Source organism: Aquila chrysaetos, chromosome 21 (assembly GCF_900496995.4).
Source record: "Aquila chrysaetos chrysaetos chromosome 21, bAquChr1.4, whole genome shotgun sequence".
NCBI lineage: Eukaryota > Metazoa > Chordata > Aves > Accipitriformes > Accipitridae > Aquila > Aquila chrysaetos.
The window spans coordinates 13,488,829-13,560,917 of NC_044024.1; the positions used below are offsets into that span (position 1 = coordinate 13,488,829).

Sequence of the window (72,089 nt, forward strand, 5' to 3'; positions counted from 1 at the left end):
CACTACCTGATGCAATAGCCTCTATGAAGACAAGCTTCTGTTAGCAATTTTTTGCCTCCCCTACCTGGCATTAAATATGAAATTCAGCCATCAAAGTCTACCATGGCCATCAAAGCCACAAACCCAGAGCCATCAACATCTGCTATAGTCACAACAGCTGAAAGCAGAACGTACTACAGAACACTACTTCATAAAAGTAGAAGAGCATTATTTTTACTTTTCATCTCCTGCACATATGTCCCAGGGAGAACTCACAATCTGTGCTTCCCATTTCTGGAAACAATGCACTAAACTTTGTAAACACTGGTTTATGCATCATTTAGGTATCCGTGGTTACATAGATGTAAAGATGTAAAGAGCTCTTGAATTACATCCTGCTTGTTTGCTAGTTTCTATGCCAGTGAGAGTTGCTGCAGCAGCAAATACCATGGGTCTGAACCAGAGTCTACCATAGTTGACAAGGAGATGTCATTAAATTACAGATCTGATTATCTGAATAAATTAGGTACCTGGTACAACACCAGTTGGTCTCTGTTTATATGCAGAGTAGGCAAGAAAAAGGGAGAAGAACAGGCTTTAGCTAGTATAAGGCATTTTCTAAGTTCACATCAGCTTTCCATGGTATCCACTGGAAAAAATTATACTTGTTCTTCCACCACACTGCACTTCCATGAACACCAGTGACACCACGGAGCCTAGCTCCGTTGGTAGAAGTCATCCTGGGGCTACTCAGGTCAATGGAGCTCTGCTGACTCCAGCAGATGCAGGAGGTGCTACCAGAGGGTCTCCACGCTCCCTGCTGGCGAGGCCGAGCCTACCTTCTCCAACCCCACAGCGAGGGCAAGGCTGGGAACATCCTCAGCTCTTTGTCAGGGAGCAGTGGGCTCCCGGGTGACACAGCTGCCCAGAGGCTGAGTGTCCTGCAAGTCGTATGATACCAACAGGCTTACTACTTACATCAGCAAAGAGCAGGCGTCTTTGCCTTGATGATTTTTATTTGGCAATGTTTGGTTTACATGCCCTCAAAACAAACGCTCTCGCTGTTCCAGCCCCTCAGTTGTACCCTCTGCAGAATGGCAGGTTCCTCATACCATTTCCAGCAAATAGTGCAGGATCTGCTTGAAAGTTAGCGCTAATGCTAGCACTGGCATCTGCAAAGCACATAAAAAGAAACAGGACAGAGCCCCCAGCACCTGGTTCTGCGAGATAACATAGATGTTGCTCTTCCCTTCCATTGAAATGTCTGTATGAACTCAGTGCAACAGGACCTTTCCTGGACATCTTCTGTGCCTTCTGCTAGGCATTTCAGATGAGGCTTTCCTGAGAAGTCAAACTCAACATTGCCTAAACTCCGCAAACAGACAAAAAGTTAATTATTTTTTTTCCCTGTTGCACCCCTTCCCCAATACACATCCACTGATCTTTAGAAAGATGTCCAATGCTGTCCGCTAAGTGGCTACAAAAAATGAAGGAGAGTGAGACTGGCATTCCATATACACCCTTTGCTGCTCATTGTATTAAACCAAGGGACTTCACCATTCGCATACCAGAGTTAACTACCTAAAGAGAATAAAGTGCTGTGAAGGAGGCTGAAATTCACTGGTTTTACAGAGGTTAACACATGCAGTGGCCCATTCCAGGCTACGGTGTGCTAAAAATGAAGGTGATCTCTGTTCTGCCACCCCATTTTGCAAATCGCTGTTTAGTCTTGGATCAGAGAAGAGCTTGACAACACCTTGCTGTAAAAATAAAATGATAGATTTGGGTCTGCATTTTACAGTCCCACAACACTGATCTTTGATATTTCTTAGGCAAACTTTCTGTTTGAGGTGTGGAGATGGTTTTATTGTTTTTCCTTTCCTAGCAAAGATTTGCTGCTCATCTCCAACCTCTGAAATCTCTTGCGCACTCCCTGTCATACTTTTTTAAAAAACAGCATTTGATCTTGCAGAATAAATACTATAAATAATTCATGAGAAAGACATTTTAAAGCCCAAATTCCACCCTTGCTTTCTTCCACTTATTTTTTCATTTGGCATTAAAACTATTATAAACAGGCACATTTTGGTAACAAGCTAGACTCCCTGTGGATAGCAGGAGTATCATCAGTTACAGAAACCAAACCATGCACACACAAAAAACCTTAAATAAAACATTGGAACAATAAATACTGCCAATGCAGTATTGATTCAGCCTGCTCTTGAATTATATTAAAGCTTTTAATTCCATGCTCACTTGCTGTTTTTCCTTAGGACCATATCCCATTTAGTCATATACCTTTCCGAGACCTTATAGTACAGTCAGGGCATTTGAACATGAATGGCAGCATTAGCAGCATTTTCAGGTTTGTGAATAACATTTACTTGAAAAACACAGCTCCACAAATCTGTGTTCCCAGGCTAATAATTTGTTTCATTAATATGATGTATAAGCCATTATTTAATACTTCTTTAAACTATGTGACATAAGCCTTAAACTTATCACATTGTTTCTTGAGTGATAGACAGTGGTCAACAATTTATACCAAATTCTAATGTATTAACATCAGTCTCCAAAATATTTCAATCCCACAGCATGGCAAATTATACTTGCTGCTCTTTAGTAAAAGGGAACAGCTTTAAAGAGCCATCAACAGTTTGTGTCCCCTCTGGCTTATCAGGAATGCCACCAGAAGAGGAGCACACTTCTGTTTCAAATACCCTACAGCAGAGACTGGATGATACAGCAAAAGAAGGGCCCTGCTCACTGCGTACAACCCAGCTACAGCTGTTTCTTGGTGACAAATGGGGGAAGACTGCTGTTCCTTAGCTCTGTTCCTTGTAGGTACTCAGGATGACACTATGGGTGACTAGGCAGCGTGACACTCCTTGCAGAGAGAGTGGTGGTCTTCCCTGGAAGAGGAGGGATAAGGAGGGCAAGCACGATCCCCAAATCTACAGCTTCCCAGGGAACTCAGAGCTGTCTTGTGGCCTGGAATCGCTTAGCTCTGCCCCTCGCTTGCTTTGGAGTACACCTTTTGTCAAGATTGCTGCTCTTACAGCTCTCCTGAAGGCTCACGGAAGAACATCAGGGTAAATTAGCCCATCTGTTTTCATTTGGCAGGGATTCAGCAAAACACAATTTAGCAAAGTGCTTAAACAAACGCTTAACCTTAAGCTTGCTATTAAGGACCTAAGGAAGTGCTTTACTGGATTAAGAGCAAAAACTGCTGGAAAAGGAAGAGGGTGTTCGTGGTCTGTTGCACAGTCAGAGGCTTGAGTACTGAGAGGGAGACTGCTTTCCAGATGTGCCAGGACTTCTGCATGTGGTATGGGACATAGTGGGTGAAAATGGTTGCCATGTATTACCAAAAAACAGGAGAGAGACTGTGGCATGGAGCTTTCACATGCCATTTTCCTGAAAAAAATAGAAGGGAAAGATTGCAAAACACTGCTTTTTGACAGTGTTTCAGCTCTACTGGCTTGTGTCTTGGGCTGCTTCACTCTCTAGATGGTAGAGTGGCACAAGTCCCAAGGAGGCACAGAGGCAAAGGCCTTTAATTCCTGAGGGTGCAGAGACTTAACTGCGCTGCCCATCGGTGGAGGGGATCACAAGCAGAAGGATGCTGCATAGCTTCTATGCCTTCCTTGCACTAGGGCCTGTGCTAATGTTGTCCCAAAAGCAGGGTTCGGTACCTGGTGTGCAGTAAGCCAATCTTACACACAGAGCTGAGATATTTATTTAATTCTTGTCTGCGCAGAGACGGGTGCTAGGCGATAGCTCCACGAAGCTAGCACGCCACACCAAAGAACTACAACGTATTTATCCTATAACATGACTACTAAAAATCCGCCTAAATTTACGCTCATTGGTTAGTAATCACCATCCCTTCTGTTACTGGTTAGTTATATTTAAATTAGTCTCACTTGCTATGTAAATAGCATCCTCCTTATAGGTGTGGGGGAGCAAGTCTTTCTGGTCTTGAATTGAGTCAGTGGTCGCGATCTCCCCTTGCCGCCTTTACCTCTCCCCCAGTTACCACAGATTTCACTGACTTCATTCTTCTTTGCCAATCATCCGGCTTTCCGCACCTTGTCCTACCTCTTCCCCTACCTCTACTCTGGCCACTTCCTCTACCTCTACTGGGGCTCCCAGCGATCACTGCTGCCAGCAGCGAGGCTTGTAATTTTATTCCTTTATGCTTCTCCTTGAGTCTTCCCCTCTTCTCTCTCTCATCTCTGTTATTATAAGCCTTGTATGCTACCTCTATCAATTGTGCTACTAACATTCCTCCACCTCCACCTACTCGTTGTAACCTCCGTCTTATGTCAGAGGCTGATTGTCCTATAAACAACATATTAAACATTTTCGTATTGGCCTCATTCTCTGGATCTAAATCAGTCCACCTGTGGGCATCCTTGCACAATCTCTCATAAAAGGCTGAGGGGTTTTCCTCTGGCTTCTGTCTCACTTCATACAATTTGGACACGTTTTTAGGCTTTGGAACTCCATGCTGGACTCCGTATAAAATTAATTGCTGATATTGCTTTAGCATCGTTTTATCAATTCTACCATTTGGGTCCATTTGTACATCTACATCCTCATCCTCATTTTACCTCCTCCCTTCTTCCCTAGCTTTTTCCAATACCATCCGTCTTTCTTCCGTTGCGAAGAAAGTATGCAACATGGCTTGTATATCCCACCAGTTAGGGTTATGAGTTAACATAATAGTTTCTAGTAATTGATGCCTTTCTTCTGCATTTTCTTGATAGGACCCCACTGACTGCTTCCAATTCAACAGATCTGAGGTAGTGAACACAACATGTACAAATACTGGCTGTCCCTCCACCCCTATTGCCTGTCTCAAGGGAGCTTGCATAATGGGATGCTGTCCCCTTGTTGTCCCTGAGATTGGGCTAAAGTTCTCACTCCCCACTCTTGAGTGCGAAGTGGGCTGGTCTTCATCTTCACTATTGCTACTATCCTGTGACTTCCTTTTCTCATCCCTTTGTTCTACATTTACCAGATTCCCCTTTGGGACGAACATCTGCACATCTTCAGCCTCCCAACCGTCCTTAACACACTTCCTTTTACATTCTTTTCCAATTTCACAATTTTTACAACAAAGCTTTTTCTTTCCCTTTCCATTAACACTTTCTGCTAACACGAACATTCCATCAGCGTCATCCATCAACAATCTACATTTTTACGGCTTTCATGATCATGTCTTAAAACAAAAAACAACATACGCAACTTCATCCCATTTATCCATCCTTCTACAAAACAGCATTAATTGTAAAATAGTATTATGATTCAACGATCCATTCTCTGGCCATTTTTCTCCATCCTCCAGTTCATACATTGGCCACCATTGGGCATAATAAGCTTTTAATTTATCTTTCTTTAGGGGATCCCCTCCAAACTTTTTCCAGTTTTGCAGGATGCATCCCAAGGGGTACAGAGGGGTACTTTGGTAGAAGCAGCCACACCTATATTATACCGATGTCCGACCCCCTGTTGGACCATGATTCCTCTATTTAAACTCTGTTGCAGGCCTTCTCCTGGTGGATCTTATGCAGAGCAATACTGAGCCACTCCGAAAGCAGCTAACAGATATTCGACCCCTGTCGGACTAGGAAACCCTCTTAAACTCTGTTGCAGGCCTTTCTGGGTGCATCTTATGCAGAGCAAGTCTAAGCTTATGCAAAAAGGGGCTACTCACCTCTGTAATCCTTGCCTCCTTTTAAATATCTTGCATCGGTGTTGCACTGTTGGGTTGCCTGTCATCCGTCCACAGAGCAGAACCGGTGGATTCCCCGATCAAAGGCTTGATGCGTGCTGAGTCCTTCTGGTCCTGTCTCCCGTCCAAAGCAGCAGGACAATCCAGGCAAGGCTTAAAATGGCCACCCCATTTGGGTCACCAGAAACTGTTGTCCCAAAAGCAGGGTTCGGTACCCGGTGTGCAGTAAGCCAATCTTACACACAGAGCTGAGCTATTTATTTAATTCTTGTCTGTGCAGAGATGGGTGCTAGGTGATAGCTCCACGAAGCTAGCACGCCACACCAAAGAACTACAATGTATTTATCCTATTACATGATTACTAAAAATCCGCCTAAGTTTATGCTCATTGGTTAGTAATCACCATCCCTTCTGTTACTGGTTAGTTATATTTAAATTAGTCTCACTTGCTATGTAAATAGCATCCTCCTTATAGGTGTCGGGGAGCAAGTCTTTTTGGTCTTGAATTGAGTCGGTGGTCGCGATCTCCCCATCACCTTTACCTCTCCCCCAGTTACCACAGATTTCACTGACTTCATGCTTCTTTGCCAATCATCTCGCTTTCTGCACCTTCTGGGGCAGGATGTTCCCTCTTTATCAGTCTTTAGTTCCTCTTGGAGGGTATAGTCCTTCGCAAAGCGCATAGTTTATACAAAGTAACCAGGCCTACACAATGAAGCTACTGACTAATGGTCATCCTAAATCAAGCAGTGTCACTACAACCTAGGCATTAACCAACATATGGTTTTACTGAGTCTACACTAATATTTCAACTCCTCACATAATCACTGCTCCATCAGCCATGGGAGGTAGAAGCAAACAGGTCAACTTTTGTGTAATGATGGTGGTAGTGAAGATCCAGGTAGCAGTTTCACTACAGGATCCTAACAACCCTCCCTTTGCAATACAAATACTGCCTGCTGGTGTTTGCTCCTGCCTTTTTCTAAACTAAAATGAGACAACGCATTTGCACATGACTAATCTATTCATAATGCATTTTACCTCCTGCAAAATGGATATAAATAGAATTATTTTTCAAAAGACAGAGACATCTGCCAGATTTTTATATACAGGTTCTTGTAGACAACACAATCCATCACCTTTCCGTTAACGGACTATACAAAATGAAATATTTAATAAGTGATAAATTAAATATTAATGGCCAATGCATCACAGAGATCTCTAAAAGTTTACATGAGTATGTAAGTTAGAGTGCTCATTTTTGTAGCAGCTCAGCCTGTTCCCACCTATTTCATTAATTTGCTTGCTAAGCACTTCACAGGCCTCTAAGAAGTCCCACAGCCCCAAAGTCACCTCTAAGCAGAAATTCCAGCTCTAGACCTCCAAACCCAAGTTGTTTCAGTTCCTCCTTCAGCATCTCTCAAACATCCCCTTACCTTACCATGAGCTTCTTGGCTTATTTGTGTCTGTCTCCACCACCCACATTCAGTTTTACTGTAGTTGGAGGCTGCGGTGGCACAAATACAAATCATTAACCCCTGGTTTCATTCATACCAGAACGAAACCAGCATCCTCCTCTGCAGATGGAACTGCAGAGCTTTTGTAGGAAGTTCTGAGCCTGCAGAGGAGGGGAGGCCGAGGCCGACGCAGAGCTCAGGCAGCTGGAAGCGCTGCGTGCAGAGGAGCACCCTGCTGGGGTAATTAAAGAGCCACTACCGGATTTATTCCAAGATCAAAGCCCTAAACATATTTACTTACTTAACTCCCGTATCTTTGAAGAGCTGCACACAAAGGACTTCTGAAATGCCTGTTCGGGGGCGGGGGGAAGACCCCAAGCCGTAGCCCCAAAAGTACTCGCTACCAAGTCCCAGCAGCTCCCGGGCTCTGCACGTAGGATGATGCTGCAGAGCCGGGGTTTAGCAGCCCAGCTTTTGGCCAGAGCCTGAGGATGGTCCCCACGCCGGGTCCCTCTCTAGCGCCGATGTGGAACGCAGCCAGTTTCCCAAACAAGCACTTCTGTGTCTATTTCTTTGTGTCTCCACTACAGGCCTCTCATGTAACACCTCTCCCCATGCCCTGTGTGGCTGTCATCCTCCCCACTGAGGAACACGAGCGAAGACAGCCTGAGGAGGTTAACACCGCTCATTAATCGATCAGCGGAGCCAGTGCCAAGCAAAGCAAAGTGCTGTTTTCCCTCCCGCCCACCATGCCGGGCTGAGGCTGCTGCTTCCGAAAAAATCCCTGCTGGGAGACGGAACAGGCACGCCGGCTGGATCGAACAGCCCACAGAAAGGGATGCTCGGCGGCTGTGGGGTCAGGCCCTTTAACTGGAAGCGACACCCGGTCCTCTTGCAGAGGTTTTCCTAAAGCCTTGCAATGCCTGGCTGGCTTTGCATCACCCCCGGCAGAGAAAAGCCGAGCCCCTCTCAAACAGCCTAAGCACTTCTCTTTCTGCAGCCTGGCATAGAAGTACATATTCTGGGAGTTTTGAAAAAGTCACCCCCCTCCCAAATTTGGCTTGCTGACAGAGAGTATTAGGTCCTTTGGGGCAGCTGCTGTCTCTCATGGAAATCAGTGGGGTTTTAAATAGTGCATTTTTTTCTCAACACCTGAAAAAAAGCCCTGTGGTGCTGGTTCACACAAATAGGTCCACTGACTTCTCAAGAGCAAGGCAAATCCTAAAAAGAATGTAAGGTTTCCATTTTTAATGCCCTCCAAAATAGCTTAGGTATGTATGATGGAAGTAGCTGTGAGAAGTAATTGCTGCACAGGGGCCCAATTACTCACACACTTCACAAAACAAACCAAAACTCCCACCTGGTATGAGTGAAGGGCTTAAAAAGAGTGGGTTAAGAAATGGATAAAAGCATCATTTCAGACCTATATAACTGCCAGTTTAGATTTGTTTTTCTTTATTCATACTAAAAATTATCATTAACCTAATTGTGACTCTTACCTATCACTAGCATTCTTTGTGTGTGTTTATTTGTCTGGCGGGTTGTTTTTTTTTTTAACTTGAAGCTCCTGTTTCACACGAATAAAAGCCTCCGAACTCTAGAGGAAACTGAATTTTGGAAGGTTTGTATAATGCAGCTAATACTAATAAAACCCTGCCCTGGGGTCCATTAAGTGTTTTGAGACCTGCTGCGGTGTTAATGTGCCTTAATATGGCCTGTACAGGTTACAGACGTGGCGAAGTGATACCCTTAACAGATTTTCTTTGTTACCTTTCTTGGTCTTTTCTAACAAAAAAAAAAGTTTCTACAAAGATCAACTATAAATTATTCCACGCAGTTTGGGTTGAGTTGGAATCTCCTTGCAGATGAGTCTAAGTGACAGAAACACTTCTCCAGCCTTAATTACAGTAGCAGTGTCGGGTTGTGCTGCATTAAACTGACCTTTGCCTTTATGTTAGCTGAGCTAAATAAATAAAAAAAAAATCATAAATTCCCAGCAACAAACACAAGCATATCTTATCATTCAGAGTGTGAAGTTGTTACTACAGTGCCATCTTCAGTGCATTACATAAAGTGGAGTTTTCCTGTAGAGGATTTTTCATTGTTCTTTATGGGTTGGAAGTGGATTAAAGGAATTTCTACTGCACAGAAGAATGAGGGAAAAAAGGTGAAAGCCTTCTCTCTTTGTTAATGAGAAACAGAGTGTTGTGATTCAGAAAATAAATAAATTATTATATCCGAAGCATATGTAATTATCGGGCAAAACAATCTGAGTCCAGCTACCACAACAGGCTTTGAAGTAAAAAATGGTCATCCCCATCCACTGCCAGTGACACTTAGCAATACTGCATGGAGATGACAATTTTGCGTGTGAATATGCATTATGGGTAGTACATCACAAAATCATTGAAAGTTGTTAATGCAAGTTTGACTGTACACTGTTTACAGACAGGGAAAAAACATACATCTCCACAAATTTGACAGAGGATCTGGTCTACTTGTACTGTGGAGGACAACACGTTTGGTCAAACAAGCTCTTCCAGCCTGGTCCCAAACTTTAGAGTTTGGATTGGACCCAGAAGTGAGGACTGCTTTTCCTGTTGCAAAAAGGACTAGGCCATATATTGAAGCAGCAGACAGTCAGAGAGTCTTACATTCTTGATTACAGAGCTGCTGTGCTGTTCTGCTCCCGTTACTTTGCTTCCCTGCCATGTCAGAACAAGGATGTTACCTAGCCCTGCTACAACCTTTTTCCTTGGCCCAAGCCATGGACGTTCTGGGCCACGCCGCAGCGGTGTGCTCCAGACGGTACAGGAGCAGACGCTTTAGCAAAGGTCAGTGCCATGCTTCTGCTGTCTCTGGGGTCATCTTGTGTGTGAGGCCCATGGCATGGCAAATGCCTGCATAAGTAGGTACGAACACATGTTGTTGCTTCGACCCCATATGGCGCTGAGACACACTAGGCAAACTGACCTCATGCATGTGTAATGTCAAAGGGAGTATTTCTGTGGAGAAAGGAAATAGGAACCGACTCCAATTCTACATCTCAGTCCCACAACTTGCCAGCGTGAGCAAAAACTGCCAGAGGTCCCACTGTTATTGAAAAATGAGAGTGATTTTATTATTATAATGCAGATGTTCTCTTTGGGGGGAACGTATCTGCTTGTCTTTTTTAGGCTTATGTATTTTCTTGAATGGCTCAGAGCTGTATTACTCTATATAGAGAAAACAGGTCTATTTAATGGCTGAAGGAGAAAAATCTACAGAAAGGAAAACCCAGTTTATTCACTTTCAGTGATATTTCTCAATCTGAACAATAGACTACTATGTACAGTACAATGGTATTCCCCTTTTGAAATGGATTGTATGCTGATAATACTCATCATTTGCATACTGCTTTCATTTTGAAAGCACATTACAAATGTAAGGGAATCCTTACCAACACACTTTACAATATGTAATCCTTACTATCTTTGCTGTCATATGCTGAAGTGGTATAAATTACTTGACAAAGCTACACAGAGAGAATGTGTCACACTGTTCTTCTTGACCATTACATCTGCTAGTTACTAACTGTGTATGTGACTATTGCAACAAAATCATAAAATCATGTTCATGGCATCGCTCCAACAGCTAAAGTGAAACTCCAAATTCTAGGGGAAGCTACTTAAAGATAAAACCTTATAGTGCTTCCATTGCTTATATTCTTGAGAAAGGATTACAGAATAGGGACTTTATTTGTTGGCAGTATCCCAATTCTCTCAAAGTACTTTCTGAATATTTCACTCAGTTAAGGCAAAAGTCATTTTCATTGAACAAAAATAAATCTTAGCTATAGGTTATTCTTGATGTTGTTGTTCTTCATTTACATCTTAGAAAACCATGAGAATTCAAAGCAAAGATTTTGCAGGAAATTTGGACACAATCTCCTGATCACAGTTGTAAAACCAGCAATCTATTGAACTGATTCCAAAAGTAAAGATCTTCATGAGCATAAAACAGTGCAACCACATGGCAATATTTAGGAAAGAAACTGTAAGAACCCCAATTATTTCAAAGTGTTCACCCCATCCAAAGACATCACCCCTTGTATGACATTTGTACTTTTGTTGCTAACTTCATCGAATTGCAAACACACCTCAACAGGAGCTTAAAGACTGGTCCTGAAGAACACTAATTGATCTAACTTTCATTAAAGGAAACAGAGAGGGAACATTCAAAACCTTGCATTTAATTTCTACCACACAGAAGGCAGCAAGACATTTAGGATGTATCTTTGCAGCTAAATTCTGCCCTGAGCTGCACATGTGAGTCCCTTGTCCCAGGGCATATTCTAACCCAAGAATGGAACAAGTTGAAAAGCTGCATGCTAAAAATATAAAACCAACTGCTTGCTTTCTCTCTCTCTTAGTGAAATACTTTCTAAATACAGATACTACCTAACAATGTGACCATTCTTTAAAATATCTGTATTTTTCTTCTTCAATCCTCAAAAATTCCAATTCAGCCCATTTTGCTTTTCAGAAAAAAAAGAAAGTTCTTCTCCCACCCTTCTCCACAAAATTGTTTTTGCATATAAGCAAACATAGACTGCATATATACCAGACTGGTGACCCGGAGTCTTACTTGTGGTGTGTAGACATGGAGAAAGCCCTGCTGAGAAAGACTCACAGAGTCTATGAAATCCTGCCAGGGAGCAAGGAAGTCTGCTGTATGGTACATCGTTTCCTGTAGTTTCTTGCAGTGAAGAGCTCAAAATCTGTCAAAACACTCTGCCCTTCACGACTGCTCATTGAGATGTACTTACTGTGCAGCATCTCGTACTCAGATGTGAGCACTAATGTATCTCACAAAGAGAGACTCTCTCAAACAAATTGCTCAACAAACATTAGATATGGACTAACCTCCATACCCAAACAGCATCCAATGTACACACAAATGTATCCACATCTCAGTTAAAAGCCTCATTAAGAAATATGTATCACATCTGGTTTAACCTAAATAACATGTCCAAGACTCTTCAGTGAATAGTGACACCAAAACCTAGCTTGGGTGCAGATGTCTGCAGGATTTAGCCCACAGTCTGACTGTCAGGATTCCGCTGACTGAAGCACATTTACTTTACACTGCACACCTTACAGTCATGAAAAGTGATGATCGGCCAGCTTCAAAAGCCCAGCATCAATCTTTCAAATGGAAGCTTAAACCACTTCCTACTCCTCTCTGTTCCGGATTGTGCATCATCTGACATGACTCAGAAACCATCCAGGCCAGTCTCCTACAATTTGCCTTTTTTAGCTGGTTTTTGCAAATTGACAAATCCTACTGCTTTGCCCCTTTGGAAACTGCTATTAACCAATGTCTAGACAAACATTCAGCTGTAAGGGACAGAAGGATGTGGAAGGACACCTTGGACGGTCATAATGCGCACGTTTCTAGGAAATTACATGAAATTAAATCAAGAAATGAAATGCTTGTGGATGAGGGAAACTGAGGAAGGCTTCTTTGTTATTGTACGTACACAAAATGACTACTAAACCACACAGAGATCACCTTGTGTTTCCTGGTTAAACAAAGAACGAAGGGACAATGTAACGCTTGTGTACCCATCAGCATTGATTTACAGTATTTTAAGCCTTCATGTACACACATACAAAAAAATCAGTTTTAGTACCAGTTAGGTCTCTTTTTCTTATCTGATTGTTATTTGTGCTTTTAAGAAATCATTTAGTGTTAAATGACTACAAAAATTCCCAGCAAGAGAATGAAAAATCAATATAATACAGCATCAGTCTGTTACTAATGACTGGTATTTTAAAAATAACTGACTGCTCAAAATATACTGTTTTCAGACAATAAATAAATTATCTCAAGTATTACTAATGAACATGAATAAAATTAACAGTAAAATAAAGATACTTGCAATAAAGTCCCTACTTGATGAGAAACAAGAGCAGGGTAAGCTTATTCCATTACAGGGAGAAAATAAATTGTATTGTTAAGATAGCATTTTTATCTTCTGTGATGTATATCCCAAGTCTATGTATTAAATCAGCAAATTTAAATAGTTTTGTATCCATAGTACATCTACAGGACACCCACAGCTCTTGAATCATTGCAGAGTTCCACTGACATCAAACGGACACAGGACTGCACCTACTCTATATTCTGCCCTATGGTTATTTGAAACTAGCAACAGCTTTACCACACAAATCAATAGAGCATAAAGCACAATTATATTTTATTACAAGTAAAAAATGACTTATCTTATTTTTTATTTCAATGACAGATAGATCAGGTCCTTGCCTAATATAGTAAATTTCTGCTTTTTTGTTCACTAGGGCAAGGTTGATTTGATTCCATTGAAGTCTGTTGAGTTAGTCTGGATTCACATTGGAAAATTTCTGAGATGAGTTTGTCCCTGAGCATTAGCACTCCTATTTTTATTTTTCAACACAGCATCAATCAGAATACGTAAGGATGAATGAATTGCAATTAGAAATAAAGACTAAATAAAGGAAAAACATATTAACAGAAAATTGCCAAGTTATTCTACATTCAGAAAATCAGTGCACACGTATTATTTTCAAAACATGAATACTTATTCTTGATTCTCAAGTTTTTCTTTAGAAAGAAATTCTATGGAATATATACATAGGCCTTTTTCAATTAATGCTGTGGCTTTGCTCCTAACATTACACTGCAACTGGCAGTGAAAAAAAATCCATATCAAGTCCTGATTTTCTAGTCCATATCACATTCTGATTCTCATTCACCACCATTATAACAAGGAATGTTTAACCTAGATGTAATTCTGTTTCTGCTTTTCTCCCCTCCCATGAAGATTTTTATTAGGCTTTGTAAAATATTTTTACCACAAAACCTAAATTTGGAAGTTAAACTACCTAAAGGTGTCTTTTCAGCTTTCATTTATAAAACTAACCTAATCAATTGAAACAGTATATGGATTGATATTTTTATTTTTGCTAAGGATAAACTAGCTTTTCTTTCCTCTGAAAAGTTGTCTTATTCAAAATGATTAATGAGAAGGGAGCAGGATCAAAACAAATGCTCTTAGCATTACCTGATTTTTCTCCTAATCGCTTCTGTGTTGAAGATCTCAGAATCCAACTAAAAACTAAATTCTGCTTGTGTTACTAATGCAAAAAAAAATTCACTGACTTTGGAGGGACTATTTGTATTAACAGAAGCAAGGAGGATTTTGTCAGACAACAGAAGATGGGAAAAACTTTCATAAAAAATAATAATGAATTGTCAAGGTGATTAGAAAACATTACTATTTAACTACTTTATAGATTCTCTTTCATCCATACACAAATGATCCAAAAGAGAATAATACAGGCACTTAACAAAGTCTAGTTTCAGAAATACAGTACTACCGAACAATTTTATTAATATTTCATAAAAATTTTAAGTCAATGCTGGCTAATATTTTGATGTTGCTGAAGGCAAACAAAATTAATGAACAATAGCTTTCTGTATTTTACATTGGACTGGATGTTATAAGTAACTATCTGAATTATAAACTAACCTAGAATAGTAATGATCGAAGCAGGGTAAAAACAATACATTTTGTTTTCTTTACTTTATTTCAAAATAGAGTGATTATAAATACATTCTTGTTATATTTCCTTCCTAACTCTTTGGATGCAACAAAAAAAAAAAAATCTCACTGTGCTCATTTCATACAATATCAATGTACAAATCATGCAAAAGATATTACAGATATTATACCACCATCAAGTTCTGGATGTGTTTTGTTGATTCTGAAACATTTGTTAACATTATTCACAAGGCCATGCCTTTTATGTCGTCATTATGGCTTTAAAAAAAATATTAAAAAATATTTTTATACTAGATTTGTATATTATTGTCAATCTTGAACACTAAATGCAAAAGGTTAATTGTCTAATGGTCTTGTTTTCTTGCACCATGGTAGTTGCTTTCTGATAAAATTGCACAATTTTTTTCTTTTTCATGGAAAGAATTACACTTTATTGATTTTACTTAAAAATGGAAAGTTCTTTGTAATACAATGAAGACAAGAGATTATGTCAGCACCTTCACTGATTTAGTTTATGTCTATGGGTCTTAACAGCCATTTTACAAGGATGGCCACTCAAACCAATATCATGAACAGACAGATCTGTTAAGCCACATCCGAAGAGTCACCTTCCCAGACAGACTGACTATAGATTTGAATGGACATTACACTAAAACTGCTGTGCAGACACATACACTGTTTCAAAACATGGAGGAAATCAACTGACATTAAGGTTGTCATTCAAAGTAACTATTTCACAGAAATATAGTGTTTTGCCAACTTCTGCATTCTTCACTCACACTATTATGCCTACATATTGCACCATATATGTAAAACACATAGGAACAATTTCTACAGGAAGGTCCAGATTGTGCAACCTTTATTGGTGCTGGTGAACTCACACTCAACTGTGTAACCCCGAAAGAGTCACCTGGCTGTATGTGTTATATACAATGTTTGAAGTCAATGACTCTATCTAAGCTCCACTCTTGGACAGGTATTTAATTATTAGTTCCTGAATAGTACCTCTGCACATGATTTAGGTTGAGCTTAAACACTTTACTGGATTGGGACCTCAAAGAGCAAGAAAATCTGACCCAGAGTAATGGTACAGCATAACCGTTCAGTTCTTCCTCTTTCGATCAGTGAATACAAGACCTCATCACAAAAAAAAAAACAAACGCACAACACAAAACAAAGCAAAAAACCCCTCAATTTTTTAGCTGAGGGAGGTATGACCATTTATCATTGTTCTTTAACTCAGGGCAACACGAGTCATAAGCACATCAGTTTTAACATCACTTAAAATTATTAGCTTATTTGCTATTTTAAATATTTTTAATGCATGCCTCTCAAGAGAAGGGTATGGGACATGACAGTCTCTGACAATGCACGGAAGTGTGTCAGAAGCCTTATGCTTTGGCAAATCCCAATGAACCCGGACACATCCTCAAAGCCATGCAGCACTGTGCAGAGCAGGCACAGCGACCCGTTATTTCTAGCCTACTGATGGAGCCATTATAGTCTATCATGTCAGTGCATCTTTAGCACTCCTTAATCCACTGACTCTTGACACAATAAGCTCAAATGTTCTTATCCAAGCCTTGGCCCTGTATTGCATCATTAGTCAACCAAGAACGTTTTATCCCAGAAATGCATACATACGTAGCATCCATGTCCTGAAAATCCCTACGACATCCTGAATGAAGTCAATTATTGTGCATGGATAGCAGCAGCTTTTTGAAAGAAACTCAGCCATTAATTTATCTGTTTTAATTTTATTATCTGAAGTCATGTATATACTTTGTAGTATGGAGAAAAGTAATAAAACAACCCTCTTCGTACGTTACAAGACCATAAACAAATGTCTGAAAGTAGAAAAAGTTGTTTTGTTTTGCTTTCTCTTAAATAAAGGAGCAGTGCTTTTTTTTTTTTTTTTTTTTGGTAAGCTTTGTTAAAAATATACTGCAAGCTGCTTGCCAAGTATCATTCCAGAATAAAAATTTCACAGCAGTGTCACAAAGCCCTGAAATTAGAGGTTTATAATGGAAATAGCTGACATAGCCTTCTCCACAGTATTATTATTGGGTCTTGCTGTAATATTTGCTAGTTTCAAATTCATGAAAAACATTCATGTTTGTACCCTACTAACCTTAATTGAGTTATGTATTGATTATAAAAGGCAGGGCGTGGAGAAAGGTTCTGGAAGCAAAGGAGATATAGGGTCTTATCGAAAGCTCATTGAAATGAATGAAAAAATTCCTTTTCAAGTCAAAGAACTTTTGTTAATCTCACAATATAGATTCGCTGTATGATGCTTTACCAATGTATCTCCATTCTCATCTCAAGGTACCATCTATCAGTGAGATGCAGTGGGGATTTTCCATTCTCCTGACTTCTTTTTTTTTCCTAGCTATTCAGATTCAGCTTTCACAAAGGCAAGTTTTACTCTCTAGATATGAGCTACACAACACTCTGAACTGAGACCGCTATATGCATTTTACACTGTGGTTTTAAATAGACATGATTTGCCATATTGTTCACTGTTCTGATCAGTTTATTCTGACTGACAGCAGCCAGACAGATGAGAACAGAAAACTTATGCATACACAATTAAAATATTACCCTTACCATGAATTCCTGTAAATACTTGTAGTGAAAACTATTTAGATTAAGCTGTAGAACCCTGAAAAGCAAGACAACTGATGGCAAATAATTGCCTGAGACACAATACTAAAAAACTAATGAATCTATTTTAAAATGCACCATTGGTAACAAATCTGAAATAAGATAATATGCTAATTTCACAAGAATAGTACAGAACAATTTTATTATTATTATATCTGATCACTTAATTCTGGATAATTCTATACATTACATCCCCAGTTTCTGTTTGGTATATTGTTCTGATTTTATTTATACTGGATGATTAATGCATTGTGATCAGGAAAACAAGTCAGGCATATTAAATACATATTAAGGAGTACATTATCTTTCCTATTTAGTATACAAAGTATTTCATAAATATGAATTATATTACAAAAATAATTTCTGCTACGCTCACACAGTAAGCACTTTGACAATTTTGGACAACCTGTTGGGGTTGCAAGTGTTTCACGTAACTGAGAAGGAACTCTAGTTTTAATTGGAGATGAGTCCTACAACAGATTCTGCATAAACATCAAATATTTTCTTCAGATGCCACAAATACTGCAGAAGTCAGGTTGAACTATTTTCTTTCTTTTTTTTTTTTTTAATTTTATGTATAGACATGTATGCTTCAAGTGGTCAAATTTATTTCATAGGTATGTAATGCATGGTATATTTTAAACAAATATTTGCACAATTTAACATTATAATTCCAGTGGTTTCAAGATGCAGGCCATAAATGTAACCAATTTACACATACTATCGAATGTTCTCTCTTTGCATGCTTGTTACTTTCCAGATAATCTTTAAACAGTGCCATGACAACACCACAAATCGAAGGATTACTCCAGTTCCACCAACTTAAATCCACGTGCAGGATGAAGGACCCAGCTGAGGTACAAATACCAGTACCAGGTTTCTTGTGTTTGTTCTAACAAATCACAAGGAGACGATGGTTTTGCATTTAAGGTACAAAACATATATGCCTCTTGAGGTTAAATTCAGTGTAACGTGTATAAAGCATCCCTTTGGCAATAGAGTTTGCAGTATCCCTACAGGATTCCACAGGGCACGAGCTTTATGTAGTAAAATCTACTAAGGAAATTCTCCTCTACTTGACAAATCATATGCAGCTACAGTTAATCAGACACCCTTGGATACATCTGCCTCTATGCCTATCAATATAATATAGTATTTGGAAGTTAAAAGTCAACAAAAGGCACTTTCATCATTAAATAAATGTCCTCTGTAGGCAATAAGATTGTATGACCTATATTTTATTCAAAGCTGTTTGTTCTTCAAGGACTTGTAGGTAGTCAGGTGAACCTTGAAGTTTAGCTTTTAGTTCAAAATATTCACTTTTTCTTTGTTCTACTACAATTTTACTATGATTACCACCTATTAGAGATTTCTTAGTTTTTTTGTCTTGTAGTTTCTCTGGATAACGTATTTCAAAGCCACTGACCCCTATGCTGTTGTATTCTTTTTTACTTTCAAGAAAATTTTGAATAAATACATTGGAATCCCTCCCAGGGAATAACTCATCCAGTTCATCGATTGTGCTAAGTCTTTTTCTGGTATCCACATGCAATAAATCTTTCTCCTTGTCATTAATATTTCTCAGAATGACTTTTTGCCCTGGTGGGTCAGCAAACGTGAAGCCCGTTTCAGACTCTTTTAAGCCACAGGTATGGCTTTTGCTCATCTGCTCAATGGTTTGAGGAATGAAGGCCTCTGCACCTAGTCCATCTTTTTTGTTTGACTTGTGATCGTGCTTTCTTAGCTGCAGTTGCATAGAACTGCATTCTTGATTTCCAATGCCTTCATGCTTTACAGTTGGTTTTTTGTTGCGCCGAAGCACAAAAACAAGAAGACAAAAAGCAACAAACACTGTTAAAATAAGCACAACTAAAATGCTTAAGATCAGGATGGACAACGGAACTGGGCCACCAGGAGGACTCCGAACTGGTCCCAGTGGTGTTGTAAAAGTAACAGCGGGCATAGGACTAGTGAACAGAGCAGATGGCTTGTTTAAAAGTTTAGGACAGAGGATCTCATTTTTCAGAGACTTAAGTTCAATGTTAGCAAACTGTACAGGTGTTTCACATTTCAATTCCTTCACCACAATACCTTCATTTAGTTTTTCAAGCCACAGTTTTAAAGCAACTAAATCACAAGTGCAGTCCCATGGATTACCTTCCAAATCAATTTGCGTAAGAGATTTTAGCTGATCAAGAACGCCACTTACAGGTAAATACATGAAATGATTGTTCCTCAGATTCAGTCTAGCAAGTGGTGCACCAGCAAAAATGTACGCTGGCAAGCTTCGCAGAAGATTGTTGTTTAGGTAGAGCAACTGCAAATTTGGCATTAAGTCAAAGGTGCCTGCTAGGATTTCTTTGATAACATTGTATTCCAAATAGAGATATTGCAAGTTGTGGAGGCCAGCAAACATTTCTGGGCTCAGACGCTCTATCTGATTGCCATTGAGATACAATCTCCGTAAATTTGTAAGGTTGCGGAAAACTTCTCCTTTGATCACTGAAATCCGATTGCTGCCTAAATGTAGCAAATCCAGCCCCTCAAACTCAATGAAATCTGTAGTGTCCACATCCTTAATATAATTGCCATTTACATGCAGTTTCTTGGCATTTAAAGGTTTTGGTACAAGTTCGGCCATCGACTCTATATTTCTTTCTTGGCAATTTACACTTAATCCCAAGTCTGAAGGATGCGTTTTGCAAACACAGGGGACCGGACAAGGAGTTAAAGGAGGCACCCTGGTCTGGTAAGATACAATTTGACTGAGATTGCGATTAGATAGTGCTTTGCCTGCTACTATCCCCGAGATCTTCGAAGGATTCGTAGTCTTTGGCGGCTTTGTGACTAATCTGTGCACTGATGTTTGAGTGGTGTGGCCGTTCGGTGTGCTGAAACCGGGCTCCAGCTGTGAGGGAGGCAGAATGCGCACGTCAAAATCACTCCCCGTCCCCATGGAGCACAGCTCTTGCTTGTTGGTTTCTTTCAGCAGCCTTCCATACAAGTCACTAGGTGTTTCACAGATAGCTTCTCCGATGTAGATGTTGTAGGGCATGTTCTCCAGCCAGGCTTTCAAAGGCAACAAATCACAAGTACAATTCCAGGGGTTGTCTTCCAGCTGCAATTCAACAATTCGCCCAATGTGTTCCAGAACTCCAATGTACGGAAGCTTCTGTATTCGATTCCCTCGTATATCCAGATGGGTTAGAGAAGCAAATCGAAAAATATTATCGGGAAGGAATGAAATCAGATTGTCATTAAGGATCAGGACTTTCAGCTTGTGAAGCTTATTGAAGGCTCCCCGTTCAATAAACTTGATTAAATTGTAGTCAGCTTGGAGATACTCCAAGTTCTCTATGCCAAGGAAAGTGTCAGCTCGGAGAATCTTTAATTCGTTGTTGTTCAAATGCAACTGTTTTAATGCACTAAGACCCATAAAGGCCCCTCCCTCAATGTTCTGTAACTTATTATTGCCCAGTTGCAAGGACACTGCATGTGTAAAATTAAGAAAGGAATTTGGATATAGAATAATTAGCAGGTTGTTTTGAAAGTTGAGGTGGTAAAAATTAGACCACGGTGGCTTAAGCTGATTTGGTCTGTAGACTGCAACCTTCTCACAGTTGACATAGAGTACATTTTCAACTGACACACAGGAGCAAACATTGCAAATTTCCACAGATATATCAGCATCTGCAGTTGTAGAAGAAACTGGAGATGACAGAACCAGAAAGAGCCACAGAAACATCTTCTTGTGATCAGCAAGCAACCTTAGGCTCCTGAACAAAGATAAAGAATCTAAAGAAGAAAGAAGGAAAGAAAAAAAGAAAATGTTTTTCAGTTCTCATTGTTCCAAAACGTCATTTGGGTTAAAAATTGTATAGCACTGAGCTACTGTTCCTGCCAAGGATTATAGATAAACTACAAGCACTGAATTTAAAATAACATGAAAGATTTTAACAACCAAACAAATATACAGGAGCTAGAATGATTTCAAATACAGAATGTAAATTTCTGTAGAGAAACACAAATAACTCTGAGGTCTGTCAAATATATTTCTATCTCTTGTACATGCCAAACATGCATAACTAACAAAGTAAAATAACCAAAGGAGATTCCAATTTTATGCATATTTACTCCCCTCAATCCTGCACTGCTCACACGTTGCCGTGCATTTCAGGGATATTAAACACAAACGCTGATGTTATGCATGCCCAAACATCTGGGTTGGGATAGCACAATATAGAAAGGATGAAGATGCAGGCACAAAAAGCAATGTCAATACTCAGTGTATGTATCTACAGCATCAACACATACAGATTATCCCTACGATAATAGTGAGATTCACTCAAGGGATACACAGGCATGCACACACGTCGTTTCTGCCACTTATTATACCTAGTTTAAATAAAGAGGTGGTAAACTGATTGCAGAAATACAATGAACTATCCACAAAACAAGATCAGCTCTGGGTGACCAATGGAAGCACACAGATATGGAAGAAGCATGCACAGGCATACAGCCCCATCCCCAGGAATAACAACAATACCCTGACTTGCACTGCAAAACAAAGTCACGATTCACCAGCCTAACACTACTGAAACCTGAGAAGAACTTTTTTTTTTGGTAAAACATTATGTAATTTGCTCTTATCCCTGCACCGATACAGAGGTGGCTTTCAAGAACCCTTCACATATAGTCAGGCCAGCTGAGCTGCCATTTTTTACGCAGAAGAACTGGAGCCACAGCATTTCCTCTGAGTTAGAAGGTAGCTCACCCCCCCCCCCCCAACCAAATCAGTCAATAACCAACAGATTGCTCCCCCCACCTTCCCCATTCCCCCCTTTTCGCAACTTGTCCCTTCCATTTCCTGCTGTGGGAAGCCACCGAGTTGGCAGAAGGGAGCCAGGATGGAAGTGGAGAAAGCAGGAGCCAGCTGAAGGGAGGAGAATCGGGCTGGAGGGAGCCGCAAGGAGGGGAGGATGCGCCGGGGGGACCTGGAAGGGAGGGCAGAGGAGGGATGAGGGAGGAAGGACGGGAGGACAGAAGGACAGGAGGGAGAGGGAAAGCTGAGAGGAGGCAAGGAAGGGAGGAAGGGATGGCAGAAGGGGTCAGGGAGGCCGCGGAGAGGGACGACGGGGAGAAGGGGAGCGGAGCAGCCGCTGCTGGTCCCCGCAGGCTCCCGCCCCTGGCCGCGGCGAGCGAGCCCCCAGGGGCAGCCCGATGCCCCCGCGCCCCCACCGCTCCCCCTCCCTCCCCCTCCCAGGCGCCGTCCCCCCGTGGCCCTGCCTCGCCCACGCGCGAGTCCCCTCTTCTTCCTCAGCCCCGGGGCCCCGGCCGGTGCCGAGCTGGCACACGGCGGGCGCTGCGCGGGGCCGCCGGCGGGTCGGCGAGCCCGGCCAGGAGCGCAGGCACTACCGCAATTTTTTGCCGCAACCGGCTCGGCTGGTGCCGGCTCCCCTCTGTGGCGGGCGCCCCGTCGCCCTCTGCCTCCCGGCGGGGGAAGGCGGGAGGGACGCGGCCGCGCACACACCGCACGCACATGCCGGCTGGTAACGGGCACGGCGCGGCGATGCGGTCCGGCATCCCTTCCACCCGCCCTTCGCAAGGAGGCACGGCCGCGGGCCCCGCCGCCAAACGCCCCCCCCCCCCCCCCCCCCCCTTCGGCACCTTTGCGAAGTCCGGCCCGCAGCGCCTTTCGCACACCCCCTTCCCCGGCCCCGCTGCGCAGATCCTGCCCCCCCCCGGTCCCCGTCCCCGTCCCCGTCCCTCCCACACCTCCACCGGCTGATCCGGGCCGCCCGGCCCCTGTCCCTCCGCTCGCCCGCTCCCCCGGAAAAGCCGGGAGCGGGCAGCGCTGCGCCGGCTGCCGCTGGCCCGGGGCTCCGGGAGGCGGCCGGCTGGCGGGGAGAGGCGAGGGCGATGGCAGAGAGGCTCCGGCAGGAAGCCGCTGTCGCTTCGTCTCCCCCCCCCCCCCCCCCCCCGCCCCCTCCCCCCTTTAAAATAACAGCAGTAATTATCAGAGCAGCGACAACGGAACCTTCGGAATAAGGAAAAGACAGGAGACCGCCAACGTGAACGCAGCCCCGCCGTGCCCCCCTCCCCGCCCGCACTCACACGCCCGGCGGGGCGGCCGGCCGCCCCCGGCGGTGCTCCCGGCGGCGCTCCGCGGCGAGACCGGCGCCTTCCCTACCTCGGCGGCCGGGGTCGCCGCGGCCCCGCTCCGCTGCGCTCCGCCGCGCTCCGCACGAGGTCTCCCCTCCGGCAGCTCCGCGCACGCACCGCGCGGCGGGGGCAGCCGGCCGCCCGCCCGGGCGAGCGCTCCTGGCCGCGCCGAGCGCCGAGGCGCGGAGCAAGGCGAAGCCCGGCGCCGCAGTAACACGGCGGGTTCCGCCGCATGCAGCGGCAGCCGCCGCGCGGAGCCCTGCCCCGACACCGCGGTCCCCCGCACACACGCGGGGCGAGGATCCCTCTGCACGCGGGCGCCCGCTCCCATCGCACTGCTCTCGCCCACCCCTCGCACGCAGAGAGAGCCCCCTCCCCTCCGCCGCACGCACACTCGCACACCCGTAGGCACGCACGCACCGAGCGCTCGGGCGCCGCTTCGGAGGGGAAGGAGACGCCGCTCCGGGGGAGCGACCCCGGCGCATCGCGACCGCGAAAGCCTCTCCCGCACGCCGGGAGGCGAGGCGCGCCTCCCGCCCCGCGCCGCCGTTACCTTTCCCGGGGAGACGCCGGGCTGCGCCCCCGCGGAGCTCAGGCGGCCGCGGCGGGGCGGCAGGCGCCCCCCGGGGCGGCGAGAGCGGCGGGGCCCCGGTGCCGCGCCGGGCGCCGCGGGGCTGCCATGGGCGGCGCGCAGCAGCTACAAGTGCAGCCCGGGGCACCGGCGGGACGGGGCCATCCCGCCCCCGGCCGCCCGCCCAGCGCCTGGGTGCGCGCCGCTCAGCACCGCGGCTGGGAAAAGCGGCGCGGGGGCAGGAAGGGGAAGAAAAGGAAGGGCTCTTCCCCCCCCCCTCTTTTCTGACGATCTCCCCCCCCCGCTTGAAACAAAAGTAGAGGTGGAAACTGAGTGGGCAGGATGGTAACGTTTGCTGCATTTAATGGGGATTGCAATTATGGAACCAAATCGCTGTGAGGAGACATACCCGACCCGTTCTTAAGACAACGCGGCTATTTGTGTATCTCGTTCTTTGCGGTTAGGTGAAATTCCTCCTCTGCTTAGGTAACAGCTGCAGTCGGATGAAAAAAAAATCCCCTCATGTTACGCACTTGTGCAAAACAGATTCTGCTAATTAAGAACTCCTATTTACTCTACCTTTCATAATACACTTTAAAATGGTGATGAATACCGCCAAACAAGGTGACATCCCTTTCCAAGGCGGAACAGTCAGTTAACCAAATGAAATTTTGCAGGGGGAGTTCAACTGCTTGTCCTTTACCGTGAATGCTAACATAATTCGGTTAGAAAACTGCTTATGTGTTGCACCCACACCAGTTGTGAGTGCCAGTTCTGGGCAGTAAACATCAGGGAATGGAAAACAGCAAGTGCTTTCTTCATTTACAGAAATGAAATAAACAGCTTGCTCCGAAGGCTGACTGCATCTAATTGAAATAATTACAGAATGTTATTTTGCATTATGTGGATAGACTGATACCTGAAAACAAATGCAGCTGAGACATCAATAATTTGCATATCACAACAGAACTAAAAATGATCTGTGATTAATATTCAACCAATTAAAAACTGAAGTCTTTAAAATGTAAACTCGTAATTATTGAACCATTAACAAACTACTGTTCACATAAAAGGGAATGCATGTATATAAAGGGCCCAGTTTAGAAGAATTTGCATATACTTTAAGATGAATTTTTCAAACTCTATTTAAATAAACTTACGGAATAGAGCGCAAAGGTCTGGAATAAAATTCACTTAGGACGATATCTGGTTTATAAGTCTGTTTTAACAACGGGCACAGAAATGCAGGTATAAAGATCAAGGTGCCAGTTTTGTTTAACCAGCTACATTAAGCTGGATGTTAAACTAATTCCTTGCCTATTTAGTAGGTGAAAGAACATATAGACAGTATCAAAGACAGATACTACTCCCACCACGATTCCAACAACTGCTTTAGAGACCAAATAAAAAACCAAACACGGAGCATAACAAAAGATCATATTTTAACTAAGTAAACCGTGAAATGAATAAGTATTTAAGAGAACCGAAATTGCACTATAACTAAATAATTCTTGATGTTTCTATTATAAGTGGCTATTAACGATGACATATGTTTATGGTGTTGTAGAAATTATCTGAGAAGGAAACTTAGTTATGCAACACAATTTCATTGTTAGGGTTTTAGTATGTCATATTTTTATATTTTTTTCTAATTTACAGTCATGAAAAATAAGTCCTCCTCCAAATCTTATTTAAGTGGTTTCTAAGCTACTTGTCCTAACCTACAGCATGTCAAACTCACTAAGATTTAGGCTTCTGTGTCAGGACAACAAGCCAAACCAAACTGAGGATAATTTTGAAGTGTAAAATAAGCACAAGCCTAAGGTCCAGACCGTGATCCAAGATGATGACGTGCTTAAGGAATAAATCACTCTAAGGGATTACATCCTGGAATCACTTGGTTGTACCCCTTTCTTTGAGATCTGGCTAGAAGTTCTGTCACCATCAGTAGAAATTTTCTGTGTAGCCTGATGGTAGACAGTAACTGGAAGACAGCAGAGACAGAAAGGGCAAGTTGGATTATCTGGTCTGGTTCCCTGAAGTTTACAAGGTTACTTCAGGCTACACACCATGCCCATTATTGGCATCTCTAACCTTTTCTTCACTTTCTTGCTGTGGTGGAACCTTATTCATCTCCTTTGATTTTTTTTTTTTCTCGGTCTGTTGTTTGCCACAGGAGCATGCATTTTTCCTTCTTCAGTTTAGCAAAAGGAGAGCAAAAGCTAACAAGCAGATAGATTAGTAACATGATTTTCTGCAAAGAGAAGTATCTGAAGAAAAAGTAGAAATGTGAGATATACTACTTCCCACCCAAGGAGACACACACAGGGTGGCATTCAGTAATGGTACAACTAGCTTATCAATAATGTCATTACCATGTCTAAGTAGAAGGAGAGAAAGGTAATTTTTACTCTTAGCTACTGAAATTCATCATGCAATCTGCTCAGAAATTACAGAAGCCTATTTATATTTTATTTCCTTTCACTTTTTTGTGAGAGCTTCTAAACAATACTTTTCTTCTGAACATACAGACATGCTTGGTCACCTACCTCTCCCAATTTACTTCTGGGCTGATGCAGGAACTTGAGACTGAAACTGTGCTTTATGTGTATTCAAAGTCTGCCAGGAGAAAAACCTTCCTGTAAGAGAATCATCAAAATGCAGAGGCCAGTCGAGATGGTGAATCTACCACTCACAGCACAAAACCTTGGAGAGCATTTTCCTCAAGCTGTTCGGCACACATGCAAATAGGACTTCAGCTGAAGTCGAGGGGAGTTCTGCACAATAGGTGTTTTGTTTTTTCATCCACAGTAATTTTCTGGGTGAGAAATGAACTGATAGGAGGCAGGAGCTAAACATCCTACTCATTCCTGGGCATTTCCAAGTACAATTTAAGAGACAGTATCTGAACCCAGGCTGCACGTGTACATATAAGCGGCGGGGAGGAGATGCCTGTCATACAATTGCTAACGTCCTACTTTTATGCTACCTATGGATGCATGGGCATCTTAAACGCTTTTCCACAGGCACTGAGTTGCACTTTTCTGCTGTCTCTCCAGTTTGTCTGTTGTCATCCTGAAAATGAAATATGGGTTAGTCCTTAGTTTGAAGTAACCAGAGATACTGATGACCCACACACCCGTGGCTCTTGAAATCAGAAGACCAAGACAAGAAATTGCAATTGCCGTGACCAACATGGGAGCATGCTTTCTTTGTTCATGTGCCGACATCTGTACTGGCCAGCTGTGAGCAAGTCTTGTGTACCAAGATGCGAAAAACACACCTGGGAGAGCAGCAGCATGCACACAAATGTATTTGGGTTGTTCTGTTCGAAAAGGTTCATGCCAGGAGTAGAAACTCATATAAAAAGTCCCTAGAAATTAATGGGAATCCCTTTGGATCAGGCTCTATTTTATAATTATTGTGTAAGCAGTACATGTTGCTCCTTCCTTTTCCCAAAGAATGCTAAAAATAGCCCAAAAGTTAATGTTGTGGCCCTTCACACAGGGCCCAGGTAGAGAACAAACTGTTTTGTTTGAACACATGGAAAGCTGGTTAACAATTCTTTGAATAGGAAAGCAAAGGTTTGTGTGGGCTCTGTTGGTTTCTGGAGTTTCCATGGTTAAACAATTTCTGTTTAACAAGTCTACAACATGTTTCTGCTCCCAGACAGATCAGTAACAAGTGCCATACTCAGCAAACAACATCCAATACAGCAGAATACAACAATGACTGTGCAGCACTGTCTTATAATAGGGCTTCAACTGATAGGACATAGCCTTTTAAGGAAAAAAAAAAGGCAATAACTCCACCCATTGTGCCCATCTTCTATGTATTTTGCCAGACTGTCAGTCAGAAGATGGGGAGGGAGAGCATCCTTGAAAACTTTGTACATACTAAAGTGAGTCCCCGCATGTGCATCCTTTTAAAGGTGCAGTGTGATAGGAAACAGCGCAAGTCTGCAATGCACTGAAAACAGAACCACTGTGAAAGAGTACTGTGCTAAATAAAGTGGAAGAAATGCTGTCAGATATATGACTCTGCTTGGCTCCATATTATTTCCACCTAACTTACTCCATTTTATCCAGGAGCCCTCTTCAGTGAGCAACAAGTAACCCATCACCTGCTCCACAAAAGCATCACCTGAGAAAACAGTGAAATGCATGCATCCCTTCAACAGGGATTGGCCGGGGTTTTTCGTTCCATCTTCTCCTACTCATTTGCAATGAGTCGTTGTCTTGAATGTTCGATAAAGTGGGCATGCTGCTGGTAGTGGGTCTTCTGACTAATTCTCTTTGTTAACTCAGCTCCATAACACTACTCTTGCCAGATTTTACTGACAGGGCACAGTGGGTAGGCATTTAATTTCACTAAATTGCAAGATGTCCAGTGCTTTACTTATTTTCTTTCTATGTGCTCATTTACCCAGGGGTTGTTCACTCTCCAACTCACTGTCAGAGGCTAAAGCCGAGCTTGGCCTATCCTCCTGCCCCCTGAGACAATGAAAAGTGTGAAATCAGAAGACAAAGAAACTAATGAAAAACTAATGGATGAACAACTTACCTGGGATACTTTTCCATAAGGTTGCATGATATAAGGTTAAATGCAAAACCTAGAAGCAACTGCTGTTGTCCTACCCAAGTCTCTTGTGGAAACTGCTCACTAAACTGATTTCTCTAGAAGAGAAATATATTTAGAATGAGCATTCTGTGCTGGAAAACTCTGACATTATTGAATACACCGAATCATGAAATAACACTTCATCCTCCCTGAGTGAATGGCCTATTAACTGAATAAAAGAACTATGACCATGTACTGCAGAGAAAATGTAAAGAAATTTGACTGTGGTTGGAAATGATGGAGGCTAGAAAGGAAAAAGTTACTCTAAGAAGGGGGAAAAATGTATTGTGTTACAAGGCTTGCTTCTTTGTTTGCGCCTAACGACTTTGTCTTCAACAGTGGAGCAGGGGAAATCTTTGGTGCTATGAATACCACAACTGCTGGGCTTCCAGTCAGGATTGGATGGGTTGAGGTCACTTGACATCAACAGAATGTGAATTTAGAATATTCTAATTTAAGTTCTCACTCCTCCACGTTTTCCCCACATGTGAGACTATTTCTTATCTCCTTCTGGAATTCCACAGACTTAAATGGGGCTTCTCACGTGTGTAAAGGTGGATGGTATACCCCCCTCATAAAGCTACCTGCAAGTAGAAAAGTCTCTTACTTTATTCCTTAGAAAGTTGAAGAACAAAGCTTACAATAAAAATATGATGAAAGAGAATAAAATAATTGTCATTCAGTCTTTAAAATTAAAAACAAATACTCTGTTTTTTTCTGAAGTTTAAGCTGGTGCTGGCTCTTGGACAAAGAGCTTCAAGCTGTGACAATGTGGAACAGGGAATGAGCACACAGCAACTTGCCAGCTACTGTTGTCTCTTGGCACGCTGGGAAAGTCACTTCCCAACTACTGCAGTTCCTTTGCTCATCAACTGAAAGACCACTGTGATAGAACGAATAGGCATCTACAGAGGAAACCATGTGCTTTAGACTTGTTGCTTGATTTAGGGAACAAGTTACACTAAGGGGGAAATACCTGAAGCAAAATTAAGATATTGCATGGGTTTGTTCATTGCTCTACTTTAATCTGGTTTTGCTTCTGGGGTTTCTTTTGCAGCTGCCCTAATTTCCTCTACTTTTACATTTTCTATTAATTTCAATTAAGGCCTCTATAGGCTCATGAGCTAACAGACTTTTTTATTATTGCTTTTAAAAAAGCAGACCTGCACTATCTTTCCTATTGCCTTTAGCCTATTGCAAAGGAATGTAGGACCATGGTCTTTCAAGAAAGAAGAGAAACTGCAGCTACTTCAGTAACTGAGTGGTGACACTTTTTTAACCTAATGATTAAACACCAGAGCTGATACGGTATAAACTGGCTTCAGGGAAGGGATGCTGAACCAGTAACCAAAAGAGAGGTGTTTGCTTTTAACAGCAAAGATTTTGACGCCATATCAAAATGATCAGGAAAGAGATTGTGGTTGAGATGGATATCTCACCCTCTTCAAGAATTTCAGCCCTGCCTGGGTGGAAGGGGGAATGTCCTTTTGTTAGCTGGCTGCCTCTCATAATTGTCTCCAAGGCCTGAGCAGCCAATCCAGACTGTTCCAAAAGCAGGTAAAATGCAATCTTCCTCATCTTAGCAAAGGCTTAAGCACAGCAATCTGTAGAGGCAGCTGTGCTGCATTCTCCACTGGATGAATGCACCAGGGAACAGGAGCTGAACCATCAAAAGGAAGATGGAAAAATCCAGAAATAACTTTAAAAGTTTAAAGTTAGGTTTTAAGGTGAGTAAAATAATTATTCAGGGCAGTGAAGTCTTTCAAATTAATTTTTTTTTAATTTCCTTTTTAGTTACAAAGTAACTAAACAATAGTTTACAAAGTATATAAAAAGAAAGAGAATTCTTACAATGTGACACAACTCTTGTAATCATGAAACTCCTAAGTGCGTCCCAGCTTCTAGCTACATGATGTGCCTGGCACGTACAGATACAACTGAGGTGAGTGCTTAGAAAACGATGACAGAGATGTAGGTACATTAGTAAGAAAGGCCAAGTTCTGCTCATTTTTATATTTATGGGCTGGTTTCATGAAAGAGGGAAGAACTGTCTGTCCTCCCTGTTTCCCCTTATCATGTCCCTGCTACCAGCCAAAGGGTCCTGTCATACTCTTCCCTTGTGCCATCTCTGGCACTTATTGGACCCTTCTTGAACCAACTCACTGACCTCACAATAATGGCTTTTTTTTTTCTCTTGCATAGGTTAGTTTTCAGCCAAATTAGTGAACTGAATTGGCTTATAAAGAGCCCGAGCACACGTCAAAGCTGGCATATGATTAGTGGTGGGAGTACCCAGCCACTTACAGGGTTGGAGGGAGGTGGGGCGACATATGAGGGGAGGATGAACTGGACTAAACACACAGCAACAACATATCTTAAGTGCTTTACAATGTCTTTTGTAGCTTCACAGTCACGTAAATTCAATTTTAATCAAAGTTTACATAGAAAAGTAAAGGAGAAAAGTAAACTTCTGTAGAGTTCCTTCATTCCGATAGAACAAGGTCTAGGATTTTCTCACACTTGGGCCTTTTAACATTTAAAAAGGAAAGATATCTTTTCTTCCCACATGTCCATGAAATCTCATTTTCAGAAGAAACATTTATGCATATTTACTAAATAGTGAAAGAATCAAAGGCAGATTTATGTGAAAAGTCTAAACCGATGCCTGAATGATGGAAACGTAGTAGTCTAAAGGAGAATTCTAGCCTTATTGGAATCCTTTTATGCCAAGAGGAGGATATGCTTGTAGACACATTCAGTATAGCCAAAGAAATAAAAAACATTGTCTCTGCTTAATCTCGAGATCTATGACCTGAATACTCTTCTGACATACAACTTTTCAGGTCTTCTCCAAGATGTGAAGTTATAACCTGCCAGACAAATCTGAAGCCACCATGCTCTGAACGTAAGAGGAAATGTATTTTATTAAATACGTGATTAATATATCAATAAAAATATTCAGATATTCACATATCAATAAAATAAGTAAGAAGCATTGCAGAAAGATGAAGAAGAAAAAACTGACATATTTTAACAAGGGTCATAGCAGGGATCACGTTAAATAACTGAAGAACAGACTTGAGTGACTGGAAAGAGCAGCAGAGGAGATAGTTTTAGGAAGCTTGTACAGAGTTTGGGAGGCTGGCTAGGAGTGCATGAGTAATATTCATAGGACCTTTATCCACTAATAGAACTGAGAGAAGCTGGCAATTATGACAACGGTAATGAACCTGTCTTATCTATTTTAAGACACCTTGTATGAAGAATTCAGAGAGAAAGAAAAAAAAGATTATTCTTTGGTTGGTTAAAATACCATAACTTCAAGGGATTCCCTTTCTGTTCGCTCTGCATGGAAAATATACAAAAGCACCATAATTGCAGAACATTTAAATAGGTCATTTAAAATAGATCCTACAAAGTGAGAGGAAAAAAAAAAGTCCACCCTACTTTAAAGTCATTTTTTTAACAAAAAAGAAAGAGGATTACTTTCTATTATCTTCCATGCTTTAGAAGCCCAAGAAAGCCTGTAGATTTACTTTAGAAAGCCTGTAGATTTACTTTATATGGCTGCTTTGCCTTAAGATTAGCGCAAGTGTGATGTCTTCTTCACGTTTACAGATGCCAAGGGATCTAAAACATCTCATTTTCCCCCTTTTCAGTTTGTTCTGAAAACAAGGTCTATTGACTTCATGCCTTTTTCTTAAGCTATTTTGTGCTGTTTCCTCTATCTCCAAGATCATTGCCATTATTGTATTTATTGAAGGAAACTTTCATTTGGGTTGCAATGGATGTAACTATATTTCCTTGACAGCATTCCTGTTAGTAACCCTGTGGTTTTCATTGAGGTTGTTGAAGTAATTTTTGGACAAAGTCACAGTGTAATGCATCTTTCACTGAAGCCAATGAAGTCAGATTCAGTTTTGTTTAAAATAAGGGTTTCTGATGCTTTCCTATTTTAGTAAAAAATTCCATGGTGTAATGAAAGTTTTGAAAATAAACTTTATTTCTGTGTGCAAATCAGCATTAGCTCATACTGTAAGTACTAAACCCAGTTAACTAACACCATGAAATGCTATTCAAGTATTGTTTCCCTCCTCAGGTTGTAGCTTGTTAGTTTTGACAGGTGCACAATGAAATATAATAGAAGCTGAAAAGGTCTTTTTCTGTAACTGTTTGGCCCTTTAAAACTGATGTATAGCTGGCAGGTCAATATGGATACAGGCATACAATGGCCCAAGTTTCAGCTGAGGTCAGTGGTCAGTAGTCAGTGGGAGTGAAGCTGTTCTTCAGGTTTCAACTTAGCATCTAATTTTTTCGGAGCTGCTTACCAGCAGTTAATAGCATTTCGCTACCTGTACCCAAATATGGTTGGGCATTAAAAAGTGCAATTTAGGAGCCAGCCTACAAAACAATGTAGTCAAACTCATAATGCTTAGTCCGACTATTTATTATCCAGTTTTTGGAAATAGTTGCTCACTTGCATTATTGTTCTGCTTAGTGAAGGCCTTGAGGCAGTATCTCATTAACACCTTATCTTCTATTTATGTTTTTATTCATGTGTTTGTTTTCTACATGACGGAAGAAGACTATTTCAGATCTAGAGATTACTGAATAGGTGTTAGAATGTGGACATTCTTGAACCTTCCAAAACCATTATTATTACTGTAGTCAGAGTTGAGAATCAATATTCCCCAAATGCATCATAGAGGCTAACAGCTGAATTTTGTGGCCTTTGTTCTGTCAGCTTCTGTCAGCTTTGGATTTCTTTCATGAAGTGACATCTCTATCATATGAAAAATCCCTACCCAACATTTAATCATTTTGTTGTATTTCCCTGATGACTTATTTTTTAATTAAAATAGGTATATTTAAAATAAATGTTATTTTTGAAAAACTAATTTTCAGCAATACTTAATGCTAAGCAGAGCTGATAATCCTAAGGTAGAAATGTCAGATATGAAGTACAGGAGAACAGAGTAAGGAAACCTACCCCAAAACATTTATCTAGAGCCTGTTACATTGTGATGGCATCACTAGGCAGTTCTTTGATAACTTTAAAGATGAGGTTCTCAGATCCTTTCTCCAGACCAAAGCAGAACAGAGCTACCATGTATGAATGGAAGACTGAACCTTTTGCCCGCTTTATACATTCTAAAAACTTTCTGCATCTGAAAAGAATTAAGAAAGCAAATGGACAAGCATAAATTGGAACAAGCAAGCAAACCAAATTCAGAAAACGCATTGACACTTTTGCATGGAATTCCTCCCAAAATAATTAACATTTGAAAATTTGCTAAAGTTCATAGCTGAAATTTAAAATTTAGAAAACAATTCCACCTGCTCTGACAACAAATATTACATATGATGTAACATTCATCTCAGCCGATAATGTTCTTTGTAACAATTTTATGAATCATTACAGTTCTCTGTTTTTAACTCCCGATCACTACTTGTTGGAAGGAAAAACTGAGTAACAGATCTTGAGCCTATATTTTAAAATCAGGAGTAAGGACCCTCTTAATGAAATGATCTTTGAAACAGACTCTGATCTGCAAGTGTCTCTAGCTGCTTAACTTATTCAGATGTGTAATTCCATTAAAATTAATGAGAATTAGGTATGTGTTTTCTTGCCTTAATTGCCTTATTTGTATAAATAAACACTGGATATGGTGGTGTAATCTGATCAAGGATTTCAGTTCTCAAATTCCTGACTATCAATGCTTTGTTCAAGCCACAGTTCCCGTTACAGGGCTACACACGTCTGCCTTTATGCTGGTCTGTCTGACTAGAAAATCACATCACTTTTCTTTGTGAACTACTTTCAAGGTTTCAAGTGACAAATAACAGGGACTTTAATCCTCTCTTTTTCCAAACAATTTGTAAATCAGAACCATCAAAACACACGTGCAGTGAGAGAGTACGGCCTGTGGTTTGAAGAACATTATGGTTCACTGCATCTCTGAAGTACTCTGAGCTTACATTTCTTAGATTATTTCAAGACCTGTCTTGTATTCTCTCCAGCTTGTTTTTCTGAAGAGTGAAGCAGCAAATACAGACTAGCACCTAAGACCATTTGTTAAGTAGAATTTTCATCCCCATTACCATCTTGCAGCTTCCTATCATTATGTCTCGGCTAATGAAAGACAATTACAGAGCCCCAGTGAAGCTGCCAGAGATCTATTTGGATGCACAGAGGAAGCCCATATTAATATACACAAAGACTAGTTTTGCATCCTTTTAAATAATTATTTTCACTGCAATGAATAGTAGCAAAATCAGGTTTTGAGAAAGGGCAAGCAGTGATTTCTTTGGTGAGTTACTGTTTGCTTAATGGCTCCTTAAAAATGATACATTTCCCACATTGCAGAAATTAGCCTGCCCTTGTACCTGTGAAATAGTATTACAGCAGCCTGGAAAATGCCCTGAAGTGGTGCACTTGTGTGCAAAACACAGTGGGTATCTGCATATCACCACACAGGGGTGGCCCTGAGACTCTCCCCATGACCTGAATTAGGCAATGAGCAGACAGCAAGTGGATTTGCATTGCTAGTGTATGGAGCCAGCACGTACATTATACAGAGTCCATGTGCAAGGCATCCAGGTGGGTAGGAGGTGATGGGGAGAGGAAGCACATTTTGCTCCTGGCAGAGCTGCTCCAGTTTTGCATCTGCTACTGAATCCCTTAACCTGACACTTGAACACCACATAAGAACCCAACCTGCACTCTTAGATCTAAGAAAACAAAAGCTCTGTCTCTGTTTCCAGAGGGCTGGGTTTGCTCCCCGTTGGTGTGCAGGATCGATCAACCAGATTCATGGCCCAGGATTGCATCTTACTATGCCGTAAGATCCTCCTGACGGCAGGAGGTACTTAACACTAGCAACCCATTTTCCATCCCCCTTCTAGCTCCACTTTAAATCATTATTAAGTATTTCTGGTGGTTTGTTTGTTTGTTTGTTGGGGGGGTGTTCATTTGTTTGTTTAAGAGGAAAAGAGAGAAACTGTATGTACAAGAACCAGTTTGAAACAACAAAAAACTCAGTTAAATTACAATACTATTACAGACCACAGATTCAACTAATGTGAAGCTGTGCTATTTGTAAACACCTTCTCATTGCCTGGGAAAATGGAACAGAACATGCCGGGCTGCCGAGGGCTGGGGGAAGAGCGTTATCTGCAAGTACTTTATGCTGTCACCTCTGAGAAATGGAGGAATTGTGCTGGGAGTCAGCTGAAGTGAATGCAAATATCTATCCTTTCCAGCTGAAGAGCCCTCAGAGGTGCTGCAGGTTTGATTGTCATTAGCCCAGTGCCATTATTCCCTGCCTTCTAGAGAAACTGGAGCTGGAGGTCTGGAAAATCTCAGGAGGTGAAGTTATGCATTTGGGTCACTGAAAAGATTGGACTCAGTAAGTGAACGTGCTAATGTCACATTTTATGTGACTAAATCTGCTTTCTGCAGCCACCCCTATTTTGGAACCTAGGCCTTTTCACAAGAGCACGTGCTCCACACTTCCTGGAGGGCCGTTCCTCTGGCCTTGAGCAACAGGCCAACACTCATCGGCAGCTGGGCTCAAACTCCGAGTGAATCAGAGATCATCACAGCTCTATCTTAAAGCCTTGTTTAGAGTTTAAGAACAGGCTAAGCTGCCTGTATAGATATATGAAAAGTATTTAAGGGCATTAACTTCTGCCCCAAAACGCTTCAGTAAGATTTTGACTTTTAAAAGTGCATCTTCTGAAAATGCACCTTCAGTGATTTGGAAAACGTTAGTGTCTATTTAACTCATGCATTAATTCCCATGAAGGACTACGCACTGTCTAATGTTGCAGTCTCAGCTTTTGCTCTCTCTGATGTAATAGTAGCTGGATCAAACCCATACTTTGTTTCATCAAGGAAGGGGAATTGATTCATTGGTGAAAAGTGTTTTCTTCTGTAATTTCACTAAGCAAGAACATTCCCTGGCTATTTTCATTATTTCTTCTACCAGAGCTGACAAACTGAGGAATGCTTAAAACATCAATGTTTTCTAAAGAGCTTTTTTTATACATTGTGCATTATGTTTCAACAATTCTGAATCTGGAATAAAGTAGCTGCATTTCAATGTACTAATTACATGAGTTATCAAAACAAATGACTGATCTGCTAAGACAGCTAGCATTACTTCTAAGCTGCTCCATGGGGTAAAAAAGCAAGAGGTTTTCAAACAGCACAATCCTTGTTAATTACATAGGAACTTGTAAGAAGGCAGCAGTGAAATTAAAATAATAACGTGGTCTAATATACTTGAAAGTCCAGACATTAATATCTGATCGGGAGGAGCCCTGAATTACACTGAACCAAGTTCCAGAATTGGCTTCTTATTATTCAGCAGGCAATCTGTATGCAATATTTAACAAATCAGGCATTTGATGAATAATTGTTGACAGATCTTGTCTGCTTCACTGCTTTTCACAGAACTGCATCAGTGAGACTAGACACAGCATGTGTCTAGGAGGTCCTACAAACTTTCTTATGATTTTGTATACTCAATTTCCGAAATCCACCAAGGAACAATTAATATTGTCCCTTACACAGAATCACTTGTTAACAGGTCTGGAGGAATCAGGAATCTGCTAAACAGCTCCTGGGTGCTGCTATATGGAACTGTTAGAAGAGCTCTGTGTTTGATTTAAGAGTATATGTTGACCCAAATTTAGCTCTCAGCAAAAACAAGTTAATGATCATCTGAAAGAATGCAATGCACATGATGTAAATGGGAGCAGAAACTCCCCCTATTAATAAGAAGGGAGAAAAGCTACTATTTGCAACTTTATCTGTAATGTTTCATTCATGAACACAATTACCCACAGCCTATTTTTCAAGTGTACAGCCCTCAGATATTAGTCAGTGTTTGGAAACTTTTTGTGGATCCATCTGATAAGAATCTACTTATCTTCAATTTTCTCAGATCTTGCAGAGCGTCTTCAGTCAAGATTTGGGCTCTGGGACAGAGAATAACACAGTTCTGTCTCTGATTGATGGCCCTGCAGCTAATCGACTTTAAATTGCAGGGACCTTCCGGCAAATAAACAACAGTCCACTCCAGGGACAGAACTGGAAACTGTGGAGCTAAGGCAGCATGACCTGGACGCCAGAGCTGGAAGGTGAGTTGGCGTGGGGAGGAGGATGAAGGGCTACCTATATCAAGCCAGTCGCAAACCGAGCAACTTCTCGGGGCTGGCCATGAACAGCAGGGGAAAGCAGGCTTTGCTGAAGTCAGTTTTTGAGCGGGAGCTGGCTGGTTCTACATACCTAAACCAAACAGCCCCATCCCCACAGTGCTTGTTTTGAGCTAGACATTTGCCCTTGAAAGAGCTTTGAGACCTGGCACAGGGATTTTATCTTTTTTAGGTTGGCTTGTATCCAAGCCCTTGTCTTTACTGTAGAAAAGGAGAATATAAAAGTCATTCCACCCTCCCTGTAAGAGTAAAGATAGCGCGCCCCATGAGCAGGCTGGCAAGGATACCCTTGCCACTAGCCAAGCAAAGAGCTGGCCTGACTCTGGGTGAGTGCAACGTTTCAGTCCTCAGTGAATCAGCTGAAGGTTTTGCAGCATAAAGTCATGGAAAAGCTGCACAGTACTTTTTCAGTTTCCACTTGACATCCTTCTAAATTAGGAGCAAAGCACCTGGATCAGTTTAGTAAGTTAGGCTACTCTGCTTTGTTTACAGTGCAATTTGTTTTGTAGTGAGATTAATTTGTTAAAAGTTTCATTAGGAAACTGAGAATTTCAGTGGGCTAAACTGCAATGCTCTTATTTCTTGCCAGGTAGTCTTTTTCTCTTTCCCTCAACAACAGTTTAAGCCAAAAGAAGCCCAAATGAATTCATTGGGTTTGTTTGGCATCTCAGAGTGCAGTTAGATGACGTAGCTGGGCCAGTAGACCTCAAAAGGAGCAATTTCCTTATCCTCCCTACTCCAGGCTGGAGCAAGTGCATGCATGCATGCATGTACACACATGTACACACACACAGACACACACTGAGTGATCAGGACTTTTAGCCTGGATCACTCCCCCAGTCTGGTTTAGTACAAAAGGCCAAACAGTTGTATTAGCTCAAGTGATGCAAACGGACAGAGGTGAGTGTGTTGCCAATGGAGTCACACACTTCACTTGGAAGAGACAAGTAGCAATATGTTTATTGATAAAAAACAGTGATTTAACAAAGCTTGATAGTAAACGCAACAGTGGTTTAACAAGATTCGATGGCAAGGTACACTTGATTATTTACTGCATAGAGGACAAGGTCACACAAAACTGCCAGGAAGACCCTCCTGTTGAGTCATGAGGTTCAGAAAGGACCCCCTTGCATTCTAAACTCCTTCTCACAGGGGAGTTTAGGTGCAGCTGGATCCAGACTTAGTCCCAGACATGGTCAATGGTTTATGTCTAAAGGATTATATGTGCACAACGATCCTTTATATCACGTAGCTAAGATTTCAAAGTTTCAGCGCACTTATTCCCAATTCACTTACTGAGTATCTGATGCGATAAGGATTCTCTCAACCTCAAGGAGTAACCCTGAGAGGCATCTCTACTCAAGGGGAGATCCTGGCATGCAGCCTGCTGCTGTGCAGGAGAGCTCAGCAGGCCCTGGGCTGTCCGCTATTTATGATATAATCATACTTTCATACAAACTACAGATGTTAGTTTCTTCTAAATTTGGCTTCATTTGGACATTGACCAGCACTGTGGTTAGGTGGGTGCATTGCTCAAATTAGCCCTTGGCTATTGGGTTGTTATCTGTCTCCCCCAAATCCATGTGACCAGACACATCCATTATGACCACCACTGGTGGTTATCACTTGAGCAGGGTTATGGGAAATAAATGTCAGTTTGGGGGTGGGAGGGAGAACACCATCACAGAGTGACAAGAAAATATGATGCTTTAAACCAGTTCCCAGAGGATATGCATGTGAAATAGCACATCAAGATGCTCCTTTGGCCATGATCTGATAGTACAGCCTCAGAGCTTCAAGTATCAGATCAGAAACACTGAAGCCACAGGATACAAATTACTGTTCCCACCTTGCAAAATGTTTAGCTCCCTTTGCTGGTTCAAGTTAGTTTAGGACATTTCCGTTAGACTAAACCTTGTGCTGACCATTCAGTCATGAACTATCCATGCCACTTTAGCTTTATGCCTGATCAAGTGTTGCCTGTCTTCCCACAGCCAGCAGGAACCCGGAATGAAATCTCAGAGCCAACATAAGCTCCGTATCATGTGCTGTAATTTAAGAGAAATGCATACAACTCTATGTGTACACCTGATCTGGATTGGTTTTGTACCTTTGGGTGATCTTTGTTTTGGGAAGGAGTGAATGGAGGCAAGTCCATGCTTGGGGCGGCAGGCGAACTCCCTCCTTGCCCACCTTGCCTTCCCAGGTACCTCTGTACAACAGGTATGAGGCTCTGCATGTGGAATGCCAGTCAATGGATGATGTGGATGATGGTCCATCTACACCAGAGGTGTTGTCAAAGTCAGAAAGGCCTACCCCTGTATCACAACTACCTCCACGAGGAAGAAAAGACGGGTTATAGTTGTAGATGACTCCCTTCTAAGGAGGAACAGAGGGTCCAATATGCCAGACAGACCCTCCTCTCAGGGAAGTCTGCTGCCTTCCTGGGGCCCAGGTTAAGGACATCACTAGGAAACTTGCTAGCCTGGTACTGCCCTCGGACTATTACCCATTATTGCTCCTCCATGTGGGTAGTGATGAACCTGCAATGCATAGTCCAAAGGCAGTCAAAAGGGACTTCAGGGCCTTGGGATGGTTGGTAAGGGAATCTGGAGCACAGGTTATTTTTCCCTCTATCCTTCCAGTTGCGGGCAGCGACATTGGAAGAAACAGACGGACCCAGTCTATTAATACATGGCTCCAGGGCTGGTGTCATCACCACAGTTTGGGGTTTCTTGATAATGGGATGGCCTACACGACACCAGGCCTGCTGGCATCAGCTGGGATTCACCCTTCTTAAAGGGGGAAGAGAGTCTTTGCTCATTGACATTGAGCTGGTGGGACTCATTGACAGAGCTTTAAACTAGGTTTGAAGGGGGAGGGGGATAATATCAGGCTTGTCTGTGGCAAGCTGTGGGATGACACACCAAGGTTAGAGGGACGGGGTGCTAGTGATGGCCCCCAGCCTGTTGCTCTGAGATGTGCTGGGTACACTGGAGCACACTGGAAGTCTTATGGAGATGAGCCAGGAGCTACTGAGGTAAAAAAAGCTAACAGGGAAACACAGTGAAATACCTCAAAAGAATTAAGGGGTGTTCCGCTGAGAAGGTGACACGGCCAACAGCCCAGCTGAAGTGCCTCTAAACCAATGCACACAGCATGGGCAACAAACAGGAGGAGTCAGAAGCCACCATGCTGCTAGAAAGCTATGACCTAGTTGCCATTACTGAAACTTGGTGGGACGAATCCCATGATTGGAGTGCTGCTATCGACGGCTACAGGCGGTTCAGAAGGGACAGGCAAGGAAGGAGGGGCGGAGGGGTTGCCCTCTACGTCAAGAAATGGATAGATGGTGAAGAGCTGTCTCTGAAGAATAGCCATGAGCAGGTTCAAAGCTTATGGGTAAGAATTAGAGACCGAGGAAACAAAGGGAATCTTGTGGTTGGTGTTTACTACAGGCCGCCCAATCAAGGGGAGCCTATTGACGCAGCCTTCTTACTCCAGCTACAGGAGGCATCGCGCTCGCAGGCTCTTGTCCTGCTGGGGGACTTCAGCCACCCCAACATCTGCTGAAGGAGTAGCATGGTGAGCTGTAGGCAATCCAGGAGACTCCTGGAGTGCATTGAGGATAACTTCTTAAGGAAAGTAATAGACAGTGCTACCAGAGGGGATACGATACTGGACCTGATGGTCACCAATGCAAGTGAGCTAATCAGTGACATCAAGATTGAAGGCAGCCTGGGCTGCAGTGATCATGCACTGGTGGAGTTCGCAGTCCTGAGGGATATGGGTCAGGCGAAGAGTAAAGTCAGGACCCTGAATTTTAGGAAAGCAAACTTCCAGCTGTTCAAGGAGTTAGCCAATAGGACCCCCTGGGAAACTGTCCTCAGGGATAAGGGAGCAGAACAGAGCTGGCAGATATTTAAGGATGCTTTCCATAGAGCACAAGAGCTCTCAATCCCCAGGTGTAAGAAATCAGGAAAGGAAGGCAAGACACTGGCATGGATGAGTCAAGACCTGCTGGTCAAACTAAAGGGCAAGAAGGAAATGTACAGGCAGTGGAAGCAGGGACAGGTATCCTGGGAGGAGTATAGGGACGCTGCCTGGTTGTGTAGGGATGGCGTCAGGAAGGCCAAGGAGCAGCTCAAGCTGAACTTGGCAAGGGACACAAAGAATAGTAAGAAGGGCTTCTACAGGTACGTCAGCCAGAAAAGGAAGGTCAAAGAAAGCATACTGCCCTGATGAACAAGAGTGGCAAACTGGTAACAATGGATGAGGAGAAGGCTGAGGTACTCAACAAATTTTTTGCCTCAGTCTTCACTGGCAACCTCTCTTCCCACACCTCTTCAGTGGATGGACTGCAAGACAGGGACTGGGGGAGCAAAGTCGCTCTCACTGTAAGAGAAGATCAGGTTCATCACCACCTGAGGAACCTGAACATATATAACTCTATGGGACCTGAGAAGATGCATCCCAGAGTCCTGAGGGAATTGGCTGATGTAGTTGCCAAGCCACTCTCCATGATATGTGAAAAGTCATGGCAGTCAGGTGAAGACCTCAGTGACTGGAAAAAGGGAAACACTGCACCCATTTTTAAAAAGGGTAGAAAGGAGAGCCCTGAGAACTACCAACCTGCCAGCCACACCTCTGTGCCTGGGAACATCATGGAACAGATCCTCCTAGAAGCCATGTTAAGGCACATGGAGGACAGGGAGATGATTCCACACAGCCAGCATGGCTTCACCAAGGTCAAGTCCTGCCTGACCAACCTAGTGGCCTTCTAGGATGGAGTGACTACATCAGTGGACAAGGGAAGATCTATGGATGTCATTTATCTGGACTTCTGTAAGGCTTTTGACACAGTCCCCCACAACATCCTTCTCTCTAAATTGGAGAGAGGGGGATTTGATGGGTGGGCTGTTCAGTGGATGAGAAATTGGTTGGATAGTCACATCCAGAGAGTAGTTAGTGGTCAATGGTTCAATGTCCAGATGGAGATCAGTGACGAGTGGTGTCCCTCAGGGGTCAGTACTGGGACCAGTACTGCTCAATATCTTCATCAATGACATAGACAGGGGGATCAAGTGCACCCTCAGCAAGTTTGCAGATGACACCAAGCTGAGGGACAGGATGCTATCCAGAGGGACCTGGACAGGCTTGTGAAGTGGGCCAATGTGAACCTCATGAGGTTCCATCAGGCCAAGTGCAAGGTCCTGCACCTGGGTCCGGGCAACCCCCAGTATCAATACAGGCTGGGGGATGAAGGGATTGAGAGCAGCCCAGCAGAGAAGGTCTTGGGGGTACTGGTGGATGGAAAGCTCGACATGAGCCAGCAACGTGCGCTCACAGCCGAGAAAGCCAACCGTATCCCAGGCTCTATCAAAAGAAGCGTGGCCAGCAGGTCGAGGGAGGTGATTCTGCCCCTCTACTCTGCTCTGGTGAGACCCCACCTGCAGTACTGTGTTCAGCTCGGGAGTCCTCAGCACAGGAAAGATGTGGACCTATTGGAGCAGGTCCAGAGGAGGGCTACAAAAATGATCAGAGGGATGGAACACCTCTCCTATGAAGAAAGGCTGAGAGGGTTGGGGTTGTTCAGCCTGGAGAAGGGAAGACGTTATTGCAGCCTTTCAGTACTTAAAGGGGGCTTGTAAGAAAGATGGGGACAGACTTTTTAATAGGGTCTGTAGCAATAGGACAAGGGGTGATGGTTTTAAACTAAAAGAGGGTAGATTTAGACTAGATATAAGGAAGAAATTTTTTACAATGAGGGTGGTGAAACACTGGAACAGGTTGCCCAGAGAGGTGGTAGATGCCCCATCCCTGGAAACATTCAAGGTCATGTTGGACGGGGCTCTGAGCAACCTGATCTAGTTGAAGATGTCCCTGCTCATTGCAGGGGGTTGGACTAGATGACCTTTAAAGGTCCCTTCCAACCAGAACTATTCTATGATTCTATGATTCTGTGATCTGACGTGGAACTAATATAGTACTGATAATGGTGCTACCACAGACAAAATCTGAGCAGAGGATCAGATTTCAGTTTACAGTTTAGCCATTTACTGGAGCTGGCTAATATTCAGAGGCAACAGAAAAATCTATGTGTGTGTTTGTGATTCTACAGATAGAGCGTATTGAATGTTATGGTATGGCAATTAATCTTTTTTTTAAAATAATTTATGGACAGATTGCACAGAAACATGCCTTAAATTTGTTATCGGCTATTAATAGGCAGGCATTACTGATTATGTCTCTATTCCAAAACTGGAATAAACATAAGCTTACGGGAATGTTCTTAATCATTCAGACTCTCTAAATATAAGTTGTGACTGATCTTTACTGGCATCCAAAATATTATAATTAACATACCATGATAAAAATGGTACATTTTCCACTATGGGAAATTGTTTTCTATTAATAAACCAACCAAGTGAATATCTACTACATATTGCCACCAGCATAATTCAAAATAACATGCACCAGGGAAATATATGTTTGGGTTCTACCTGCCCTCAGGTACACTCCCAGTAGGGTTGTTGCTGTGTATCAGAAGGGAAGGAGTGTCAAAACCACCAAATAGCTTGTGCTTGCTATACTGGGTCATATTTGTACACTGTAAGTGATTCCATTCAAACCAGTGGAGAAAAGCCGAGTCCATTTTATTATGAGTACAGGTCTTCTTTATCCACGAGATGGCACTCTGTTTGCCACTTCTGTGCTAGACAGGTCTAAGTACAGATGAAGGATAACAGGAGAAAATGAATCCAGCTGTAGAATACAGAAAAATAATGTTTATCTTCATTCTTAATTTATTCAAAGAAAAAGTATTTTCTCATCATTTTTATAGCTGTATGTTTCAGCTTTATCAAACTCACCTTATAATGGATTAAAGTGGACATTTTTCTTCAATGTCAATGCAGATCCATTTACATATCCACATTTTGTCCAAAGCTGTGCATTGACATTCATTGTTGATTGGGCACAATTTCCACATAAACCCACAAATGTTACAGACTGACTCAGAAGTTGCTGAAACTTCACAAACCTTTCAGCAGAGCTGGCAACTTGCAGTTTTAATAACAGTCAGAGATAGCTGGATGTCACATTAATCTAGGTTGTAATAAAAATATTTTAGGGGTTATTTTTAATCTAAGATATTACAGAAGCCTCCAAAAGGAGCCCAGCAAAGGAAATGTCATAAAATGACTCAAAGACCCTGGTGGCATCATGCGGCCATTGAAATAAATACTACACAAGACAAACTTACAACTACAGTATTATTCTTTAAAGCAGTAAAACATTCTCTGATGGAGCATACTAATTGATAGTCTCCATGTAAACCTAATTTTTGCAACAAGGAGAAAAAGGATCTTCTTAGAAAGTAGCTAATACTGGCTGCTTTATTATATAATAGATATATATAATATACATGTGTGTATATGTATAAAATATAATAAAGTGTTGTCTGCTAGACTTGAGACAATTGACACAAAAGAGCAGCCACTATAGAGCAGATGTCTCACAACAGAAAAAATGATAAGCTCTAGGCAAGGGGGTTTGTTCTTGGCAGAGTACAGTAACCCACAGCAATTCCTCAGCAGGTTTTCCACATGGGTCAGCATCACACCAGTGGTGCCGGGCACGGCAGGGGCAGTTCTGCATGCAACATGCAGGGGAGAGTGTTTATGCAACAGGCAAGTGTTGATATATCGGGAATGATAATTGCTGCCAGTAACGGCTGCCAGGGTAGAGTCACATAATGATTTTCTTGAGGAAGGCACCTCATGCAGAGTGACTCATGGTGCAGCCAGCGCCTTTCGAGGTAGGAAGGAAGCCCAGAGCCCCAGCAGCACGCCCGTGGCAGAGCAGCTCCGCAGGACAGGCCAAGCTGAACATGGCAGGCCTGGTGATGAGGGCCTGATGGCTGCTGCCACAGGATGGGATTGATGGGCTGGGTGGGTTTCTGAAATGGGAGTTCCAGGACACGGGATTGCAGAGGAACTGGGATAGATGGGGACGAGGACTGGGGTGGGGGGAGGCACCAAGAACAGCCGCCCCCCCGCACACCTTGACCCTTCCACTGCTGACAGCAGCAGCCACGAGGGCATCTTTGCAGGCTTTGGCATAGACAAGATATCTAAGCAAAGTGCCAGCTCATTTGCCCCCTCTGTGTGTGCCCAAGCCCTGGTGCCCTCCATAGGGCAGCTAATAATTTCTAGAGCCGCAGTACAGTAGTGACAGGCCCATTTTTTCCTCTACCTCTGGTCAAAACAGAGAACAGGTTTCTCGATGGGAAGGAAAATGTCAGGAACTGTGAGAAGTTGTTGTTCAGGCAGCAGGTAGGAAACCACTGAGCTGCTGCTACTGTGCATGCAGCTGGGAGCTGGTACAGGCAGTGCAATACATGGATACACCCTAAATATCACACAGTTAAAAAAGGGGCTTCTTTCTTTGAGCAAAGCCATGGTAGAGCTATATCAGTATCTGCAGTATGATACAGAGGAGACAGACATTCACTGCAGTGCTAAATATCTATGGGAGGTTCCCCAAATTTCTTGCACTTATTTAAACCTTTAATGTATTTTTTGGTGTCTGTGTGTTTGGAGGTCACACACAGAATGCTTAAATGCAAAGAAGCAGCAGGGAGACATTAGGAGCAAGTGTAAAGACAGTAAAGATACAAGTATTTTTATTTTCCAGGAACCAAGCTATATATTTCTTAGGAATTGTTCCTGTATCTATTTAGCTGACTATTGATACACATGAACCTCTTCTGGAGATGGAAAGAAGATGGTTACAGCTGATGAAGAGGATATGAGAGTAAACAGAGAAGTAACTTGAAGGGAGAATTACAGGTGTGGGACACTGAAACAAGGGCTGCCAAACCTCAAATCAAAGCACTGCACAGAGACAGGAGACAGGGACATAAGTGCGATAGTTTTGGGGGTAGGCGTTTTTCTTTTCTGGTTTTTCTCGATCCACTGTCAGCAGGTGATGGAACATGGGGTAAACCCTTGCCAAATAGCAGCTAACAGTGTAATAGACATGAAGCAGGACGGTTTTTCACACTGGGATTAAACAGTGGGAACTGGGGAGAAAATCACCACCATGTGCTGCTGATGTCATCTGAGTTACAGCTGAATCTAAAGCCAAGACACACTCTGACAAAGAAGAACCAGTGTTTTTTCTCCCCACAGTGGCAGGGAGGTCCTGCCTGCCCTCACAGGTACCTCTCTGGCAGGAGCAGCTGTGCTCATGCAAAGCTCTGTGCAACCAATTAATCCAGTCAATGAGAACAGCAGCATAAATATAAACTAGGTTATGCAGCTTGCATATATTTAGTATAAACTGACTTTCAGAACTATGCTGGCATAATTCCTTTTTCACGATTGCTGTGTAAGCAGGAAAACTACACATTTAACGTCTTCAGTTGTACCCTAACCTTCCTCTGCATTGCTGCCTTATATTCTGAGGAAAAGCCCTGACTTGTCTAACTCTACTAAGTAACAATTATTCTCATCTATGGACTGAGGTTTGTGCTCTGAAAGGTTTTCAGCATACATTTCCAGATCAAAATTTTTTTGAGTCAAAAGCCAAATTTCCTTTCAAAGAATTGTTTTGATGTATGGTTTAAACAAACTCTACTAACCGAGCATTACTCCCTAATGACTGGGATTAGGCACAAATAGTAGTTTTCTTCTATGGAGATTCCAATCTCTCAAGAGTTTGTAGTTTGCTTCTCCCCACCCCACTCCAACTTTGACTTCTGGAGTCTAATCTCATAGTGAGCTCCGTTTTTGCTTGTTGCAAGGGATATTTTTCTAATTTTGGCCTGCTACATTTGTGTCTTCTAAAAGAAATCCAATACAAAGACAGTTAGAAGAAGGAGTATGAGAAGCTGAATTAAGCTGTCTGTGGAAGCTGGAAATCACTCAAAATTCTTGTCAGATTATTTTCCACCTTTTTTCTTCCATGCTAGTATGCATAGGAACCAATAACGTATCCTATGAGAGCTTCTGTAATCCCAAACCTACCTCCTCTTCCACAACAATAATAAAGAAGAAAAACTATTGCTTTTTATATCTAGTAACTTACATTCTGTTCCTTCCCTGGAGGTACTGTTGAAGTTTGCACTGGAGTACAATATTTTGCATCTTTGCTTTTCTCAACATTTTTCTCTTCTGCTTACAGACAATTAGTAAGAGAAAATTCCTCCAAGAGGATTGAACTCAAATGTTCTGTGCCTTGAACTCTGACTTTGTGCTGAAAATTTTGGCTACTCTAGATTTGTGGCTTCAGAACACTTGTTTTTGTTTTCTCCTCGGTTTACAGAATTACTGCTGCAATTCTGGTGGACCAGCTGTCAGAGGCATATACTTTGTTTGATATTTTAATTCTAATGAGGGTCTCAAAATTAGAACAAGCCCTTTATAGTGACAGTGAATGATGACTCATCGTATAAAAGAGTCTCCTAGACAGATAATTATTTAGGCATGTATTTCAGGGGATCATCCATTAGGTGTCTCAGAGGAAGGGATTATTTTTTTATCAACAGGGAAGACAAGACAGTGAGTTGAATTACCTTGAAGGCAATACTGACTCATGAGGGGTAACGGGAAGTGATCTGAGAGATACATACATGTCCTGGCTAAATCTGGATTTTCTTATTTAGTATGCAGCATTTGAAGCTTGCTAATTGTCAAGATTTTCTTGAGCATATAGCTGTCGGAGACTATCCACTAGGCTTGACTTAAGTTTGTTGCTTAAGGTATGAATGGTCTCAGCAGTGACTGTGGTCTGACACTGTCACCCCAGATCCTGCCTTGGGAAGAATTATGGTTGCATGCTCGAAGGGACTACATAGGGTAACATGGCCCAGGCTGCTGTCAGTCGTGACTACAAACTCTGCTAGCAAAGCAGCCAAAGTAGCCCCAGGTTGTATTTGTATTCCTTTTCATTCATCCTGAAAGAAAACATCACAGGCTGGAGGAAATTCATGACACTTTCAAGGTGCTTGAAGATGGACCTCAAATTGTTGGCTTAAAATTGTAGCCTGAGTGATCTGACCATCACAGTGACCTCATTATATTTAGATGTGCTCTTGTCATGGTTTAACACCAGCCAGTAACTAAGCCCCACACAGCCTCTCACTCACTCCCCTGCAGTGGGATGGGGGAGAGAATCAGAAGGGTAGAAGTGAGAAAACTCGTGGGCTGAGATAAAGACAGTTGAATAGGTAAAGCAAAACCCGTGCACGCAAGCAAAGCAAAACAAGGAATTCATTCCCCACTTCCCATCGGCAGGCAGGTGTTCAGCCATCTCCAGGAAAGCAGGGCTCCACTACAAGTGATGGTTACTTTGGAAGACAAACGCCATCACTCCGAATGTCCCCCCTTCCTTCTTCTTCCCCCAGCTTTCTATGCTGAGCATGACATCCTATGGTCTGGAATATCCCTTTGGTCAGTTGGGGTCAGCTGTCCCGGCTGTTTCCCCTCCCAACTTCTTGTGCCCCCCCCAGCCTCCTCGCTGGTGGGGTGGGGTGAGGAGCAGAAAAGGCCTTGGCTCTGGGTAAGCACTGCTCAGCAACAGCTAAAACATCCCTGTGTTCAGCTGTTTTCAGCACAAATCCAAACCATAGCCCCATAGTAGCTACGTGAAGAAAATTAACTCCATCTCAGCCCAAACCAGCACAGTTCTTTATAATACTACCTGGGGGCTTGGCTCTTCATATTGAGTCAAACTGTATGTTCTGTAGTAGCTCTGGTCACCACCCACTGCAGCAGGACTCAGGGGTGTTTACCTGAAGGAATTGTGGAGGCTGCTTAGGACAATTTATGATATCTTGAGCTGGCAAGGTATAAAACATGAGGAGGTATAAATGGATGCAACACAGGGATTTCTGATACAAGGCAAACATTTCCTCTTTCCCCACAATGCATATGAAGTATTTTTCCCTTGAATCTTGTATCCATATGACCTTGCCTTTGCAGCTTTTTCCAGCACTGATTTTGCTACAAAAGTGTTGTAGGTCAGCTATCATAGCTCAACTTAAGTTATCATTCAAATACTTATATTTACTGCTGCATCAAGTTGCCAGCTAATTATTTCCTCTTTCCCCTGAATTTGTGCTCTTTCAGGTTCTCCATAGAGCATATGTGACCAGTCTCATAAAATGACCCTTTGAAAACAAACATAGGTTGCAACAGGAGAAAAAAAAAGGGGGGGGGGGTAGTTTAATATGAAAAAGCATGAACAACTTTGTTACCAGTTAGTTGTCCTGAACAAATGCTGCCGTTCTGATATGAAGTTAGTGGGTGGCTTTCAGGTGGTGATTGTAGCATCCAGGGCAAATTAGGGCTTTACAGCTGAAAGATCATATATCCCCTAACCACCTCATCCCTGAAGCTTCTTTGAACTACTACTCTGTTTTAATTTTTACATTAGCAAAGGCATAAACACTTCATAGGGAACTAAACCCAGTGGATAGGGCTCTTCATATTTGGATAAACGACTGTATCCTTTTAAAAAAAGGAAAATAATGGAGAACTTCTTACAAATGTGAAAATAAATGACATTCCCTTATGCAGTCTTTGGTACAGACTCACTCTGTCTGGGTTAATTTGACTTAAATGCTTGCATGATTCCATACTTTTAATTTCTTTATCTGGTGTTCACATATTTTCCCGACTTTTTTTAGAGCAAGAAATCTTGCTTATGCTAAAATAGCTGCATAAAATAGCTCACATTTGAAAATAAAAACACATTTCTTTTCAAAGACAATGCCAATAATTAGAGCAATTATGTAACTGACAATGCTGGTATATGCAGACAGCTATCACAGATCAAATCCAGGAACTTCACTGCAGCATAATCACTTTGCACCGTGAGGCAGCAGCAAACCATATTGATATTAGGAATGGATGAGAAAGAGAGGAATGAAGAGATCCATATGTACCAGTGCAGTCCCTAAATACAGTGGTTAAATTAGTACAAATCCAATCTGTGATATATTTGATGTACACACAAATGCAGTGTATATGGTAGATCCAAGTTACAGTTACAGTTAAACAGATAAAACCTTGTATTAAAATCTGAAACTACAAGCTCTGTTAGAGATCTAACAGAGCTCTCTAAGATAGGCTGAAGAGATCTTACATCACTACCTTGACACATTTATATGATGGTCACAGTTGGGATTACCTACACTGGGGTGCTGCTGAAATCATTGTGAATACCAAACACAGCCATAGCCAGCCACCGAGCAAATAACTATTTTGCTGTCTGCCAACTTTTTCCAACCCATAATGTCCTATTTCTCTCACAAGAATTGAAAGTTACCTAGCTATGCACATTCTTGATTAAAACAAAACAAAACAAAACAAAACAAACCCACAACAGGGTGTTTTCATGGAAACCAGCCTCTTCATGTACTTTAAAAGGACAGGATATTACTACTTTTCTGTTATTATTTGTATTGTGAAATTTCAATACATATTTCTATCAACCCTTGCCCTTGGATATATTCTGGCTCTGGATTTAATTTCTGTGGAAAGTAATTTCCATTTTTCTTCATTTATGTAATTTTAGTTTAGTAGTTTTAGTCAACATGTACAGCCATGAAACTTCAGTAGCTATGATTAAAACCAGTAAAGCACATTACCATTTGTCCATCTTCATGTTGGGGAAAGAAGTGTAAACAGCCTTTTTCTCTAGGGAGTTAAACAATCAAAAAATTGCACAGAATTGCTATTAAAGCATACATCCAGAGTGAAAGTACCAGCTATAACTACCACTTTCCCAAAGTAATGATTTCCATATCACCTTCAAAAGTGCTTGAAAACCCACAGGATTTGTCTGAATATAGATAGGTTGACTATTACATGATTTTAGTGCTTGATCCAGCCTGCTGACTCTTTGTCACTCATGCTTCAAAAGGAAAGGGATAATGATCTTCTTGCCTAAAATCAGATGCATCATTTGGATGTTACAAATTTCTTCTTAAGAACCTTTGAAAGGAGTCTACAGTGTTAATAACAAAACAACAAAATGAGATTATAAAGAGCAAAAATACTAAATCACACAAAACCAAACTATTTTTAGCAAGACAAAAACCTAAATAAACAAAGGCTGCTCTACATTTTCCAGATTCTGAAATTTTGATCGAAATATGGAAACTTAGACTTTTCATGAGTGAATGAAAAATGTTATTAGAATAGACTAGACTAGACTATTTCAGTTGGAAGGAACCTACAATGGTCATCTAGTCCAACTGCCTGAGCAATTCAGGTCTGACCAAGTTAAAGCATGTTGTGAAGGGCATTGTCCGAATACCTCCTAAACACTGACAGGCTTGGGGCATCGACCACCTCTCTAGGAAGCCTGTTCCAGTGTTTGACCACCCTCTCAGTAAAGAAATGCTTCCTAATGTCCAGTCTAAACCTCCCTTGGTGCAGCTTTGAACCATTCCCACGTGTCCTATCACTGGGTACCAGGGAGAAGAGATCAGCACCTCCCTCTCTGCTTCCCCTCCTCGGGAAGCTGTAGAGAGCAGTGAGGTCGCCCCTCAGCCTCCTTTTCTCCAAGCTAGACAAGCCCAAAGTCCCTAGCTGCTCTTCATAGGACATGCCTTCCAGCCCATTCACCAGCTTTGTTGCCCTCCTCTGGATGCATTCGAGGACCTTCGCACCCTTCTTAAATTGTGGGGCCCAGAACTGCACAGCGTATTCAAGGTGAGGCCTCACCAGTGCTGAATACAGCGGGATAATCACCTCTTTTGACCAGCTGGTTATGCTGTGTTTGATGTCCCCCCAGGATGCCGTTTGCCCTCTTGGCTGCCAGGGCACCCTGCTGACTCCTGTTGAGCCTGCTGTCAGCCAGCACCCCAGATCCCTTTCTGCAGGGCTGCTCTCCAGCCACCCCTCTCCCAGTTTATACTTGTGCCCGGCATTACTCCATCTTAAGTGCAGAATCCGGCATTTTGACTTGTTAAATTTCATCCCCTTAATCATAGGCCAATGCTCCACTCTATCTAGATCTCTCTGCAAGGCCTCAAGAGAGTCAACAGCACCTCCCAGTTTGGTATCACCAGCAAACTTGCTAATGGTGCATTCAACTCCTGCATCCAGATTGTTGATAAATATATTGAACAGAACTGGCCCCAGAATTGAACCCTGAGGAATACCGCTGGTGACTTGTTGCCAACCATATGTAGGCCCATTCACTACAAACCCTTGAGATCTGTCCTTCAGCCAGTTCTTCACCCAGCACACCGTGAACCCACTTATCCCACAGCTGGACAACTTGTCCAAAAGGATGCAGTGAGGGACAGTATCAAAAGCCTTACTAAAATCCAGAAAGGCTACATCCACCACCTTCCCTTTATCCGCCAGGCAGGTGACCTTATCATAGAAGGAAATCAAATTAGTTAAACAGGACTTTGCTTTTGTGAACCCATGCTTACTGTGCCTAATGATTGCATTATTCTTTAAATGCCTTTCAATAGTACCCAGTATAATCTTCTCCATAATTTTTCCAGGAACTGAGGTTAGACTAACAGGTCTGTAGTTCCCTAGGTCTTACCTCACTCCCTTTTTGTAGATTGTAATAACATTGGCTAGCTTCCAGTCAGCAGGGACCTCCCCAGTCTCCCAAGACATTTAGTAGATGATAGAGAGGGTTCTGCCATAACATCTGTGAGCTCCTTCAGTACTCTGGGATGAATCCCATCAGGCCCCATGGATTTGTGAATATTCAGCTGATACAGCTGGTCCCTTACAATTTCAGTGTCCACAAATGGAAAGTCAGTGTTCCCACACTCCTGATCCTCCAACTCAGGGGACCAGCCAGCCCAAGGTCTATCAGTATTATGAAGACTGAAGCAAAACCACACTGAATGCCTCTGCTTTTTCTTCATCCCTATTAGTCAGATGACCATCTTCAACCATTATCTGTTCAATGTTTTCTTTAGATCTTCTTTTCCTATTAACATACTTAAAAAAGCTGCTCTTGTTATCTGAAACAACACTGGCCAGTTTCAACTCTAATTGGGCTTTGGCCTTTTGTGTCTTCTCCCTGCACAAATGAATGACAGCTCTGTAGTCTTCCTGTGAAGCCTGACCTTGCTTCCAGAGATCATACAGTTTCTTTTTCCTCTTGAGCTCCACGAGGAGTTCCCTGTTCATCCAAGCTGGTCTTCTGCCCCACATGCTTGACTTACGACACAGTGGGATTGCCTGCTCCTGTGCTTCTGAAAGGTGGTTCTTAAAGACTGACCAGCACTCGTGGAGTCCTAAGCCCTCAAAAGCAGATTCCCAGGGTAGTCTGCTAAATAGCTCCCTGAATATCTTTAAGTTTGCTCTCCTGAGGTCCAGGGTAGCAACTCTGCTCTCCTTTTTTCTTATTACACTGAAAATTTTAAACTCAACCATTTCATGATCACTATGGCAAAGACAGCCACCTACCGTCACATCACCCATGAGTCCTTCTCTATTCACAAATAGCAAGTCTAGGAGGGCATCTTTCCTAGTTGCTGCTCTCTATGTCATCTTTTCCAACTACATCTTGAGTTAGCAGATAATTTTCAATCAGTCAAAAAAAGTAATCAGAAAAGTAAAAAAACCTGTAATGAATTTTGTTTTTAAAACCTGTAATGAATTTTGTTTTTAAACCCTGATGAAATGAACAATACTGCAGAACATCAGGGCTGAAAATAAGCAGCAATTTGAAATGTGTCTAATGACCATTTTGGACTGAGCACAGCTCAGGAAACAGAAACTATGAATGTGAAACTATGAATGTTTATCTCACTGAGACTGTGTTTAGAAACAGTCTCTCTATGGATGAAAGCTATATCAGCACCTTGAAAAAACTATATATATGTGTATCTTCATATCATAGGAGAACTGAAATAAATGTTTGAAATATGTTTGTGGTTGTTTATATATGTATGTATATAATCAACAACAAAAAAATGAAATTAGTGGCTAAAGACAAGACAAAGAGTAAACGTGAAAACTTTCTCGTCTACAAATAGCATGGGTTGGCATGATTTGTTTGGGTTTGTACAAAGCTGAAAATAAATTACAGACAGACATCAGACAATCAAGAAAAACTCAGAATTATGGAACTTACTGTGACTTATGGAACATACTATTGACTGTGAAAATTCAGATTTAATTCAAGCAAAGAAAGATCACAGGTAATCATTATAACTTCGTAATAGAATTTAATCTAACAGATCATTCTAACTTGGCAAGAGAATTTAATGTAACAGATTTTTACAACTCATTTCTATACCATCTTTATATCTTGTATTTATGATATAGGTTACCCTATAGGAAATGTAGAACTGCTGCAAAATTAGAAACAGAAGATAAAAATAATTCAGTGCTGTACCTGACAAACCACTAGAGTTGTTTGCATCATTTTAGTTCAGCTGTTCTGTAATATTCCAGACAACATTTGCATCTTAATGCTTAACTGGATGACCACAAAGCCAAACCTGAGCAATTAATTAACTTGTGTTTCTTTCCATTTAACTTCGTTGAAACTTCACTTATCCTTGCATACACTGAAACCCTGCCAGAAATGGAATAGGAAAATGCAAACTAATCAGCCACCAGAAAGACATTTGAACATAGTGAGAAAATGTCCTTGAGCCTGAACAGAAGACAAGCATGTCAATAAGTGTGCAGATAACAAGTGATATAGAACTTGATGAACACTATACTATTTCCCTGCAGTAAGCAAAAGCTCTTTTTAAGATGCATAGCAAGAGAGAAAAAAAAAAAAAATCATCAAGAGAGAAATACTACATGTTTCAAGAAATGTCGATTATTATTTGTGGTCTTTATAGTGCTACCAGGTATTGTGAAGACATCCTTGCTGAAATACTCACAAGTGATCAAAATGCTGTGGGAGGAACATGTTCCCTGTTAGAACTGATAGCATATTTCCATACATTCTGTATGGTATGTCTAAATATTTTGATGGTTTTAATATTTTGTACCAGCTGTGGAAACTGATTTGCTGCTAGGTGACTGTAAAAGTGAGATTTGGTAAATAATTATTAGAAATCTTATACTAACACTATGATTGAAACAATAGACAAAAGTATAGCCAAGCAATTAACTAGTAGAGGTAGTTACTCATAAGTTTTGCAGTTCTTTGCTCTTATGACTAGATGTTCCTGTATGCTAGATGAGAACAATGTTGAAACTGACCACGTGATTGAAACTGCGTTAAGCTTCAAGATGAAAGAACAAGAATAAAGACTTCAAGGACAGCCAACAAGAACTTCAAATGGGTCGGTGGTCGCAAAAGCAGCCCTTCGACTCAAATGGATCCTTCATTGCACATGATTGGATGTAGGCAGTACTAAGATAATCGGTTGCAATTATTTTTATGTATATGTATACTAATCTGATTAATATGCAATTAGTTATTCTATATAACGTGTGGGATGCACGCTAGGTGGAACTATCCCCCGTGCATCCAGCGCTGCAATAAAGAATGCCTGCTTTCTTAAACTCCAAAACGAGTCTTAGAGAGTTTCTTCAACTGGCTTTTTGGTATCAGAATTGCAAAAGATTTCACAGAAATTCAAACTGGGAAAAAAGGAGGTTTAAATCTCACAGTGGTCCTCAAGCATGTGAAACAATGGTATGTGAAATTCAACCGTTTACCCTAACGCACTAAGGCCCCACTCCTGCTACCTGGGAAGTCAATAGCAAAGTCAAACAGAATCTGGTGAAAGCAAGGCTGAGTACTTACAAATACTAGGAAGAAAATACTAAATTTGATGAGCAGCTCCATGTTGGAAACTTCACATATACAATTCTCATGTGTTCACCCAACCTTTGGCTTGATATCACAGTTGTGAATTGTTTTGCAACAAACTGATGATAATTCTAATTGACTAAAATATGTCATTTCTTAAATGAGAAAAAAGTATTCAGCAATCCCATAAAAGTAATAAAAATTCCTTTGTAATTTGTTTTCCTGAAAGCCTAGTACACTAACACCTGTTAAAAAGAAATGTAATAACAGGAGTCCTAAAGAGAAAAAATAAAAATAAAAAACACATTAAACTGCCACAACAATTCTCCTATTTTATCAATGTTCTTTGTACACAATGATGTAGTTCCGCATAATGCAAATTTTAAGAGAGAATATATTTCCAAAAGCCTGTATTGTGTAATGCAGTGTAAATTTTCCATAAAATTCCCTGATGTGCTCTTATATATACATCTGGTAAAACTTGCTTAATAAAATTAAAAATCTTTGCTATCTGGGAAGAATGGATTGTTAACAATTGATTTCAAAGTGGCTGGGGGATAATTAGGTGATAATAACAGTTAAGATATATGAAGAACTAAGTATGTGAAAACAATCTCTTGCTTCTTGACACTGTAACCAATATACAATATACTGGATAAGAAGGTGTATTGGGTTTGCATGGCAAGGTTTTGGTAGTGGGGGAGGCTACAGGGGTGGCTTCTGTGAGAAGCTGTTAGAAGCTTCCCCTACATCCTATGGAGCCAATGCCAGCTGGTTCCAAGAAGGACCCACTGCTGGCCAAGGCTGAGCCCATCAGCTATAGGGGTAGCATCTCTGGGATGACAGATTTAAGAAGGTGGTGGTGGGGGGAAACCTCTGTGCAACAGCAACAGGAGTCAGGAGTGAGAATATGTGAAAGAAACAACTCTAAGAGACCCACTGCTGGCCAAGGCCGAGCCAATCAGCGATAGTGGTAACACCTCTGTGATAACATCTTTAAGAAGGAAAAAAAGTTGCTGGGACAGACAGAAATGGCAGCCAGAGAGAGAGTGAGAACATGTAAGAGAAACAGCCCTGCAGACCCCCAGGTCAGTGAAGAAGGAGGGGGAGGAGGTGCTCCAGGCACCAGAGCAGAGATTCCCCTGCAGCCCGTGGGGAAGACCACGGTGAGGCAGGCTGTCCCCCTGCAGCCCAGGGAGGTCCACGGGGGAGCAGATCTCCACCTGCAGCCCGGGGAGGACCCCACGCCGGAGCAGGTGGGTTCCCGAAGGAGGCTGTGACCCTGTGGGAAGCCCACGCTGGAGCGGGCTCCTGGCAGGACCTGCGGATCTGTGGAGAGAGGAGCCCATGGAGCAGGTTTTCTGGCAGGACTTGTGACCCCACAGGGGACCCACGCTGGAGCAGCGTCCTCCTGAAGGACTGCAGCCCATGGAAAGGACCCACGCTGGAGCAGTTCATGAAGAACTGTAGCCCGTGGGGAGGGCCCACATTGGACATGTTTGTGTAAGACTGTCTCCCATGGGAGGGACTCCACGCTGGAGCAGGGGAAGAGTGAGGAGTCCTCCCTCTGAGGAGGAAGAAGCGGCAGAGACAATGTGTGATGAACTGACCATAACCCCCATTCCCTGTCCCCCTGTACTGCCTAAGGGGAGGAGGTAGAAAAAATCGGGACTAAAGGTGAGCACTGGAAGAAGGCAGGGGTGCAGGGAAGGTGTTTTAAGATTTGGTTTTATTTCTCATTATCCTACTCTGATTTGATTGGTAATAACTGAAACTAATTTCCCCAAGTTAAGACTGTTTTGCCCATGACAGTAACTGGTGAATGATCTCCCCTGTCCTTATATTGACCCACAGGCTTTTCATTATATTTTCTCTCCCCTGTTCAGCTTAGTTGGGGGAGTGATAGACCTGGCATCCAATGCAGGTTAACCCACCACATAAGGAAGTAGAAGTGATAAAAGATGCCTTTTTTTCCATTAGTAATGTTTTTAAACAACTAATGAGAAATGTATTTGTATGAAATTACCATCCTGTAAGTGTACAACTAACAGAAAAAAATCATAGAATCATAGAATAGTTTAGGTTGGAAAAGACTTTCAAGATCATCGAGTCCATCCGTAAACCTAACACTGCCATGTCCACCACTAAACCATGTCCCTAAGTGCCACATCTACCCATCTCTTTAATACCTCCAGGGATGGTGACTCAACCACTTCCCTGGGCAGCCTGTTCCAGTGCTTGACAACCCTTTCAGTGAAGAAATTTTTCTTAATATCCAATCTAAACCTCCTCTGGAGCAACTTGAGGCCATTTCCTCTTGCCCTATCGCTTGTTACCTGGGAGAAGAGACCAACATTCACCTCACTACAACCTGCTTTCAGGTAGTTGTAGAGAGCCACAAGGTCTCCCCTCATCCTTCTTTTCTCCAGGCTAAACAACCCCACTTCCCTCAGCTGCTCCTCATAAGACTTGCTCTCTAGACCCTTCACCAGCTTTGGTGCCCTTCTCTGGACACGATCCAGCACCTCAATGTCTTTCTTATAGTGAGGGGCCCAAAACCAAACACAGTATTCAAGGTGCAGCCTCACCAGTGCTGAGTACAGGGGGACCATCACTTCCCTGCTCCTGCTGGCCACGCTATTTCTGATACAAGCCAGGATGCTTCTTGGCCACCTGGGCACACTGCTGGCTCATATTCAGCTGGCTGTTGACCAATGCCCCCAGGTCCTTTTCCCCCAGGCAGCTTTCCAGCCACTCTTCCCCAAGCCTGTAGCGCTGCATGGGGTTGTTGTGACCCAAGTGCAGGACCCGGCACTTGGCCTTGTTGAATCTCATACAGTTGTCCTTGGCCCATCGATCCAGCCTGTCCAGATCCCTCCATAAAGCCTTCCTGCCCTCAAGCAGATCAACACTCCTGCTCAACTTGGCATCCTCTGCAAACTTACTGAGGGTGCACTCTATCCCCACACCCAGATCATTGATAAGGATACTAAACAGAACTGGCCCCAATATTGAGACCTGGGGAACACCACTTGTGACCGGCTGCTAACTGGATTTAACTCCATTCACCACAACTCTTTGGGCCTGGCCATCCAGCCAGGTTTTTACTGAGTGAAGAGTACGCCTGTCCAAGCCATGAGCGGCCAGTTTCTCCAGGAGAATACTGTGGGAAATGGTGTCAAAGACTTTACTAAAGTCTAGATAGACAACATCCACAGCCTTTCCCTCATGTACTAAGCGGGTCACCTTGTCATAGAAGGAGATCAGGTTAGTCAAGCAGGACCTGACTTTCACAAACCCATGCTGACTGGGCCTGATCACCTGGTTGTCCTCTCTGTGCCAAGTGTCAGCACTCAAGATGATCTGCTCCATAACCTTCCCCAGCACCAGGGTCAGGCTGATAGGCCTGTAGTTCCCCACATCCTCCTTCCGGCCCTTCTTGTAGATGGGCATCACATTTGCTAACTTCCAGTCAACTGGGACCTCCCCAGTTAGCCAGGACTGCTGATAAATGGTGGAAAGTGACTTGGTGAGCCCTTCTGCCAGCTCCCTCAGTACCCTTGGGTGGATCCCATCTGACCCCACAGCCTAGTGTATGTCTAAGTGGTGTAGCAGGTCACTAACCATTTCCCCTTGGATTATGGGGGCTTCATTCTGCTCCCCATCTTGTGTCTTCTAGCGCAGGCAGCTGGGTACCTGGAGAACAACTACTAAAGACTAAGGCAAAGAAGGCATTAAGTACCTCAGCCTTTGTCACTATTTTCCCCCCTGCATCCAATAAAGGATGGAGATTCTCCTCAGCCTTCCTTTTGTTGCTAATGTATTTATAGAAACATTTTTTATTGTCTGTTACGGCAGTAGCCAGATTAAGTTCTAGTTGGGCTTTGGCCCTTCTAATTTCCTCCCTGCATAACCTCATGCCATCTTTGTAGTCCTCCTGAGTTGCCTCCTTCCAAAGGTCATAAACTCTCTTTTTTTCCCTGAGATCCAGCCAAAGCTCTCTGTTCGGCCCAGGCTGGTCTTCTCACCCACCAGCTCATCTTTCGGCACATAGGGACAGCCTGCTCCTGCGCCTTCCTTCTTGAAGAATGTCCAGCCTTCCTGGGCTCCTTTGCCCTTCAGAACTCCCTACCAAGGGACTCTGACAACCAGGCTCCTAAACAGGCCAACGTCTGCCCTCCGGAAGACCAAGGTAGCAGTTCTGCTGACCCCCCTCCTTACTTCTCCAAGAATCAAAAACTCCATCATTTTGTGATTGCTATGCCCAAGAGGGCCTCCAACCATCACATTACCCACAAGTCTTTCTCTGTTCACAAACAACAGGTCCAATGGGGGGCCTTCCCTAGTTGGCTGACTCACCAGCTGTGTCAGGAAGTTATCTTCTGCACACTCCCGGAACCTCCGAGACTGTTTCCTCTCTGCTGTATTGTATTTCCAGCTGACATCTGGTAAGTTCAAGTCCCCCATGAGAACAAGGGCTAGTGATTGTGAGACTTCTCCCAGATGCTTATAGAATATTTTGTCTGCCTCTTCATCCTGAGTTGGGTGGTCCGTAACAGTCTCCCACCATGATACCTGCCTTGTTGGCCTTCCCCCTGATTCTTACCCATAAACACTCAACCCTTTCATCACTGTCATCAAGCTCTAGACAATCAAAACACTCCCTGACTTAGAGGGTTACCCCACCGCCTCTCCTTCCTTGCCTATCCCTTCTGAAGAGTTTATAGCCATCCATTGCAGCACTCCAGTTGCGCGAGTCATCCCACCATGTTTGCGTGATGGCCGGTATGTCACAGTTTTCCAGCTGCCCAATCGCTTCCAGCTCCTCCTGTTTGTTGCCCATGCTGTGTGCATTGGAGTAGATGCAATTCAGTTGGGCTATTGATCCCGCCACCTTTTTGTAGGCAGAAGCCCTAATATAATAATAAGCTTAATATAATAATAATAATGAGCTTAGAATAAATATGACTGATTCATTGGTGAAGTGGGATTTGAAGTGGAGGTCCCTAAAGAGGCCTGTCCTTTCCTTTATTCTTGTCAACGTTTCAATAATGACTTTGATGACAGAATAAGGAGATGCTATCTTTAGGGATTGTGTCAAGCACTTAGTAATTTCTCTTAATTTTTCATTTTCAGCAAAAATAATTTATATTTGATATCCAGAAAAAGCTTTCTCATCAGAAGATTAGTGAAACAGTGAAAGAGGTTACCATGGTGCTTAGACTACAAGCTTTAAAATACAGCTTGGACAAAGAGAGTAAATGTAGTTATGGCACCTCAGCCCAGGGAGATGGACAAGATGACATCTGACAAGATGGTGTCTGTCAGCACTTCAGTCCTGTGGTCCTCATGAGAGTTCTTCACTTCAAAAGTATACAGAACATGGTGTCTTTCTAAAGTACAACTAAATGTATTTTGGTAAAGACTAGATGCAAGACAGTGAAGAAAATCAGAAGAATAATTTTAAAGGCCAGTGTATTGGCAAAACGATGTGAAATCTGTATTTAAAAATCTACTATCAAGCACAATTCACACAGTTCACCTGGTTTGCAGGCTGTCAATTTTTAAAGTGGTTCTTAGTGTTGAGATTTGAGTAAAATTTATGACAAAAAGAACCACTTACATTAATTTTACTGTGTTACTTTACTGTCCAGAACTACTCTTACGTAAGAGACTTGTTTCTTAAGTCAGTTGTCAAAAGCAATGGAACTAAAACAGCTCTTGTAATGATTGGCATTCTTCTGTCGTCCTAAGGAAGACACAATTTATGACGTGATAATGGACCAGACAGAAGTCACTGTCATCTCGAACAGCAGACACTTGTTTTCTTGCACTTGGACTGAACTATGAATCTGGCAGCCTTGCTGAAATGGGGAGGTAAAGAGAGGGTACCAGAAAAGTCATGGGTTTTGGTCCGCACAGGGCAGAAATTCAACAGAAATATGCAGCTACTTACTTCTGTGTATTCATGAAACATGTAGAGTTATTCACAACATGTGACTAAGCAAAATAAAATATCATTTGCTGCAACAAGATATCTTACTGTGTTTAAAACAGGACATACTGTACTCCAACAGTAACAGTGTTTACAAGGCTGAATTTATAATCTTTTTCTCTCTTATTTCCAGAACTATTGAAAAAGCTGTAATTTCGCAATAGTTTTTCAGAGTACAATGATAGATTTTTTTTGTAAAGACAGAAGCAATGAATGAAAATGACATGGTTGGGACATTCTCCAAAATTAGTTTAATGCAGCAACTCATTAAATAAGAGTCTTTTTAGCAAATGACTGAGATTTGCTTTGTAGGAAGTTATGGCATTTGCTAGATCTTGAAGAATAATTTCAATGAGCATGAGCAAAAAACTGAATAAAATCGACTGTGTTTTGACCTGAAATTAATAAATATTTCCAGTCCAGTGCTTAGGTTTCCTTTGTATTCTTGAGTCTCAACCTCAAAGTAAACATAGGGGATATAAAATCTTTTCAAATGAAACTAAAATAAGTTTCAACCCTCTTCAGACAAATATTGCCAAAATGTGGACAGCTGCTTGTTTTTGTTTCTCATTCAAGCTCTTTGGGGAGTTATGTTCTCTAGAATGACAAAGTATAGTTACTTTTCAGCTACATATTGTAAAACAAAATTCTTCTGTGGTATACATTATTTTCAGATAATAGATTATTATTCAGATAATAGATTATTATTCAGCTTAATGCAAACTAAGTAAACATTCTATCATGTGGCTGAATCTTGGTTGCTCCCATTACCTTCAGCTATTAAACTTGCTTTATCCCATTGTGTCTTAATTAGTAGCAAACAGCCACTGAGTGACTAATTCATAGATTGATGGCATGAGGGTTGCAATAGTCACATCAGAGGAATGATATGTTAACCTGTGGGATATAAGCTCAGCAGGGACATTCAGAACTTGGCTGCAATGCTAATATGCCTGGCTTTTTTGCACAGAAACTTACACAAAAAATAATTAATAATATTGAGCATTGTCACAATAACACAAAATAGGCCACAATACTTTTGTATTTAGCGTATGGCAGAGGTTAAGGGGCAAACATGGACTGTAGTTGTGGATCTGTATTTACCAAATATATATGTGTCTTGCTCAGCCTTCCTCATACGAAAATGATAATGGGAAAAAGGAACTATTAACTAACTCAAACTTATGGAGAGTTTGTATAAAAAAGTTGTTAACTGCCACCTTCATTAAAGATAGAAAGTATTTCGAAGATGGGCAACCTTCAAATTCACTGAAGTTCCAGAGATCACCTGGAGTTATCCAAACAAAACTTCTTGAGTTTGGAGAACAGCTTTGGAAACCTCATGGAATAGATATTTTTCCTATGACATTCCTCCTATTTCATGCTCCAGACTAAACCAGACTTTTCATGTGGAAAATCAGAGGCTTGTTTTTAAAGACAGTCAAAACATGAGGACATTTTAAGAACTCTTTCCTAAGAAAGTAAGGTTTACACAGGCTAGATGTCCATCTGCACATTAGTCTGCCAGTCCCTACCAAATAACTTTTACATCCATCGGCCAACCTCATCTACATTTAACAGATATACAGAGGTCTCATAGCTTTAACTCCTAAATGAAAATCTGCAGCTAACGGGAACAGTAGGACCCACATTCACCCTTCAGTCAGGGTAAGACAATAGTTATTTTTTTGGCTTGCTTTCCCCCTCCCCAAGCAGCATGCAGTTAGCAAGGAGGCTCTCAGCACCAGCCTGACTTGTGATTGGCAGGTCCCCTGCATAAGGGATGGTGGGCAGGGAGGTATAGTTTAGAGGATGTGCTTGTCAAGGGAAATAGTTGAAAAGAATATGGTTATAGGGAGATTGGGAGAGAGCTGCTTTATTATGATAAGAGACAGTAGAAGGATGTAGTAAGTGAATCAGTAAGAAATCAGATTTCATTAATTCACTGAGAAGCTTGCCTATTTCTACAAACTGATTTACTCTATGAAGCTAACTGTGAGCTTCAACAACAGTGAGAGACATATATGTACATCACAAGAAAATGCATGTATAGAATTGTTTGAAATTTTCACACCACTCTAAAACTTCAGTCAATGTATCAGTGGAAATGCATGAATCAGTCAGACCTCATGTCTCACAGCTCTCAGGATTTCCTCTGGCACTGGCCTTATTTTATCCCTTACCTGAGTGTATGGCCACTAGCTTCACACACTTTGCAGACCACAGTCGTGACATCTCTTCTTTGCATGCAAAGTGTGATGCCACAGGCCATGAGAGACTCTGGACCCTGTCTGTCTGTCTCTCTTTCTCACTCTCTTCAAAGTTGTGTAATGAAACTGGCAGTTCAGCAGTATTTGGAGCCTCTGCAGCCTTTGAAACTGGGAAGATTTTTCCTTAAATAAATGGATTTAGAGCATTTAGTGACTACACCTATTAGATATCCAAATTACCTATGGGAAACTAAAGTATTTCAACACCTTCTGATCTGCTACACCATGGATTCAGACAGTGCTGAACTGCTGTTGTGCCTAATTCTTTCAGCACTGTGCTGAGGAATTTGCTTGCCTTGATAATGTAATCATTAGCCTATGGGGATTTCTGGATTTCTTGTTGGTTTTTTTTTTAATACCCATCCACAGTGAAAAGTGCTTGATATTATTGTACAAACATAAAATAAGACCTCAAATTTGCATTTCACTCCTGTGATCTCTTATCTTTAGAGAAGGATTAAAAGCTAAGCCTCTTTACCAAAATCACCGAACATATTAATTATACACCATATAAATAATTTAATTGCACACAGAGAATAGACTTTCTGAAAGTTTCATACATACTTCTCTTTATATCATGGAAATTATTGTCAAACTAGAGCAATTTTTCTCTTAATACTTTTTTTTCATGGTGAAAACCTATCCTGCTTAACTGTAATTTATAATATGATAATATAAACCCCAAATTGCTAATGCTCCCAATATATGGTAATGGGAAAGTCTATTAAAGGTCCAGAATAGCAAAGAGGTTATGATCCTTATGTGTCTCTTGTTGACAGATAAGGTCAGACTGTCTGCTACTTAACTCTGACTCCACTAAAGTCAATGTAGCCTCATCTGTATACCAGAACTGAGGCTTGCTCACAGCATTAGCTGAGTCACCATAAAAACTTTCACAAGGAAAACTTGACATAGTGACTTGCCCCCTGCAAGTCTTGCAGAATACCCATTAAAAACTTAAAAAGAGAGTAACCACCAGCATATCCCCGATATTTGGGGAAATGTGTTAAAGATATCAGAGTTGAAGGAGTAGAAGGAGGTGCAGAAAACACTATGACCTTAATGCTGTAAAGTATTAATATTTCTAATGTAAGCAGTAGCCTTCAGTTGCCCTTAAATCACATGGAGATGCTCATACTCATCAGCCATTTTGTAGACATATGACATTTGCCAAAGCAAGCTGCCCAGAATTACTTTTCTCAAACCATCATCTTTACATAAGTGATTATAACTTTGTTGTGGTTTTATTCTCTCATTTTACCTCTGATTTTAACATTTTAAAAAGTTATTTTCTGGACCCAATTTACTTGCAAACTCTGTCAGAATATGACTTGTATATCTTGAGATTTGTGCATTCCTATACTCTGGATTTTTGTTCTTTATTTTTCCAGATTAGAATTACTGCAATTTAAAGAAAATGTTGCTCAGAGAGGTATCCTGGTTTAAGAAGAGTGGAAGCACCCATGCATATTTATAAAACCACAAGTGGAAATTCCATCACACAATCTCATCAGCAGTTAACTAATATACATTTTCTACTTAGCCTCAAAAAAGTTTCATTATTGATTTATGATCTTTCTGGTAGATCATCTTCTGATTTACCTTCTCAGCAGAGATTTATAAGCCTGACCGTAACATTTGTCCTTCCAGCTTTCCTTTGTCCCTATCTGTGCTAGAGGGCTTTTCCTGGGAGTCTAAGTAAGTCTCACATAGTCATCGTCAATTGAAGGAGGTAGAAGAAAAGAGACAGCTGACAGTTAAAGATACTGAGACATTCTTCTCGTGATTATGCCAGTTTTACAGTAGCATAATGCTATTGATCTCAGTGCAATTCATTGTAGCTATTGACTTCAGTAGTCCTAGTTTAGAGTGTTGTGAGGTTAAAACAAGGGCAAGTGTATTAGTCTATGAGAAAGAACAGGATCCCTGGAACCTACTGTTTTGTTAACCCATCTACGAAGTGGATACTACAGATATTTATATATGAGCTTTTTCTACTGTATGCAAATTCCTTTCATGTTTTCAAACAAATGATGTTAGGTTCTTAACCAACCCCAAAGTTAGAATTTCCACTGTGAAACTTACCCACAATTACTTAATTAGGCAGGCAAATTACATTGAGACATGTAAATAAACAAATTTTCTGAATATTCCTTGAAAGTTATCAGAACTGAGAATACTATACCTAAGTGCTTTTATGCACATGCTGGTTTTGTGACTGGAAAAGTACTATAGACACCAAAGGGCATATTATCCTATAGAGATCCCATTGACAATAAGGGGCAACCTGCACACAAATAGAGGAGAAACACATTGGTGTGTATTCATATAAGTAAATTAATACAAAGATGGCTGTTTTCCTTTTTTCTCCAGAAGTCTCCTCTTTTCAGCTGCGTATATTCAGTTTTCTTCCATGAATGTCTCATAAGCTAGAAAGGGCCATGGCAGGCCAAACTGTAAGATGGAAACTAGCCATGAACCAGTCCCGCAGCTGTGTGTCATCTCAACTGAGACTTAAGGACACAGTTCTACCCTCCTGAAGCTGTGAAAGAATTTTCTGAATTTTTAGCACAAACAGAAGTTACAATCCTGCCCGTATTAAATCTCAGATATGCATATTTTGATTAACTAAAGGCATTTGGCAGATCCAGTAAAAACATTTATTTCCTTCCCCTGACTAAAGCACAATAGCTGTGTAGTACTGAACAGCTGTTGAGCTTTATAAAAAATAGATGATAGCTGTGTATGTAAATATGTTTCTCTCTTTCATTGGTTACTGAACGAATAAAGAAAGTGGAACGTAAATATAAGATATGTTATCAATAAACAGAAATTTCCCAATTTTTATTATCACATTCTTTCCTGTGTCCCTGTCAAGAATGTGAAAAGCATCTATCATTTCCTCCAAGCCCCCAAAAATTATAATAAAAAAGAACTTCCCCTAGGAGCAGAGTTTCTAAAAATCACTTGAAGATTTTCAAATGATCACCAGAAAAATGAGGTGCTCAAAATACAACAAAGATAATAAACCTTTCCTTTTACAAGACATTTGTAAAGGATATATTCCTATTGTAATTTTTACAAGTGTAACCCTCAGTCTCCTCAAGGTTCTCTAGTGATCATACAATTATTTTCCTTCATGTCATTTTGAATGATTTCCTATCTAGTTTATTGTTAATGCCTTCCCAGAAGTGTGAAGTATGGACTTATGATTTCTCTCTATAAAAATATAATGGATCTTCTCCTTAGTAACAGTTCTCTCCAGTAAATGGCTTAGTGCAGCTGCTGCTTTATTAGAAGACTATATTCTCAAAGCTAAGCATACCTGATTTTGAATTCTGATGCTTTGTGTAGTTGTCCTGGTTTCAGCTGGAATTTTCTTCCTAGTAGCTGGTGTAGTGGTGTGTTTTGGATTTAGGATGAGAAGAATGTTGATAACACACTGATGTTTTAGTTGTTGCTAAGTAGTGTTTATACTAAGTCAAGTACTTTTCAGCTTCTTATACTGCCCTGCCAGTGGAGGCTGGAGGGGCACAAGAAGTTGGGAGAGGACACAGCCAGGACAGCTGACCCAAAGAGGCCAACGGGATATTCCATACCGTGTGAATTCATGTCCAGTGTATAAACTGGGGGGAGTTGGCCAGGGGACACCGTGGCTTAGGGATTGGCTGGGCATCAGTCAGCAGGTGGTGAGCAATTGTATTGTGCATCACTTTTTTTGTATTTATTATTATTATTTTTTTTTCCCCTTTCTGTTCTGTCCCATTAAACAGTCTTTATCTCAACCCACGAGTTATTGTTTTTTTTTTTCCCCCAATTCTCTCTCCCATCCCATTGCGGGGGGGAGTGAGAGAGTGGCTGTGTGGTGCTTTATTGCTGGCTGAGGTTAAACCATGACAATAGTATGTGAATCAATAAACACAAATCCGATTACCGTGCAATATACACAGGATCTAATCCAAATCAATACATCAAGAGACTTCAGAAGGGGTGAGATAAAGTTTTTATCTTATTCTTTCAGACACTTTATGCAGTTTTCCTACTAAATGCCTGTGAATTAAAAAAGCTATTTTCTTTATAGTAAGCACAGTATCTATCATGTCAAACAACCCCCTATAATTATAAACAGCTATGTGTATAGCATTTATCTTTCTCACTCATCCGTTGCAATGTGATAGTTCTATTTTTTGTATTGCTATGATTTTTAAGAATGATGCTGATTTGAAAATTATGTTGCCCATTTACTGGTGAGCTATTTCATTAATATTAGCGTTGCATGTGCGAAGAGCACTTTAAAGAGTAAATAAAAAGACAAGACTATGTCCTCTGGATTTTATGATCTGGCTTTTCTGATATTTTGTGCAACAGAGCAAAGAAAGATAAAATTGTTACACTGGATAAGACCTGTTATCCATCTGATACCAGTATTGTGCCTCTGAGATCATTTTCCAGGGTACAAAGGCTTCAATTTAAACATTTTTCATCCATGCTTCCTGAACTGGTAAGATATGACTATCTGAGTACTCCTTCCAGAACAAACTTCATAACACTTCTGTGAGAGAACTGGACCTGAGTCACCAGTTATAAGACAGAGCAAAAACCAGTCTTCACTCTTCCCACATATGAAAAATGGTTTCCATTCATGGCCTGCGTAACTTGTTTGCTCAGATTAGCAAGAGCAGATATATGGGTAGGAAAATAATATAAGGATAAATAATTCTGAGCATATAATAAAATATTTATTTGTAGTTATGATTTTATAAGCACTTAAAGGGTACTTAGGTGTTTGAGATCCATCTCATCTTTACAGAAGAAGAAAGAAGAACTGGAAAAATAAAATTACTTTTGTCTTAGGCTAACTAACAATATTCCAAGGTTGAAAATAGAATGAAGAGTGGTGTCACTTTACAGCACCTTGTAAGTCATTTATACCAGTGTAGATGAAAGCAATGTGACTGCAACTTCTTGAGAGTTTTCCATAACTAGTTTGGTCTCAGGTATGTGATATCTCAAGGCAAGTTGAGAAGCGCACGCATCAGCCATGAGACAATCATTTTCATACCACCTGTGCCTGAAATGAAGAACCCCTTTGTTTGCAACCATGCAATGGTTAAAAGCAGCATTGATAAGGTCAAAGAATGTCTTTTGAAATCTTTAGAGTTGAGTGAAATATTTAGATAACTTGAGGTAGAGGTTTTGAAAATTTTGGTGTAATGAGAAAGCAAAGCTGAGAGTGACCTACATAATATTGCTTTCCTACCAAAAATATTGCCCAAATTCCTCCCTTGTTTCTCCTAAACTATTATCTTTTTCCTCACCAAGATGCTTCACTCTGTCTAATAAGCATAAGCTCATCTGAGCAGAGGCTGCTGATTTATATGTTCTTGTAAAATATTGTACCTGAGTAACTCCACTCAACTTGTAAGTAGCATTGCTACTTCTGCAAACAGCTCCATGGGTGAATTTAATGAGTGCTACTGAATAGCTGGTAAGAAAATAATTTTGATGGCAAGCTCAAAACTGGGATTCAAACAAAAATTTTACTCATTTGAATGGTCCTGTTGAGTTCAATGACCAAGTAATATTTACAGAATTGCTCCCTGGAAGAACTGATAGTCTTAACATTTTAAGCATTCATCTCACTGCCTTGCACTAGCTGATTTATTTTTTTTAAGGGAGCATTTTTTTTCCTCATTATTTATTGGAGTCTCCCTACCATAGGCAAGCAAAATCAATGAGCCTTTTGACTGGAATTGAAAAAATGGAAAGGGAACATGTGATAAAAGGCCAAATTCTAACAATATGCCTGCAGCTATATAAGTCACTGCTTTTAGATTAGATGCAATCCCTGTGTCACAGCTCTGTATTCACTTTTAATGCTAGGACAGAAATCATACATTTGGTCATCCATGACAAACCACGCTTGTTAGTTCTATTGTTATTTCTTTTTTTCTCTTCTGTATAAGAGATAAGATGCCATCAAATAGACTAGGGCTGCAATTATTTTTGTAAATGGAATCCAGTTTTGATCTCAATGCATTTTTGAAATCCGGAAAGTTCAGAATTTTTATTATTGCTTTTGCTTCATAAATCTCATTCCTGCTCATGCTTAGTTGTGGGCATAAGATACTGTTAGCTACAATTCAGTGAAATTTTCCAGGATACAATAACACTGAACTGTCTCATTCAATAACTGCATCTAGTTTATTCTTGGATAATGAAAATGTCTTTTATGATTTATTACAACTTTCCTTTGTTCTTTATATAATATTAAACCATTAGATGGAAATTATCTGAAACTATTGCCTGCCAGCAACTTGGCGATCACTGAGAAAAGGCAAGAAGATCTAATACACAACTTATATGGTAGGTCTCTGAAGCTATTCCTATGCAACACTGGCGGCATAAGATTATTAATATACAAAATAATTAAAGTTTGTAATATGACTTAAATTTAGCAACGTAAGATGTGAACTTTAATATTAGTTGAAATTTCACTGATTAGAGTAGGCTTTGCCAGGGCTCTCATAGTCAGAGAAATAAAGCAGTGACTGCATTGAATTAAAAAAACTCCAGGAGATGAGCATATCCATATAGATCTGTTAAGTCATGTCAGTTAACTTGCAGTGTCAGATGTCAGTAAAACTGATTGGAGATTTTCCACCTAAGTATTATTTAGTGGAAAGTGTACTTCCTAAAAATAATTTTTTTCACAAGATGATAAAATATTCCAAATACCAAATCAATTCAAAATTGATTGAAAAGCAAGACCAGTGGGGTGGGGTTTTGGAATTACTTAAATTAAAATACTTAAATTTCTTGAACTAAACCAGAAAATGTGAATCTGTTCAGTCTTAAACTGTGCCTGCTTATGGTGCCACAGTGTCTCATATATGTTGTAATCTGGGTTAATGCCTCTACTTCTCTTGAGAGCCAGGACTCTCTCTGCAAACGGACAACATGCTTTTGTGTTTGCTCCTTCCTAAGAATCACATGTGCAGAGCTGTACCCATGATCTTTGTTGAGACCTGCATCTGTGGGGATTGT

The 72,089-nt window shown here is 41.6% G+C and overlaps 1 protein-coding gene across 8 annotated transcripts; it reads right to left on the minus strand.

Annotated features, from left to right (window-relative positions):
- Positions 1–14,763: 14,763 nt before the first annotated feature.
- SLITRK4 (SLIT and NTRK like family member 4) lies at positions 14,764–24,359 on the minus strand. 8 transcript variants are annotated; one of them, XM_029997215.1, is made up of 3 exons: positions 23,096–23,114; positions 22,280–22,422; positions 14,764–21,223 (listed from the first exon to the last, which is right to left on the minus strand). In XM_029997215.1, the coding sequence occupies exons 2-3, from the start codon at positions 22,290–22,292 to the stop codon at positions 18,660–18,662; spliced, it is 2,577 nt and encodes an 858-aa protein (XP_029853075.1). In that variant the 5' UTR covers positions 22,293–22,422; positions 23,096–23,114; the 3' UTR covers positions 14,764–18,659. The 8 variants fall into 8 exon arrangements, with proteins under 8 accessions (XP_029853075.1, XP_029853079.1, XP_029853073.1 ...); XM_029997219.1 differs by lacking the exons at positions 22,280–22,422; positions 23,096–23,114 and adding an exon at positions 24,144–24,359; XM_029997213.1 differs by lacking the exons at positions 22,280–22,422; positions 23,096–23,114 and adding an exon at positions 23,619–23,960.
- Between the last annotated feature and the right edge of the window lie 47,730 nt (positions 24,360–72,089).